This window comes from Lissotriton helveticus, chromosome 8 (genome assembly GCF_964261635.1).
Source record: "Lissotriton helveticus chromosome 8, aLisHel1.1, whole genome shotgun sequence".
Lineage (NCBI taxonomy): Eukaryota > Metazoa > Chordata > Amphibia > Caudata > Salamandridae > Lissotriton > Lissotriton helveticus.
This window is the reverse complement of record NC_136069.1, coordinates 1347252594-1347324682: the sequence shown is the minus strand read 5'-3', so window position 1 is coordinate 1347324682 and position 72089 is coordinate 1347252594.

Here is a 72089-nt window from a genome sequence, read left to right as displayed (position 1 = left end):
GATATCTTTGATGCACTGGTCCCTTCATGGGATATCTGTCCCTTCATGGGATGTCTTTGATGCACTGGTCCCTTCATGGGATATCTTTCATGCACCGGTCCCTTCATGGGATATCTTTGATGCACTGGTCCCTTCATGGGATATCTTTGATGCACTGGTCCCTTCATGGGATATCTATCCCTTCATGGGATATCTATGATGCACTGGTCCCTTCATGGGATATCTATGATGCACTGGTCCCTTCATGGGATATCTTTGATGCACTGGTCCCTTCATGGGATATCTGTCCCTTCATGGGATATCTTTGATGCACTTGTCCCTTCATGGGATATCTGTCCCTTCATGGGATATCTTTGATGCACTGGTCCCTTCATGGGATATTTTTGATGCACTGGTCCCTTCATGGGATATCTTTGATGCACCGGTCCCTTCATGGGATATCTTTGATGCACTGGTCCCTTCATGGGATATCTGTCCCTTCATGGGATATCTTTGATGCACCGGTCCCTTCATGGGATATCTTTGATGCACTGGTCCCTTCATGGGATATCTGTCCCTTCATGGGATATCTTTGATGCACTGGTCCCTTCATGGGATATCTGTCCCTTCATGGGATATCTTTGATGCACTGGTCCCTTCATGGGATATCTGTCCCTTCATGGGATATCTTTGATGCACTGGTCCCTTCATGGGATATCTTTGATACACTGGTCCCTTCATGGGATATCTGTCCCTTCATGGGATATCTTTGATGCCCTGGTCCCTTAATGGGATATCTGTCCCTTCATGGGATATCTTTGATGCACTGGTCCCTTCATGGGATATCTGTCCCTTCATGGGATATCTTTGATGCACTGGTCCCTTCATGGGTTATCTGTCCCTTCATGGGATATCTTTGATGCACTGGTCCCTTAATGGGAGATCTTTGATGCACTGGTCCCTTCATGGGATATCTGTCCCTTCATGGGATATCTTTGATGCACTGGTCCCTTCATGGGATATCTTTGATGCACTGGTCCCTTCATGGGATATCTTTGATGCACTGGTCCCTTCATGGGATATCTGTCCCTTCATGGGATATCTTTGATGCACTGGTCCCTTCATGGGATATCTGTCCCTTCATGGGATATCTTTGATGCACTGGTCCCTTCATGGGATATCTTTGATGCACTGGTCCCTTCATGGGATATCTTTGATGCACTGGTCCCTTCATGGGATATCTGTCCCTTCATGGGATATCTTTGATGCACTGGTCCCTTCATGGGATATCTGTCCCTTCATGGGATATCTTTGATGCACTGGTCCCTTCATGGGATATCTTTGATGCACTGGTCCCTTCATGGGATATCTGTCCCTTCATGGGATATCTTTGATGCACTGGTCCCTTCATGGGATATCTGTCCCTTCATGGGATATCTTTGATGCACTTGTCCCTTCATGGGATATCTTTGATGCACTGGTCCCTTCATGGGATATCTTTGATGCACTGGTCCCTTCAAGGGATATCTTTGATGCACTGGTCCCTTCATGGGATATCTTTGATGCACTGGTCCCTTCATGGGATATCTGTCCCTTCATGGGATATCTTTGATGCACTGGTCCCTTCATGGGATATCTTTGATGCACTGGTCCCTTCATGGGATATCTGTCCCTCCCTTCATGGGATATCTTTGATGCACTGGTCCCTTCATGGGATATCTTTGATGCACCGGTCCCTTCATGGGATATCTGTCCCTTCATGGGATATCTTTGATGCACTGGTCCCTTCATGGGATATCTGTCCCTTCATGGGATATCTTTGATGCACTGGTCCCTTCATGGGATATCTTTGATGCACTGGTCCCTTCATGGGATATCTTTGATGCACTGGTCCCTTCATGGGATATCTTTGATGCACTGGTCCCTTCATGGGATATCTGTCCCTTCATGGGATATCTTTGATGCACTGGTCCCTTCATGGGATATCTGTCCCTTCATGGGATATCTTTGATGCACTGGTCCCTTCATGGGATATCTTTGATGCACTGGTCCCTTCATGGGATATCTTTGATGCACTGGTCCCTTCATGGGACATCTTTGATGCACCGGTCCCTTCATGGGATATCTTTGATGCACTGGTCCCTTCATGGGATATCTGTCCCTTCATGGGATATCTTTGATGCACTGGTCCCTTCATGGGATATCTTTGATGCACTGGTCCCTTCATGGGATATCTTTGATGCACTGGTCCCTTCATGGGACATCTTTGATGCACCGGTCCCTTCATGGGATATCTGTCCCTTCATGGGATATCTTTGATGCACTGGTCCCTTCAAGGGATATCTTTGATGCACTGGTCCCTTCATGGGATATCTGTCCCTTCATGGGATATCTTTGATGCACTGGTCCCTTCATGGGATATCTTTGATGCACTGGTCTCTTCATGGGATATCTGTCCCTTCATGGGATATCTGTCCCTTCATGGGATATCTGTCCCTTCATGGGATATCTGTCCCTTCATGGGATATCTGTCCCTTCATGGGATATCTGTCCCTTCATGGGATATCTGTCCCTTCATGGGATATCTGTCCCTTCATGGGATATCTTTGATGCACTAGTCCCTTCATGGGATATCTGTCCCTTCATGGGATATCTTTGATGCACTGGTCCCTTCATGGGATATCTTTGATGCACTGGTCCCTTCATGGGATATCTTTGATGCACTGGTCCCTTCATGGGATATCTTTGATGCACTGGTCCCTTCATGGGATATCTTTGATGCACTGGTCCCTTCATGGGATATCTGTCCCTTCATGGGATATCTTTGATGCACTGGTCCCTTCATGGGATATCTTTGATGCACTGGTCCCTTCATGGGATATCTGTCCCTTCATGGGATATCTGTCCCTTCATGGGATATCTGTCCCTTCATGGGATATCTGTCCCTTCATGGGATATCTGTCCCTTCATGGGATATCTGTCCCTTCATGGGATATCTGTCCCTTCATGGGATATCTGTCCCTTCATGGGATATCTGTCCCTTCATGGGATATCTGTCCCTTCATGGGATATCTGTCCCTTCATGGGATATCTGTCCCTGCATGGGATATCTGTCCCTGCATGGGATATCTGTCCCTTCATGGGATATCTTTGATGCACTGGTCCCTTCATGGGATATCTGTCCCTTCATGGGATATCTGTCCCTTCATGGGATATCTTTGATGCACTGGTCCCTTCATGGGATATCTGTCCCTTCATGGGATATCTTTGATGCACTGGTCCCTTTAAGGGATATCTTTGATGCACTGGTCCCTTTAAGGGATATCTTTGATGCACTGGTCCCTTCATGGGATATCTGTCCCTTCATGGGATATCTTTGATGCACTGGTCCCTTCATGGGATATCTGTCCCTTCATGGGATATCTTTGATGCACTGGTCCCTTCATGGGATATCTTTGATGCACTGGTCCCTTCATGGGATATCTTTGATGCACTGGTCCCTTCATGGGATATCTTTGATGCACTGGTCCCTTCATGGGACATCTTTGATGCACCGGTCCCTTCATGGGATATCTTTGATGCACTGGTCCCTTCATGGGATATCTTTGATGCACTGGTCCCTTCATGGGACATCTTTGATGCACCGGTCCCTTCATGGGATATCTGTCCCTTCATGGGATATCTTTGATGCACTGGTCCCTTCATGGGATATCTGTCCCTTCATGGGATATCTTTGATGCACTGGTCCCTTCATGGGATATCTTTGATGCACTGGTCCCTTCATGGGATATCTGTCCCTTCATGGGATATCTTTGATGCACTGGTCCCTTCATGGGATATCTTTGATGCACTGGTCCCTTCATGGGATATCTGTCCCTTCATGAGATCTTTGATGCACTGGTCCCTTCATGGGATATCTGTCCCTTCATGGGATATCTTTGATGCACTGGTCCCTTCATGGGATATCTTTGATGCACTGGTCCCTTCATGGGATATCTGTCCCTTCATGAGATATCTTTGATGCACTGGTCCCTTCATGGGATATCTGTCCCTTCATGGGATATCTTTGATGCACTGGTCCCTTCATGGGATATCTGTCCCTTCATGGGATATCTTTGATGCACTGGTCCCTTCATGGGATATCTTTGATGCACTGGTCCCTTCATGGGATGTCTTTGATGTACTGGTCCCTTCATGGGATATCTGTCCCTTCATGAGATATCTTTGATGCACTGGTCCCTTCATGGGATATCTGTCCCTTCATGGGATATCTTTGATGCACTGGTCCCTTCATGGGATATCTGTCCCTTCATGGGATATCTTTGATGCACTGGTCCCTTCATGGGATATCTGTCCCTTCATGGGATATCTTTGATGCACTGGTCCCTTCATGGGATATCTTTGATGCACTGGTCCCTTCATGGGATATCTTTGATGCACTGGTCCCTTCATGGGATATCTTTGATGCACTGGTCCCTTCATGGGATATCTTTGATGCACTGGTCCCTTCATGGGATATCTTTGATGCACTGGTCCCTTCATGGGATATCTTTGATGCACTGGTCCCTTCATGGGATATCTTTGATGCACTGGTCCCTTCATGGGATATCTGTCCCTTCATGGGATATCTTTGATGCACTGGTCCCTTCATGGGATATCTGTCCCATCATGGGATATCTTTGATGCACTGGTCCCTTCATGGGATATCTTTGATGCACTGGTCCCTTCATGGGATATCTGTCCCTTCATGGGATATTTTTGATGCACTGGTCCCTTCATGGGATATCTGTCCCTTCATGAGATATCTTTGATGCACTGGTCCCTTCATGGGATATCTTTGATGCACTGGTCCCTTCATGGGATATCTGTCCCTTCATGGGATATCTTTGATGCACTGGTCTCTTCATGGGATATCTGTCCCTTCATGGGATATCTTTGATGCACCGGTCCCTTCATGGGATATCTGTCCCTTCATGGGATATCTGTCCCTTCATGAGACATCTTTGATGCACCGGTCCCTTCATGGGATATCTGTCCCTTCAAGGGATATCTTTGATGCACTGGTCCCTTCATGGGATATCTTTGATGCACTGGTCCCTTCATGGGATATCTTTGATGCACTGGTCCCTTCATGGGATATCTGTCCCTTCATGGGATATCTTTGATGCACTGGTCCCTTCATGGGATATCTTTGATGCACCGGTCCCTTCATGGGATATCTGTCCCTTCATGGGATATCTTTGATGCACTGGTCCCTTCATGGGATATCTTTGATGCACTGGTCCCGTCATGGGATATCTGTCCCTTCATGGGATATCTTTGATGCTCTGGTCCCTTCATGGGATATCTGTCCCTTCATGGGATATCTTTGATGCCCTGGTCCCTTCATGGGATATCTGTCCCTTCATGGGATATCTTTGATGCACTGGTTCCTTCATGTTATATCTGTCCCTTCATGGGATATCTTTGATGCACTGGTCCCTTCATGGGATATCTTTGATGCACTGGTCCCTTCATGGGATATCTGTCCCTTCATGGGATATCTTTGATGCACTGGTCCCTTCATGGGATATCTTTGATGCACCGGTCCCTTCATGGGATATCTGTCCCTTCATGGGATATCTTTGATGCACTGGTCCCTTCATGGGATATCTTTGATGCACTGGTCCCTTCATGGGATATCTGTCCCTTCATGGGATATCTTTGATGCACTGGTCCCTTCATGGGATATCTGTCCCTTCATGGGATATCTTTGATGCACTGGTCCCTTCATGGGATATCTTTGATGCACTGGTCCCTTAATGGGAGATCTTTGATGCACTGGTCCCTTCATGGGTTATCTGTCCCTTCATGGGATATCTTTGATGCACTGGTCCCTTAATGGGAGATCTTTGATGCACTGGTCCCTTCATGGGATATCTGTCCCTTCATGGGATATCTTTGATGCACTGGTCCCTTCATGGGATATCTTTGATGCACTGGTCCCTTCATGGGATATCTTTGATGCACTGGTCCCTTCATGGGATATCTGTCCCTTCATGGGATATCTGTCCCTTCATGGGATATCTTTGATGCACTGGTCCCTTCATGGGATATCTGTCCCTTCATGGGATATCTTTGATGCACTGGTCCCTTCATGGGATATCTTTGATGCACTGGTCCCTTCATGGGATATCTTTGATGCACTGGTCCCTTCATGGGATATCTGTCCCTTCATGGGATATCTTTGATGCACTGGTCCCTTCATGGGATATCTGTCCCTTCATGGGATATCTTTGATGCACTGGTCCCTTCATGGGATATCTTTGATGCACTGGTCCCTTAATGGGAGATCTGTCCCTTCATGGGATATCTGTCCCTTCATGGGATATCTGTCCCTTCATGGGATATCTTTGATGCACTGGTCCCTTCATGGGATATCTGTCCCTTCATGGGATATCTGTCCCTTCATGGGATATCTTTGATGCACTGGTCCCTTCATGGGATATCTGTCCCTTCATGGGATATCTTTGATGCACTTGTCCCTTCATGGGATATCTTTGATGCACTGGTCCCTTCATGGGATATCTTAGATGCACTGGTCCCTTCAAGGGATATCTTTGATGCACTGGTCCCTTCATGGGATATCTTTGATGCACTGGTCCCTTCATGGGATATCTGTCCCTTCAAGGGATATCTTTGATGCACTGGTCCCTTCATGGGATATCTTTGATGCACTGGTCCCTTCATGGGATATCTGTCCCTCCCTTCATGGGATATCTTTGATGCACTGGTCCCTTCATGGGATATCTTTGATGCACCGGTCCCTTCATGGGATATCTGTCCCTTCATGGGATATCTTTGATGCACTGGTCCCTTCATGGGATATCTGTCCCTTCATGGGATATCTTTGATGCACTGGTCCCTTCATGGGATATCTTTGATGCACTGGTCCCTTCATGGGATATCTTTGATGCACTGGTCCCTTCATGGGATATCTTTGATGCACTGGTCCCTTCATGGGATATCTGTCCCTTCATGGGATATCTTTGATGCACTGGTCCCTTCATGGGATATCTGTCCCTTCATGGGATATCTTTGATGCACTGGTCCCTTCATGGGATATCTTTGATGCACTGGTCCCTTCATGGGATATCTTTGATGCACTGGTCCCTTCATGGGACATCTTTGATGCACCGGTCCCTTCATGGGATATCTTTGATGCACTGGTCCCTTCATGGGATATCTGTCCCTTCATGGGATATCTTTGATGCACTGGTCCCTTCATGGGATATCTTTGATGCACTGGTCCCTTCATGGGATATCTTTGATGCACTGGTCCCTTCATGGGACATCTTTGATGCACCGGTCCCTTCATGGGATATCTGTCCCTTCATGGGATATCTTTGATGCACTGGTCCCTTCATGGGATATCTGTCCCTTCATGGGATATCTTTGATGCTCTGGTCCCTTCATGGGATATCTGTCCCTTCATGGGATATCTTTGATGCCCTGGTCCCTTCATGGGATATCTGTCCCTTCATGGGATATCTTTGATGCACTGGTTCCTTCATGGGATATCTGTCCCTTCATGGGATATCTTTGATGCACTGGTCCCTTCATGGGATATCTTTGATGCACTGGTCCCTTCATGGGATATCTGTCCCTTCATGGGATATCTTTGATGCACTGGTCCCTTCATGGGATATCTTTGATGCACCGGTCCCTTCATGGGATATCTGTCCCTTCATGGGATATCTTTGATGCACTGGTCCCTTCATGGGATATCTTTGATGCACTGGTCCCTTCATGGGATATCTGTCCCTTCATGGGATATCTTTGATGCACTGGTCCCTTCATGGGATATCTGTCCCTTCATGGGATATCTTTGATGCACTGGTCCCTTCATGGGATATCTTTGATGCACTGGTCCCTTAATGGGAGATCTTTGATGCACTGGTCCCTTCATGGGTTATCTGTCCCTTCATGGGATATCTTTGATGCACTGGTCCCTTAATGGGAGATCTTTGATGCACTGGTCCCTTCATGGGATATCTGTCCCTTCATGGGATATCTTTGATGCACTGGTCCCTTCATGGGATATCTTTGATGCACTGGTCCCTTCATGGGATATCTTTGATGCACTGGTCCCTTCATGGGATATCTGTCCCTTCATGGGATATCTGTCCCTTCATGGGATATCTTTGATGCACTGGTCCCTTCATGGGATATCTGTCCCTTCATGGGATATCTTTGATGCACTGGTCCCTTCATGGGATATCTTTGATGCACTGGTCCCTTCATGGGATATCTTTGATGCACTGGTCCCTTCATGGGATATCTGTCCCTTCATGGGATATCTTTGATGCACTGGTCCCTTCATGGGATATCTGTCCCTTCATGGGATATCTTTGATGCACTGGTCCCTTCATGGGATATCTTTGATGCACTGGTCCCTTCATGGGATATCTGTCCCTTCATGGGATATCTTTGATGCACTGGTCCCTTCATGGGATATCTGTCCCTTCATGGGATATCTTTGATGCACTTGTCCCTTCATGGGATATCTTTGATGCACTGGTCCCTTCATGGGATATCTTTGATGCACTGGTCCCTTCAAGGGATATCTTTGATGCACTGGTCCCTTCATGGGATATCTTTGATGCACTGGTCCCTTCATGGGATATCTGTCCCTTCAAGGGATATCTTTGATGCACTGGTCCCTTCATGGGATATCTTTGATGCACTGGTCCCTTCATGGGATATCTGTCCCTCCCTTCATGGGATATCTTTGATGCACTGGTCCCTTCATGGGATATCTTTGATGCACCGGTCCCTTCATGGGATATCTGTCCCTTCATGGGATATCTTTGATGCACTGGTCCCTTCATGGGATATCTGTCCCTTCATGGGATATCTTTGATGCACTGGTCCCTTCATGGGATATCTTTGATGCACTGGTCCCTTCATGGGATATCTTTGATGCACTGGTCCCTTCATGGGATATCTTTGATGCACTGGTCCCTTCATGGGATATCTGTCCCTTCATGGGATATCTTTGATGCACTGGTCCCTTCATGGGATATCTGTCCCTTCATGGGATATCTTTGATGCACTGGTCCCTTCATGGGATATCTTTGATGCACTGGTCCCTTCATGGGACATCTTTGATGCACTGGTCCCTTCATGGGACATCTTTGATGCACCGGTCCCTTCATGGGATATCTTTGATGCACTGGTCCCTTCATGGGATATCTGTCCCTTCATGGGATATCTTTGATGCACTGGTCCCTTCATGGGATATCTTTGATGCACTGGTCCCTTCATGGGATATCTTTGATGCACTGGTCCCTTCATGGGACATCTTTGATGCACCGGTCCCTTCATGGGATATCTGTCCCTTCATGGGATATCTTTGATGCACTGGTCCCTTCAAGGGATATCTTTGATGCACTGGTCCCTTCATGGGATATCTGTCCCTTCATGGGATATCTTTGATGCACTGGTCCCTTCATGGGATATCTTTGATGCACTGGTCCCTTCATGGGATATCTGTCCCTTCATGGGATATCTGTCCCTTCATGGGATATCTGTCCCTTCATGGGATATCTGTCCCTTCATGGGATATCTTTGATGCACTGGTCCCTTCATGGGATATCTGTCCCTTCATGGGATATCTTTGATGCACTGGTCCCTTCATGGGATATCTTTGATGCACTGGTCCCTTCATGGGATATCTTTGATGCGCTGGTCCCTTCATGGGATATCTTTGATGCACTGGTCCCTTCATGGGATATCTGTCCCTTCATGGGATATCTTTGATGCACTGGTCCCTTCATGGGATATCTTTGATGCACTGGTCCCTTCATGGGATATCTGTCCCTTCATGGGATATCTGTCCCTTCATGGGATATCTGTCCCTTCATGGGATATCTGTCCCTTCATGGGATATCTGTCCCTTCATGGGATATCTGTCCCTTCATGGGATATCTGTCCCTTCATGGGATATCTGTCCCTTCATGGGATATCTGTCCCTTCATGGGATATCTGTCCCTTCATGGGATATCTGTCCCTGCATGGGATATCTGTCCCTGCATGGGATATCTGTCCCTGCATGGGATATCTGTCCCTGCATGGGATATCTGTCCCTGCATGGGATATCTTTGATGCACTGGTCCCTTCATGGGATATCTGTCCCTTCATGGGATATCTGTCCCTTCATGGGATATCTTTGATGCACTGGTCCCTTTAAGGGATATCTTTGATGCACTGGTCCCTTTAAGGGATATCTTTGATGCACTGGTCCCTTCATGGGATATCTGTCCCTTCATGGGATATCTTTGATGCACTGGTCCCTTCATGGGATATCTGTCCCTTCATGGGATATCTTTGATGCACTGGTCCCTTCATGGGATATCTTTGATGCACTGGTCCCTTCATGGGACATCTTTGATGCACTGGTCCCTTCATGGACATCTTTGATGCACCGGTCCCTTCATGGGATATCTTTGATGCACTGGTCCCTTCATGGGATATCTTTGATGCACTGGTCCCTTCATGGGACATCTTTGATGCACCGGTCCCTTCATGGGATATCTGTCCCTTCATGGGATATCTTTGATGTACTGGTCCCTTCATGGGATATCTGTCCCTTCATGGGATATCTTTGATGCACTGGTCCCTTCATGGGATATCTTTGATGCACTGGTCCCTTCATGGGATATCTGTCCCTTCATGGGATATCTTTGATGCACTGGTCCCTTCATGGGATATCTTTGATGCACTGGTCCCTTCATGGGATATCTGTCCCTTCATGAGATCTTTGATGCACTGGTCCCTTCATGGGATATCTGTCCCTTCATGGGATATCTTTGATGCACTGGTCCCTTCATGGGATATCTTTGATGCACTGGTCCCTTCATGGGATATCTGTCCCTTCATGAGATATCTTTGATGCACTGGTCCCTTCATGGGATATCTGTCCCTTCATGGGATATCTTTGATGCACTGGTCCCTTCATGGGATATCTGTCCCTTCATGGGATATCTTTGATGCACTGGTCCCTTCATGGGATATCTTTGATGCACTGGTCCCTTCATGGGATATCTTTGATGCACTGGTCCCTTCATGGGATATCTGTCCCTTCATGAGATATCTTTGATGCACTGGTCCCTTCATGGGATATCTGTCCCTTCATGGGATATCTTTGATGCACTGGTCCCTTCATGGGATATCTGTCCCTTCATGGGATATCTTTGATGCACTGGTCCCTTCATGGGATATCTGTCCCTTCATGGGATATCTTTGATGCACTGGTCCCTTCATGGGATATCTTTGATGCACTGGTCCCTTCATGGGATATCTTTGATGCACTGGTCCCTTCATGGGATATCTTTGATGCACTGGTCCCTTCATGGGATATCTTTGATGCACTGGTCCCTTCATGGGATATCTTTGATGCACTGGTCCCTTCATGGGATATCTGTCCCTTCATGGGATATCTTTGATGCACTGGTCCCTTCATGGGATATCTGTCCCATCATGGGATATCTTTGATGCACTGGTCCCTTCATGGGATATCTTTGATGCACTGGTCCCTTCATGGGATATCTGTCCCTTCATGGGATATCTTTGATGCACTGGTCCCTTCATGGGATATCTGTCCCTTCATGGGATATTTTTGATGCACTGGTCCCTTCATGGGATATCTGTCCCTTCATGAGATATCTTTGATGCACTGGTCCCTTCATGGGATATCTTTGATGCACTGGTCCCTTCATGGGATATCTGTCCCTTCATGGGATATCTTTGATGCACTGGTCTCTTCATGGGATATCTGTCCCTTCATGGGATATCTTTGATGCACCGGTCCCTTCATGGGATATCTGTCCCTTCATGGGATATCTGTCCCTTCATGAGACATCTTTGATGCACCGGTCCCTTCATGGGATATCTGTCCCTTCAAGGGATATCTTTGATGCACTGGTCCCTTCATGGGATATCTTTGATGCACCGGTCCCTTCATGGGATATCTGTCCCTTCATGGGGTATCTTTGATGCACTGGTCCCTTCATGGGATATCTTTGATGCACTGGTCCCTTCATGTGATATCTTTGATGCACTGGTCCCTTCATGGGATATCTTTGATGCACTGGTCCCTTCATGGGATATCTGTCCCTTCATGGGATATCTGTCCCTTCATGGTATATCTTTGATGCACTGGTCCCTTCATGGGATATCTTTGATGCACCGGTCCCTTCATGGGATATCTGTCCCTTCATGGGATATCTTTGATGCACTGGTCCCTTCATGGGATATCTTTGATGCACTGGTCCCTTCATGGGATATCTGTCCCTTCATGGGATATCTTTGATGCTCTGGTCCCTTCATGGGATATCTGTCCCTTCATGGGATATCTTTGATGCCCTGGTCCCTTCATGGGATATCTGTCCCTTCATGGGATATCTTTGATGCACTGGTTCCTTCATGGGATATCTGTCCCTTCATGGGATATCTTTGATGCACTGGTCCCTTCATGGGATATCTTTGATGCACTGGTCCCTTCATGGGATATCTGTCCTTTCATGGGATATCTTTGATGCACTGGTCCCTTCATGGGATATCTTTGATGCACCGGTCCCTTCATGGGATATCTGTCCCTTCATGGGATATCTTTGATGCACTGGTCCCTTCATGGGATATCTGTCCCTTCATGGGATATCTTTGATGCACTGGTCCCTTCATGGGATATCTTTGATGCACTGGTCCCTTCATGGGATATCTGTTCCTTCATAGGATATCTTTGATGCACTGGTCCCTTCATGTGTTATCTGTCCCTTCATGGGATATCTTTGATGCACTCGTCCCTTCATGGGATATCTGTCCCTTCATGGGATATCTTTGATGCGCTGGTCCCTTCATGGGATATCTCTGATGCACTGGTCCCTTCATGGGATATCTGTCCCTTCATGGGATATCTTTGATGCACTGGTCCCTTCATGGGATATCTTTGATGCACTGGTTCCTTCATGGGATACCTGTCCCTTCATGGGATATCTTTGATGCACTGGTCCCTTCTTGGGATATCTGTCCCTTCTTGGGATATCTGTCCCTTCATGGGATATCTGTCCCTTCATGGGATATCTTTGATGCACTGGTCCCTTCATGGTATATCTTTGATGCACTGGTCCCTTCATGGGATATCTGTCCCTTCATGGGATATCTTTGATGCACTGGTCCCTCCATGGGATATCTGTCCCTTCATGGGATATCTGTCCATTCATGGGATATCTTTGATGCACTGGTCCCTTCATGGGATATCTTTGATGCACTGGTCCCTTCATGGGATATCTGTCCCTTCATGGGATATATTTGATGCACTGGTCCCTTCATGGGATATATTTGATGCACTGGTCCCTTCATGGGATAACTGTCCCTTCATGGGATATCTTTGATACACTGGTCCCTCCATGGGATATCTGTCCCTTCATGGGATATCTTTGATGCACTGGTCCCTTCATGGGATATCTTTGATGCACTGGTCCCTTCATGGGATATCTGTCCCTTCATGGGATATATTTGATGCACTGGTCCCTTCATGGGATATTTTTGATGCACTGGTCCCTTCATGGGATATCTTTCATGCACCGGTCCCTTCATGGGATATCTGTCCCTAATGGGATATCTTTGATGCACTGGTCCCTTCATGGGATATCTTTGATGCACTGGTCCCTTCATGGGATATCTGTCCCTTCATGGGATATCTTTGATGCACTGGTCCCTTCATGGGGTATCTTTGATGCACTGGTCCCTTCATGGGATATCTTTGATGCACTGGTCCCTTCATGTGATATCTTTGATGCACTGGTCCCTTCATGGGATATCTTTGATGCACCGGTCCCTTCATGGGATATATTTTATGCACTGGTCCCTTCATGGGATATCTGTCCCTTCCTGGGATATCTTTGATGCACTGGTCCCTTCATGGGATATCTTTGATGCACTGGTCCCTTCATTGGATATCTGTCCCTTCATGGGATATCTGTCCCTTCATGGGATATCTTTGATGCACTGGTCCCTTCATGGGATATCTGTCCCTTCATGGGATATCTTTGATGCACTGGTCCCTTCATGGGATATCTGTCCCTTCATGGGATATCTTTGATGCACTGGTCCCTTCATGGGATATCTTTGATGCACTGGTCCCTTCATGGGATATCTGTCCCTTCATGGGATATCTTTGATGCACTGGTCCCTTCATGGGATATCTGTCCCTTCATGGGATGTCTTTGATGCACTGGTCCCTTCATGGGATATCTTTGATGCACCGGTCCCTTCATGGGATATCTGTCCCTTCATGGGATATCTTTGATGCACTGGTCCCTTCATGGGATATCTTTGATGCACTGGTCCCTTCATGGGATATCTGTCCCTTCATGGGATGTCTTTGATGCACTGGTCCCTTCATGGGATATCTTTCATGCACCGGTCCCTTCATGGGATATCTGTCCCTTCATGGGATATCTTTGATGCACTGGTCCCTTCATGGGATATCTTTGATGCACTGGTCCCTTCATGGGATATCTATCCCTTCATGGGATATCTTTGATGCACTGGTCCCTTCATGGGATATCTATGATGCACTGGTCCCTTCATGGGATATCTTTGATGCACTGGTCCCTTCATGGGATATCTGTCCCTTCATGGGATATCTTTGATGCACTGGTCCCTTCATGGGATATCTGTCCCTTCATGGGATATCTTTGATGCACTGGTCCCTTCATGGGATATCTGTCCCTTCATGGGATATCTTTGATGCACTGGTCCCTTCATGGGATATCTGTCCCTTCATGGGATATCTTTGATGCACTTGTCCCTTCATGGGATATCTGTCCCTTCATGGGATATCTTTGATGCACTGGTCCCTTCATGGGATATTTTTGATGCACTGGTCCCTTCATGGGATATCTTTGATGCACCGGTCCCTTCATGGGATATCTTTGATGCACTGGTCCCTTCATGGGATATCTGTCCCTTCATGGGATATCTTTGATGCACCGGTCCCTTCATGGGATATCTTTGATGCACTGGTCCCTTCATGGGATATCTTTGATGCGCTGGTCCCATCATGGGATATCTTTGATGCACCGGTCCCTTCATGGGATATCTGTCCCTTCATGGGATATCTTTGATGCACTGGTCCCTTCATGGGATATCTTTGATGCACTGGTCCCTTCATGGGATATCTGTCCCTTCATGGGATATCTTTGATGCACTGGTCCCTTCATGGGATATCTTTGATGCACTGGTCCCTTCATGGGATATCTTTGATGCACTGGTCCCTTCATGGGACATCTTTGATGCACCGGTCCCTTCATGGGATATCTTTGATGCACTGGTCCCTTCATGGGATATCTGTCCCTTCATGGGATATCTTTGATGCACTGGTCCCTTCATGGGATATCTTTGATGCACTGGTCCCTTCATGGGATATCTTTGATGCACTGGTCCCTTCATGGGATATCTTTGATGCACTGGTCCCTTCATGGGATATCTGTCCTTTCATGGGATATCTTTGATGCACTGGTCCCTTCATGGGATATCTTTGATGCACCGGTCCCTTCATGGGATATCTGTCCCTTCATGGGATATCTTTGATGCACTGGTCCCTTCATGGGATATCTGTCCCTTCATGGGATATCTTTGATGCACTGGTCCCTTCATGGGATATCTTTGATGCACTGGTCCCTTCATGGGATATCTGTTCCTTCATAGGATATCTTTGATGCACTGGTCCCTTCATGTGTTATCTGTCCCTTCATGGGATATCTTTGATGCACTCGTCCCTTCATGGGATATCTGTCCCTTCATGGGATATCTTTGATGCGCTGGTCCCTTCATGGGATATCTCTGATGCACTGGTCCCTTCATGGGATATCTGTCCCTTCATGGGATATCTTTGATGCACTGGTCCCTTCATGGGATATCTTTGATGCACTGGTTCCTTCATGGGATACCTGTCCCTTCATGGGATATCTTTGATGCACTGGTCCCTTCTTGGGATATCTGTCCCTTCTTGGGATATCTGTCCCTTCATGGGATATCTGTCCCTTCATGGGATATCTTTGATGCACTGGTCCCTTCATGGTATATCTTTGATGCACTGGTCCCTTCATGGGATATCTGTCCCTTCATGGGATATCTTTGATGCACTGGTCCCTCCATGGGATATCTGTCCCTTCATGGGATATCTGTCCATTCATGGGATATCTTTGATGCACTGGTCCCTTCATGGGATATCTTTGATGCACTGGTCCCTTCATGGGATATCTGTCCCTTCATGGGATATATTTGATGCACTGGTCCCTTCATGGGATATATTTGATGCACTGGTCCCTTCATGGGATAACTGTCCCTTCATGGGATATCTTTGATACACTGGTCCCTCCATGGGATATCTGTCCCTTCATGGGATATCTTTGATGCACTGGTCCCTTCATGGGATATCTTTGATGCACTGGTCCCTTCATGGGATATCTGTCCCTTCATGGGATATATTTGATGCACTGGTCCCTTCATGGGATATTTTTGATGCACTGGTCCCTTCATGGGATATCTTTCATGCACCGGTCCCTTCATGGGATATCTGTCCCTAATGGGATATCTTTGATGCACTGGTCCCTTCATGGGATATCTTTGATGCACTGGTCCCTTCATGGGATATCTGTCCCTTCATGGGATATCTTTGATGCACTGGTCCCTTCATGGGGTATCTTTGATGCACTGGTCCCTTCATGGGATATCTTTGATGCACTGGTCCCTTCATGTGATATCTTTGATGCACTGGTCCCTTCATGGGATATCTTTGATGCACCGGTCCCTTCATGGGATATATTTTATGCACTGGTCCCTTCATGGGATATCTGTCCCTTCCTGGGATATCTTTGATGCACTGGTCCCTTCATGGGATATCTTTGATGCACTGGTCCCTTCATTGGATATCTGTCCCTTCATGGGATATCTGTCCCTTCATGGGATATCTTTGATGCACTGGTCCCTTCATGGGATATCTGTCCCTTCATGGGATATCTTTGATGCACTGGTCCCTTCATGGGATATCTGTCCCTTCATGGGATATCTTTGATGCACTGGTCCCTTCATGGGATATCTTTGATGCACTGGTCCCTTCATGGGATATCTGTCCCTTCATGGGATATCTTTGATGCACTGGTCCCTTCATGGGATATCTGTCCCTTCATGGGATGTCTTTGATGCACTGGTCCCTTCATGGGATATCTTTGATGCACCGGTCCCTTCATGGGATATCTGTCCCTTCATGGGATATCTTTGATGCACTGGTCCCTTCATGGGATATCTTTGATGCACTGGTCCCTTCATGGGATATCTGTCCCTTCATGGGATGTCTTTGATGCACTGGTCCCTTCATGGGATATCTTTCATGCACCGGTCCCTTCATGGGATATCTGTCCCTTCATGGGATATCTTTGATGCACTGGTCCCTTCATGGGATATCTTTGATGCACTGGTCCCTTCATGGGATATCTATCCCTTCATGGGATATCTTTGATGCACTGGTCCCTTCATGGGATATCTATGATGCACTGGTCCCTTCATGGGATATCTTTGATGCACTGGTCCCTTCATGGGATATCTGTCCCTTCATGGGATATCTTTGATGCACTGGTCCCTTCATGGGATATCTGTCCCTTCATGGGATATCTTTGATGCACTGGTCCCTTCATGGGATATCTGTCCCTTCATGGGATATCTTTGATGCACTGGTCCCTTCATGGGATATCTGTCCCTTCATGGGATATCTTTGATGCACTTGTCCCTTCATGGGATATCTGTCCCTTCATGGGATATCTTTGATGCACTGGTCCCTTCATGGGATATTTTTGATGCACTGGTCCCTTCATGGGATATCTTTGATGCACCGGTCCCTTCATGGGATATCTTTGATGCACTGGTCCCTTCATGGGATATCTTTGATGCACCGGTCCCTTCATGGGATATCTTTGATGCACTGGTCCCTTCATGGGATATCTTTGATGCGCTGGTCCCATCATGGGATATCTTTGATGCACCGGTCCCTTCATGGGATATCTGTCCCTTCATGGGATATCTTTGATGCACTGGTCCCTTCATGGGATATCTTTGATGCACTGGTCCCTTCATGGGATATCTGTCCCTTCATGGGATATCTGTCCCTTCATGGGATATCTTTGAAGCACTGGTCCCTTCATGGGATATCTTTGATGCACTGGTCCCTTCATGGGATATCTTTGATGCACTGGTCCCTTCATGGGATATCTGTCCCTTCATGGGATATCTTTGATGCACTGGTCCCTTCATGGGATATCTTTGATGCACCGGTCCCTTCATGGGATATCTGTCCCTTCATGGGATATCTTTGATGCACTGGTCCCTTCATGGGATATCTTTGATGCACTGGTCCCTTCATGGGATATCTGTCCCTTCATGAGATCTTTGATGCACTGGTCCCTTCATGGGATATCTTTGATGCACTGGTCCCTTCATGGGATATCTATCCCTTCATGGGATATCTTTGATGCACTGGTCCCTTCATGGGATATCTATGATGCACTGGTCCCTTCATGGGATATCTTTGATGCACTGGTCCCTTCATGGGATATCTGTCCCTTCATGGGATATCTTTGATGCACCGGTCCCTTCATGGGATATCTTTGATGCACTGGTCCCTTCATGGGATATCTTTGATGCACTGGTCCCTTCATGGGATATCTGTCCCTTCATGGGATATCTGTCCCTTCATGGGATATCTTTGAAGCACTGGTCCCTTCATGGGATATCTTTGATGCACTGGTCCCTTCATGGGATATCTGTCCCTTCATGGGATATATTTGATGCACTGGTCCCTTCATGGGATATATTTGATGCACTGGTCCCTTCATGGGATAACTGTCCCTTCATGGGATATCTTTGATACACTGGTCCCTCCATGGGATATCTGTCCCTTCATGGGATATCTTTGATGCACTGGTCCCTTCATGGGATATCTGTCCCTTCATGGGATATCTTTGATGCACTGGTCCCTTCATGGGATATCTTTGATGCACCGGTCCCTTCATGGGATATCTGTCCCTTCATGGGATATCTTTGATGCACTGGTCCCATCATGGGATATCTTTGATGCACCGGTCCCTTCATGGGATATCTGTTCCTTCATGGGATATCGTTGATGCACTGGTCCCTTCATGGGATATCTGTCCCTTCATGGGATATCTTTGATGCACTGGTCCCTTCATGGGATATCTGTCCCTTCATGGGATATCTTTGATGCACTGGTCCCTTCATGGGATATCTTTGATGCACTGGTCCCTTCATGGGATATCTTTGATGCACTGGTCCCTTCATGTGATATCTTTGATGCACTGGTCCCTTCATGGGATATCTTTGATGCACCGGTCCCTTCATGGGATATATTTTATGCACTGGTCCCTTCATGGGATATCTGTCCCTTCCTGGGATATCTTTGATGCACTGGTCCCTTCATGGGATATCTTTGATGCACTGGTCCCTTCATGGGATATCTGTCCCTTCATGGGATATCTGTCCCTTCATGGGATATCTTTGATGCACTGGTCCCTTCATGGTATATCTTTGATGCACTGGTCCCTTCATGGGATATCTTTGATGCACTTGTCCCTTCATGGGATATCTGTCCCTTCATGGGATATCTGTCCCTTCATGGGATATCTGTCCCTTCATGGGATATCTGTCCCTTCATGGGATATCTGTCCCTTCATGGGATATCTGTCCCTTCATGGGATATCTGTCCCTTCATGGGATATCTGTATCTTCATGGGATATCTGTCCCTTCATGGGATATCTGTCCCTTCATGGGATATCTGTCCCTTCATGGGATATCTGTCCCTTCATGGGATATCTGTCCCTTCATGGGATATCTGTCCCTTCATGGGATATCTGTCCCTTCATGGGATATCTGTCCCTTCATGGGATATCTGTCCCTTCATGGGATATCTGTCCCTTCATGGGATATCTGTCCCTTCATGGGATATCTGTCCCTTCATGGGATATCTGTCCCTTCATGGGATATCTGTCCCTTCATGGGATATCTGTCCCTTCATGGGATATCTGTCCCTTCATGGGATATCTTTGATGCACTGGTCCCTTCATGGGATATCTTTGATGCACTGGTCCCTTCATGGGATATCTTTGATGCACTGGTCCCTTCATGGGATATCTTTGATGCACTGGTCCCTTCATGGGATATCTTTGATGCACCGGTCCCTTCATGGGATATCTTTGATGCACCGGTCCCTTCATGGGATATCTTTGATGCACCGGTCCCTTCATGGGATATCTGTCCCTTCATGGGATATCTTTGAAGCACTGGTCCCTTCATGGGATATCTTTGATGCACTGGTCCCTTCATGGGATATCTTTGATGCACTGGTCCCTTCATGGGATATCTTTGATGCACTGGTCCCTTCATGGGATATCTTTGATGCACTGGTCCCTTCATGGGATATCTTTGATGCACTGGTCCCTTCATGGGATATCTTTGATGCACTGGTCCCTTCATGGGATATCTGTCCCTTCATGGGATATCTTTGATGCACTGGTCCCTTCATGGGATATCTTTGATGCACTGGTCCCTTCATGGGATATCTTTGATGCACTGGTCCCTTCATGGGATATCTTTGATGCACTGGTCCCTTCATGGGATATCTTTGATGCACTGGTCCCTTCATGGGATATCTTTGATGCACCGGTCCCTTCATGGGATATCTGTCCCTTCATGGGATATCTTTGATGCACTGGTCCCTTCATGGGATATCTTTGATGCACTGGTCCCTTCATGGGATATCTGTCCCTTCATGGGATATCTTTGATGCACTGGTCCCTTCATGGGATATCTTTGATGCACTGGTCCCTTCATGGGATATCTGTCCCTTCATGGGATATCTTTGATGCACTCGTCCCTTCATGGGATATCTGTCCCTTCATGGGATATCTTTGATGCGCTGGTCCCTTCATGGGATATCTCTGATGCACTGGTCCCTTCATGGGATATCTGTCCCTTCATGGGATATCTTTGATGCACTGGTCCCTTCATGGGATATCTTTGATGCACTGGTTCCTTCATGGGATACCTGTCCCTTCATGGGATATCTTTGATGCACTGGTCCCTTCATGGGATATCTGTCCCTTCATGGGATATCTGTCCCTTCATGGGATATCTGTCCCTTCATGGGATATCTTTGATGCACTGGTCCCTTCATGGTATATCTTTGATGCACTGGTCCCTTCATGGGATATCTGTCCCTTCATGGGATATCTTTGATGCACTGGTCCCTCCATGGGATATCTGTCCCTTCATGGGATATCTGTCCATTCATGGGATATCTTTGATGCACTGGTCCCTTCATGGGATATCTTTGATGCACTGGTCCCTTCATGGGATATCTGTCCCTTCATGGGATATATTTGATGCACTGGTCCCTTCATGGGATATATTTGATGCACTGGTCCCTTCATGGGATAACTGTCCCTTCATGGGATATCTTTGATACACTGGTCCCTCCATGGGATATCTGTCCCTTCATGGGATATCTTTGATGCACTGGTCCCTTCATGGGATATCTTTGATGCACTGGTCCCTTCATGGGATATCTGTCCCTTCATGGGATATCTTTGATGCACTGGTCCCTTCATGGGATATCTTTGATGCACTGGTCCCTTCATGGGATATCTTTGATGCACTGGTCCCTTAATGGGATATCTGTCCCTTCATGGGATATCTTTGATGCACTGGTCCCTTCATGGGATATCTTTGATGCACTGGTCCCTTCATGGGATATCTTTGATGCACTGGTCCCTTCATGTGATATCTTTGATGCACTGGTCCCTTCATGGGATATCTTTGATGCACCGGTCCCTTCATGGGATATATTTTATGCACTGGTCCCTTCATGGGATATCTGTCCCTTCCTGGGATATCTTTGATGCACTGGTCCCTTCATGGGATATCTTTGATGCACTGGTCCCTTCATGGGATATCTGTCCCTTCATGGGATATCTGTCCCTTCATGGGATATCTTTGATGCACTGGTCCCTTCATGGGATATCTGTCCCTTCATGGGATATCTTTGATGCACTGGTCCCTTCATGGGATATCTTTGATGCACTGGTCCCTTCATGGGATATCTGTCCCTTCATGGGATATCTTTGATGCACTGGTCCCTTCATGGGATATCTGTCCCTTCATGGGATGTCTTTGATGCACTGGTCCCTTCATGGGATATCTTTGATGCACCGGTCCCTTCATGGGATATCTGTCCCTTCATGGGATATCTTTGATGCACTGGTCCCTTCATGGGATATCTTTGATGCACTGGTCCCTTCATGGGATATCTGTCCCTTCATGGGATGTCTTTGATGCACTGGTCCCTTCATGGGATATCTTTCATGCACCGGTCCCTTCATGGGATATCTGTCCCTTCATGGGATATCTTTGATGCACTGGTCCCTTCATGGGATATCTTTGATGCACTGGTCCCTTCATGGGATATCTATCCCTTCATGGGATATCTTTGATGCACTGGTCCCTCCATGGGATATCTATGATGCACTGGTCCCTTCATGGGATATCTTTGATGCACTGGTCCCTTCATGGGATATCTGTCCCTTCATGGGATATCTTTGATGCACTGGTCCCTTCATGGGATATCTGTCCCTTCATGGGATATCTTTGATGCACTGGTCCCTTCATGGGATATCTGTCCCTTCATGGGATATCTTTGATGCACTGGTCCCTTCATGGGATATCTGTCCCTTCATGGGATATCTTTGATGCACTTGTCCCTTCATGGGATATCTGTCCCTTCATGGGATATCTTTGATGCACTGGTCTCTTCATGGGATATTTTTGATGCACTGGTCCCTTCATGGAATATCTTTGATGCACCGGTCCCTTCATGGGATATCTTTGATGCACTGGTCCCTTCATGGGATATCTGTCCCTTCATGGGATATCTTTGATGCACTGGTCCCTTCATGGGATATCTTTGATGCACTGGTCCCTTCATGGGATATCTTTGATGCACTGGTCCCATCATGGGATATCTTTGATGCACCGGTCCCTTCATGGGATATCTGTCCCTTCATGGGATATCTTTGATGCACTGGTCCCTTCATGGGATATCTTTGATGCACTGGTCCCTTCATGGGATATCTGTCCCTTCATGGGATATCTGTCCCTTCATGGGATATCTTTGAAGCACTGGTCCCTTCATGGGATATCTTTGATGCACTGGTCCCTTCATGGGATATCTGTCCCTTCATGGGATATCTTTGATGCACTGGTCCCTTCATGGGATATCTGTCCCTTCATGGGATATCTGTCCCTTCATGGGATATCTGTCCCTTCATGGGATATCTTTGATGCGCTGCTCCCTTCATGGGATATCTGTCCCTTCATGGGATATCTGTCCCTTCATGGGATATCTGTCCCTTCATGGGATATCTGTCCCTTCATGGGATATCTGTCCCTTCATGGGATATCTGTCCCTTCATGGGATATCTGTCCCTTCATTGGATATCTGTCCCTTCATGGGATATCTGTCCCTTCATGGGATATCTGTCCCTTCATGGGATATCTTTGATGCACTGGTCCCTTCATGGGATATCTTTGATGCACTGGTCCCTTCGTGGGATATCTTTGATGCACTGGTCCCTACGTGGGATATCTTTGATGCACTGGTCCCTTCGTGGGATATCTTTGATGCACTGGTCCCTTCATGGGATATCTGTTCCTTCATGGGATATCTTTGATGCACTGGTCCCTTCATGGGATATCTGTTCCTTCATGGGATATCTTTGATGCACTGGTCCCTTCATGGGATATCTGTCCCTTCATGGGATATCTGTCCCTTCATGGGATATCTGTCCCTTCATGGGATATCTGTCCCTTCATGGGATATCTTTGATGCACTGGTCCCTTCATGGGATATCTGTCCCTTCATGGGATATCTGTCCCTTCATGGGATATCTGTCCCTTCATGGGATATCTTTGATGCACCGGTCCCTTCATGGGATATCTGTCCCTTCATGGGATATCTTTGATGCACTGGTCCCTTCATGGGATATCTTTGGTGCACTGGTCCCTTCATGGGATATCCGTCCCTTCATGGGATATCTGTCCCTTCATGGGATATCTGTCCCTTCATGGGATATCTGTCCCTTCATGGGATATCTGTCCCTTCATGGGATATCTGTCCCTTCATGGGATATCTGTCCCTTCATGGGATATCTGTATCTTCATGGGATATCTGTCCCTTCATGGGATATCTGTCCCTTCATGGGATATCTGTCCCTTCATGGGATATCTGTCCCTTCATGGGATATCTGTCCCTTCATGGGATATCTGTCCCTTCATGGGATATCTGTCCCTTCATGGGATATCTGTCCCTTCATGGGATATCTGTCCCTTCATGGGATATCTGTCCCTTCATGGGATATCTGTCCCTTCATGGGATATCTGTCCCTTCATGGGATATCTTTGATGCACTGGTCCCTTCATGGGATATCTTTGATGCACTGGTCCCTTCATGGGATATCTGTCCCTTCATGGGATATCTTTGATGCACTGGTCCCTTCATGGGATATCTTTGATGCACTGGTCCCTTCATGGGATATCTTTGATGCACTGGTCCCTTCATGGGATATCTTTGATGCACTGGTCCCTTCATGGGATATCTTTGATGCACCGGTCCCTTCATGGGATATCTGTCCCTTCATGGGATATCTTTGATGCACTGGTCCCTTCATGGGATATCTTTGATGCACTGGTCCCTTCATGGGATATCTGTCCCTTCATGGGATATCTTTGATGCACTGGTCCCTTCATGGGATATCTTTGATGCACTGGTCCCTTCATGGGATATCTGTCCCTTCATGGGATATCTTTGATGCACTCGTCCCTTCATGGGATATCTGTCCCTTCATGGGATATCTTTGATGCGCTGGTCCCTTCATGGGATATCTCTGATGCACTGGTCCCTTCATGGGATATCTGTCCCTTCATGGGATATCTTTGATGCACTGGTCCCTTCATGGGATATCTTTGATGCACTGGTTCCTTCATGGGATACCTGTCCCTTCATGGGATATCTTTGATGCACTGGTCCCTTCATGGGATATCTGTCCCTTCATGGGATATCTGTCCCTTCATGGGATATCTGTCCCTTCATGGGATATCTTTGATGCACTGGTCCCTTCATGGTATATCTTTGATGCACTGGTCCCTTCATGGGATATCTGTCCCTTCATGGGATATCTTTGATGCACTGGTCCCTCCATGGGATATCTGTCCCTTCATGGGATATCTGTCCATTCATGGGATATCTTTGATGCACTGGTCCCTTCATGGGATATCTTTGATGCACTGGTCCCTTCATGGGATATCTGTCCCTTCATGGGATATATTTGATGCACTGGTCCCTTCATGGGATATATTTGATGCACTGGTCCCTTCATGGGATAACTGTCCCTTCATGGGATATCTTTGATACACTGGTCCCTCCATGGGATATCTGTCCCTTCATGGGATATCTTTGATGCACTGGTCCCTTCATGGGATATCTTTGATGCACTGGTCCCTTCATGGGATATCTGTCCCTTCATGGGATATCTTTGATGCACTGGTCCCTTCATGGGATATCTTTGATGCACTGGTCCCTTCATGGGATATCTTTGATGCACTGGTCCCTTAATGGGATATCTGTCCCTTCATGGGATATCTTTGATGCACTGGTCCCTTCATGGGATATCTTTGATGCACTGGTCCCTTCATGGGATATCTTTGATGCACTGGTCCCTTCATGTGATATCTTTGATGCACTGGTCCCTTCATGGGATATCTGTCCCTTCATGGGATATCTTTGATGCACTGGTCCCTTCATGGGATATCTGTCCCTTCATGGGATATCTTTGATGCACTGGTCCCTTCATGGGATATCTGTCCCTTCATGGGATATCTTTGATGCACTGGTCCCTTCATGGGATATCTGTCCCTTCATGGCATATCTTTGATGCACTTGTCCCTTCATGGGATATCTGTCCCTTCATGGGATATCTTTGATGCACTGGTCTCTTCATGGGATATTTTTGATGCACTGGTCCCTTCATGGGATATCTTTGATGCACCGGTCCCTTCATGGGATATCTTTGATGCACTGGTCCCTTCATGGGATATCTGTCCCTTCATGGGATATCTTTGATGCACTGGTCCCTTCATGGGATATCTTTGATGCACTGGTCCCTTCATGGGATATCTTTGATGCACTGGTCCCATCATGGGATATCTTTGATGCACCGGTCCCTTCATGGGATATCTGTCCCTTCATGGGATATCTTTGATGCACTGGTCCCTTCATGGGATATCTTTGATGCACTGGTCCCTTCATGGGATATCTGTCCCTTCATGGGATATCTGTCCCTTCATGGGATATCTTTGAAGCACTGGTCCCTTCATGGGATATCTTTGATGCACTGGTCCCTTCATGGGATATCTGTCCCTTCATGGGATATCTTTGATGCACTGGTCCCTTCATGGGATATCTGTCCCTTCATGGGATATCTGTCCCTTCATGGGATATCTGTCCCTTCATGGGATATCTTTGATGCGCTGCTCCCTTCATGGGATATCTGTCCCTTCATGGGATATCTGTCCCTTCATGGGATATCTGTCCCTTCATGGGATATCTGTCCCTTCATGGGATATCTGTCCCTTCATGGGATATCTGTCCCTTCATGGGATATCTGTCCCTTCATGGGATATCTGTCCCTTCATGGGATATCTGTCCCTTCATGGGATATCTGTCCCTTCATGGGATATCTTTGATGCACTGGTCCCTTCGTGGGATATCTTTGATGCACTGGTCCCTACGTGGGATATCTTTGATGCACTGGTCCCTTCGTGGGATATCTTTGATGCACTGGTCCCTTCATGGGATATCTGTTCCTTCATGGGATATCTTTGATGCACTGGTCCCTTCATGGGATATCTGTTCCTTCATGGGATATCTTTGATGCACTGGTCCCTTCATGGGATATCTGTCCCTTCATGGGATATCTGTCCCTTCATGGGATATCTGTCCCTTCATGGGATATCTGTCCCTTCATGGGATATCTGTCCCTTCATGGGATATCTGTCCCTTCATGGGATATCTTTGATGCACTGGTCCCTTCATGGGATATCTGTCCCTTCATGGGATATCTGTCCCTTCATGGGATATCTGTCCCTTCATGGGATATCTGTCCCTTCATGGGATATCTGTCCCTTCATGGGATATCTTTGATGCACCGGTCCCTTCATGGGATATCTGTCCCTTCATGGGATATCTTTGATGCACTGGTCCCTTCATGGGATATCTTTGGTGCACTGGTCCCTTCATGGGATATCCGTCCCTTCATGGGATATCTGTCCCTTCATGGGATATCTTTGATGCACTGGTCCCTTCATGGGATATCTGTCCCTTCATGGGATATCTTTGATGCATCGCTCCCTTCATGGGATATCTTTGATGCACCGGTCCCTTCATGGGATATCTTTGATGCACTGGTCCCTTCATGGGATATCTTTGATGCACTGGTCTCTTCATGGGATATCTTTGATGCACTGGTCCCTTCATGGGATATCTTTGATGCACTGGTCCCTTCATGGGATATCTGTCCCTTCATGGGATATCTGTCCCTTCATGGGATATCTTTGATGCACTGGTCCCTTCATGGGATATCTTTGATGCACTGGTCCCTTCATGGGATATCTTTGATGCACTGGTTCCTTCATGGGATATCTGTCCCTTCATGGGATATCTGTCCCTTCATGGGATATCTGTCCCTTCATGGGATATCTGTCCCTTCATGGGATATCTGTCCCTTCATGGGATATCTGTCCCTTCATGGGATATCTGTCCCTTCATGGGATATCTGTCCCTTCATGGGATATCTGTCCCTTCATGGGATATCTGTCCCTTCATGGGATATCTGTCCCTTCATGGGATATCTGTCCCTTCATGGGATATCTTTGATGCACTGGTCCCTTCATGGGATATCTTTGATGCACTGGTCCCTTCATGGGATATCTTTGATGCACTGGTCCCTTCATGGGATATCTGTCCCTTCATGGGATATCTTTGATGCACTGGTCCCTTCATGGGATATCTTTGATGCACTGGTCCCTTCATGGGATATCTTTAATGCACTGGTCCCATCATGGGACATCTTTGATGCACCGGTCCCTTCATGGGATATCTGTCCCTTCATGGGATATCTTTGATGCACTGGTCCCTTCATGGGATATCTTTGATGCACTGGTCCCTTCATGGGATATCTGTCCCTTCATGGGATATCTGTCCCTTCATGGGATATCTTTGAAGCACTGGTCCCTTCATGGGATATCTTTGATGCACTGGTCCCTTCATGGGATATCTGTCCCTTCATGGGATATCTTTGATGCACTGGTCCCTTCATGGGATATCTGTCCCTTCATGGGATATCTGTCCCTTCATGGGATATCTGTCCCTTCATGGGATATCTTTGATGCGCTGCTCCCTTCATGGGATATCTGTCCCTTCATGGGATATCTGTCCCTTCATGGGATATCTGTCCCTTCATGGGATATCTGTCCCTTCATGGGATATCTGTCCCTTCATGGGATATCTGTCCCTTCATGGGATATCTGTCCCTTCATGGGATATCTGTCCCTTCATGGGATATCTGTCCCTTCATGGGATATCTTTGATGCACTGGTCCCTACGTGGGATATCTTTGATGCACTGGTCCCTTCGTGGGATATCTTTGATGCACTGGTCCCTTCGTGGGATATCTTTGATGCACTGGTCCCTTCATGGGATATCTGTTCCTTCATGGGATATCTTTGATGCACTGGTCCCTTCATGGGATATCTGTTCCTTCATGGGATATCTTTGATGCACTGGTCCCTTCATGGGATATCTGTCCCTTCATGGGATATCTGTCCCTTCATGGGATATCTGTCCCTTCATGGGATATCTGTCCCTTCATGGGATATCTGTCCCTTCATGGGATATCTTTGATGCACTGGTCCCTTCATGGGATATCTGTCCCTTCATGGGATATCTGTCCCTTCATGGGATATCTTTGATGCACCGGTCCCTTCATGGGATATCTGTCCCTTCATGGGATATCTTTGATGCACCGGTCCCTTCATGGGATATCTGTCCCTTCATGGGATATCTTTGATGCATCGGTCCCTTCATGGGATATCTTTGATGCACCGGTCCCTTCATGGGATATCTTTGATGCACCGGTCCCTTCATGGGATATCTTTGGTGCACTGGTCCCTTCTCTTCCAGGGGATCCTCATCAATAGTCATAAGCACTGAATATTCCCGCCCATGTGCGGGACCCCGGAAACAATATAAAAATATATATGTATAAAACACATATATCTCGCTCCACATATATGTATGTACATATATCATTTTTCTCACATCAATGCAGCTCCAAAACTGAGGCTAAACAATGCAAACACATATACATGAACTGCAATTAGTAAGGAATCAAAAAACACATTAGGTCAAAAAATCCTTGAACTTTGTGTTTTAATGAGTCAAACCACTCATAAATCCTGAAAATTGCTTATAAATAGACATTGTTAGCCCTCAGGCTGCATTGCAAAACAATATCATAGAAAATGAAACCATTTTCACAATAACTGGCACCGTGCCTTTAAGGCAGCCATGACCCCAGGCTTCCCATCATGCCTCAGGGGTGACAGTTAGGTCAGTTGTTCTTTCCGGCTCCTTCAGTCAGGACCCTGGTGAAACAGCTCCTTTTTCTTTTTGACTTTCTGTCAAAAAATATTCAGCTTTTACTAGAATTTTTGACTTCACTCGACGTCTTTTAGACATAGAGTGCTGTTTGAACACTTTTTGTGCTTAAAAAAGGTATTTTTCCTGTCAAAGATGCCTTCTCTCTTCAACAACTGTCCTTCATGTGGAAGGAAAAAGGCAAAGACTGACTCTCATTCAGTCTGTATCCTGTGCCTACCAGACTCTCATTCCTCTAAAACCTGTGAACACTGCCAGGTTTTATCTTCCAGGACTCTTAAGGATCGAGAGAGGATTAGAGCTTATGGGCTTTCTGAGAGAGGAAGATCTCCCAAGAAGCAGAAAAGTCGGAAGACGCGGTCGACGTCGAGAGGAGCCCCGACTGGTTCACATTCGACGTCGGGATCGGCGTTGGAGAAGCAGTCGACGGCGACGAAGAAGATGTCTTCAGCGTCTACATCGAAGGTACCTCCGCTTCAGTCAGCGTCGAGGGACAGGTCGCCGTCGAAGCGGAAGAGCTCGACGGCGAGCCGTGTGACGTCGAAACAGCATCGTCATGCTGTGACGTCGAGGCATTCTCCGTCGACGTCGGTCCATCGACGCTCGACGTCGAGCCATCCTCCGTCGACGACTGGCCATGGTCGTTCGACGTCGAGGGAGCCTCTGTCGACACATCATCGGTCGACGTCGATGCAGCCAACGTCGACGCCTGGACGAGAGCGTTCGACGTCGGAGCGGCATTTGGAGTCGAGGCACGCCCAGTCGCCATCAAGTCAACGGCGATCGGCGTCGAAACAGCCTCCATCGACGTCGAGCAGACAGCCTTCAACGTCGAAGGACAGCCATGGCCACCCGAGGTCGACGGAGAAATCACGGTCGACGTCGAGGGAGCGTCTTCCTGCTCGGCGCTCGGCGTCGATACAACCACCGTCGAGGGATCAACAAAGATCTAGGGAGAGAAGTTCTTCGCAAACAAAGAACTTTACTCCTACAAAATCAAAGGAGGTGGTTCGGGACAAGGGAAGTGCCTTGCTAGTCCAGACTCATGCCCTAGAGCCACAGTTGGGTTCTCCAGGTTCAGCATCGGCTGCGGAGGTGGAACAATCACCAGTGCAGGATCCCCCCGCCAAGAGACGGAGACTTGCAGAAGAAAGATCTCGCTCAAGGTCTCCCTCTGGATCTCTGGTGAGTTTTTCCTCATCATCCTCATCATCTCGGAGTGGCAGATCCTCGGATGGACGGAGCGGCGCATCTAATAGGGGGAGGTCCGAATCCCCTGCAAGATCGCAACAGGATCGAACGGAACGACCTCAACGGTCGCGTACACCTGAGAAGGATCCCATCCACAAGTCTCCTTCTGTTCATCTTTCCCCAAGGTGGAATAGACCTCTTCACCACTGGGCAGAGGACAAGGAGACGGCGGAGCGCCTAAAGCGATATCGAGACCAACCTCTTCGCAGAGAAAGGTCTCGTTCTAAACACTCAAGCAAGAGACATTCTCGTCACAGAGAGAGATCTCGTTCCAAGACGCGTTCTAGCAGAAGAACTAGGCCCAGGAGGACAAGTAGTTCTTCAAGTTCGTCGAGAGCACGATCTCACAGGGATTACTCCCCGACTCTTACTAACAGTCCACGCTCAAGAGTGTCTCCAACTGAGGATATTTTCTCGTTCCAAGATATCTTGGGCAGGGGAGCCCTGAAACTGGGAGTACCGATGACAGCTCCACAAGTCAAGACGACTGTCATATTCGAAACCCTGCAACATAGATCAGCACCCAAACCGTTGTTGCCGTTGGTTCCGGGTATAATGGAACATGTGAATGAAGTCTTCCTCACTCCGGCAACGGTGAAGTCCGTTCCAGCGAGGATTCTCAAAAAGTATCGTCCTCCGGAAGAGGATCCTCTGTTCCTCAAAGCTGATCCCCCGCCAGATTCAGTGATCATTACGGCGGCAAGAAAATCCAATGCGGTGGCTTCCTCATCCACGGTACCTCCGGATAAGGATAGCAAGGTGCAGGACTCATGGGGGAGAAGGGTGTGTAACACCTCAGCCTCTTTCCTCAAGGTTTCTAACGCGGAAGCCCTGCTCGGCAGGTATGACAGGTCTCTGTGGGACTCACTTCAGAGATTTACCGCAAAGCTCCCTGAAGAAGACAGAAAGGACTTTGAGGAGGTTCTGATGGAGGGCAGTCAAGTCTCCAACCAGATTATAGGATCGGCAGCAGATGGGGTAACTCTGGCGGCACATGGCTATGTGCACGGAGTTACAGCAAGGAGAACATCTTGGTTACGCCTCACAGCATTAAAACCGGAGGCTCAAGCAAGAATCCTGAACCTTCCTTTTTCAGGCACATCTCTCTTTGGGGCAAGTGCGGATGAGGAAATGCAGCGGATGAAGACCGAGTTGGACACTCTCAAAGCGGTGGGACTCGAGAAGAAAAAGGAATTTAAGAAGAAATTCCGTTCGAACAACAAGGGTTATTCGAAGCAGAGGGTTCAAACCCCTCAATGGCAGAAAGGCCAGAACCAGCAGGGCCAGCAAAAGACACAGTACAAAGGCAAGGGCAATTCCAAGGGAAATGGAAATCAGCGCCAAGGCAACAACTTCAATAAAGCGCAGCAGAAGCAATGAGTCTTCACTTCCCCCAGCGCCGTTACCCACTCCAGTGGGGGGAAGCGTTGCGCATCACAGGACAGAGTGGCAGGCCATCACCAAAGATCAATGGGTGTTGTCTATGCTGCAGAATGGGTACTGTCTTCGTTTCCATCGTCTACCTCCGCACGTTTCCCCGATGTCAACATCAAGTCACCAGCTACAATGGTTAAAAGCAGAAGTAGCTACACTCCTCGAGAAAGAAGCCATCGAGAGAGTTCCGGTGTCCCAAAGGGGGAAAGGAGTGTACTCGAGGTATTTTCTGGTCAGAAAAAAGGGCCAGAAGGAAGAATACAGGCCCATTCTGGACTTGAGAACACTCAATCTGCATGTACGAAAAGAAAAGTTTCGCATGTTGGCGCTTCATCAGATATATCCACATCTCAGGCAGGGGGATTGGATGTGTTCGATGGACCTTCAAGATGCGTACTTCCATATTCCAATACGGCAAGATCACAGAAGATTCCTTCGGTTCCGGGTGGGGACCTCTCACTACCAGTTCAAAGTCCTCCCGTTTGGGTTGAAGTCGGCTCCCAGAGTGTTCACCAAGTGTGTCGCAGTGGTGGCGGCAGCTCTACGCCGCAGGGGAGTCTTCGTATACCCATACTTAGACGATTGGCTGTTGAAAGGTCCAACTCCAGGCAATGTAAGGAATCAATTCAAGACATGCATAGAACTTTGTCAACGTCTAGGTCTACATGTCAATTTCAACAAGTCTGTATCACAACCAACTCAGAGGATCCACTTCCTAGGAGCTCTGCTAGACTCCGAAGTAGGAAAAGTGTTTCCTTCGGAGGAGAGACAGTTTTCGATAGCCCTCAAGTGCCAACAAGTTCTTCTCCACAGGTCCCAGAAGGTGCGGAAGATAGCCTCGCTCTTGGGGTCGATGGCTTCCTGCATCTTCTTAGTGCCGAACGCCAGACTTCGGATGCGTCCTCTTCAGCAGGATCTGGAGGACAAATGGGACCAACACTCAGATCAGTGGGACGATCGGATCACTTTGTCGGAGGTTGCTCAATCTTCCCTCCAGTGGTGGACAAAGAGACAGAACATGCAGATGGGGGTTCTCTTCTATCAACCGCCTCCAACACAAACGATCATCACAGATGCATCATTGCAAGGATGGGGAGCGCACATGGGACCCCTACAAGTGCAGGGTCTGTGGTCTCCCAAGGAAAGCACTTATCATATCAACTTGCTGGAGTTGAGAGCGGTTCACCTGGCTCTCAAAGCGTTCCTTCCCTCGCTTCAGGAGAAAATGATTCTAGTACAGACGGACAACACCACCACGATGTACTATTTAAACAAGCAGGGAGGAACACGCTCAAGGACTCTGTCTCTGGAAGCTCAGCGCATCTGGCATTGGCTTCTAGCTCGCAAGTTGTCTGTTCAGTCAGTCCACCTCCCAGGAGAGCAGAACGTGAGGGCGGACGCTCTAAGTCGGCACTTCGAAGACAGAGAAGACTGGGTTCTCAACGACGAAGTGCTAGACGACATTTTCCAGTCTTGGGGTCGTCCTTCAATAGATCTTTTCGCAGACGACGAAAACACCAAATGCCCAAGCTTCGCCTCCAGGTTCTATCGACCAGGAACGAGAGGGAATGCTCTGTTAATGGACTGGTCGGGGCTGTTTGTGTACGCCTTCCCACCCCTTCCGCTGATCCCGAAGGTGGTGAGCAAGCTGAACCACTCGTGCACAACGATGATCCTGATTGCCCCAGACTGGCCGAGACAATGGTGGTACACAGACCTACTTCACCTATCAGTGTCTCCTCACAAGAGGCTTCCATGCAGGCAGGACCTGTTGTCGAAGATGAACGGGAGGATTCACCATCCCAACCTTCCGTCACTGAACTTGGCAGCTTGGCTCCTGAGGTCATACAGTACGGCCATCTAGGGCTGCCACAGGACTGCATGGCCATTCTGAAAGAAGCACGACGCCCTTCCACTAGACATTCGTATGCATGCAAGTGGAAGAGATTCTATATGTGGTGCATGCAGAATGGTCACAATCCGGTAAAAAGTCAGGAAGAAGCAGTTCTCCCATACTTGTTGTACCTGACTAAAGCAGGTTTGAAGTTTAACTCCATTAAGGTGCATTTGGCCGCTATTACAGCTTATAGGCGATCACCTTCACAAACTTCTTTTTTTCAGCTTCCTGCAGTAAAAGATTTCCTGCAGGGTCTAAAGAAAGTGTATCCTCCTGTTCGGCCTCCTGCTCCGCCTTGGGAGCTGAACCTAGTCCTATCAAAATTGATGGGTTCACCTTTTGAGCCTATTCATAAAGCTTCTTTACAGCATATTTCCTGGAAAGCGGCTTTTTTGATAGCGATTACGTCAGCCCGTAGGGTGAGCGAAATTCAGGCCCTATGTACTAAAGAACCGTATACGGTTTTTCATCTGAACAGAGTGGTGCTTAGAACGCATCCTTCTTTCCTGCCTAAAGTGGTATCAGATTTTCATGTCAATCAGTCTATCTCTTTACCCACTTTCTTTCCTAATCCCTCTACTCCAGCTGAGAGGGCATTACACTCTCTGGACCTGAAAAGGGTTTTAAAGTTCTATCTGGACAGGTCCAAGTCTATTCGACATTCTGATCAATTGTTTGTTAACTACGGTTCGATCAGGACTGGTCATGCAGCCTCGAAACGTTCTATCTCCAGGTGGATCGTTTCGTGTATCAAGCTTGCTTACCAATTGGCACTGAAGACTTTAGGGGGTTCCCCTAAGGCGCATTCTACTAGAGGTAGAGCAACCACGGCGGCTTACCTGCAGGATGTGCCCATGTCTGAGATTTGTAAAGCGGCGACCTGGAGGTCTGTCCATACATTTACCAGACATTACTGTCTAGATTCTGACACGAGAGCAGATACCCAGGTGGGCCAGGCCTCCCTGAGGAATCTGTTTAACAGCTAGAATTTCTTTTGGCTGTTATGATTGGTTGGGTCATGTACTTCTCATTTACCTGCAGGTGGTTGATGGGCTTGCTATTCTATTCAGTGCTTATGACTATTGATGAGGATCCCCTGGAAGAGAAGGATAAGTTACTTACCTGTAATCCTGGTTCTCTTCCAGGGGTATCCTCATCAAAGTCATAAGCAACCCACCCGCCTCCCCAGGTAAATGAGATTTGGTACTGTTTTGTTTTCAATCTTGTGGTTGAGCCCTGTTTTCAGGGTTATGCAAAGAACAACTGACCTAACTGTCACCCCTGAGGCATGATGGGAAGCCTGGGGTCATGGCTGCCTTAAAGGCACGGTGCCAGTTATTGTGAAAATGGTTTCATTTTCTATGATATTGTTTTGCAATGCAGCCTGAGGGCTAACAATGTCTATTTATAAGCAATTTTCAGGATTTATGAGTGGTTTGACTCATTAAAACACAAAGTTCAAGGATTTTTTGACCTAATGTGTTTTTTGATTCCTTACTAATTGCAGTTCATGTATATGTGTTTGCATTGTTTAGCCTCAGTTTTGGAGCTGCATTGATGTGAGAAAAATGATATATGTACATACATATATGTGGAGCGAGATATATGTGTTTTATACATATATATTTTTATATTGTTTCCGGGGTCCCGCACATGGGCGGGAATATTCAGTGCTTATGACTTTGATGAGGATACCCCTGGAAGAGAACCAGGATTACAGGTAAGTAACTTATCCTTCATGGGATATCCGTCCCTTCATGGGATATCTGTCCCTTCATGGGATATCTTTGATGCACTGGTCCCTTCATGGGATATCTGTCCCTTCATGGGATATCTTTGATGCATCGGTCCCTTCATGGGATATCTTTGATGCACCGGTCCCTTCATGGGATATCTTTGATGCACTGGTCCCTTCATGGGATATCTTTGATGCACTGGTCTCTTCATGGGATATCTTTGATGCACTGGTCCCTTCATGGGATATCTTTGATGCACTGGTCCCTTCATGGGATATCTGTCCCTTCATGGGATATCTGTCCCTTCATGGGATATCTTTGATGCACTGGTCCCTTCATGGGATATCTTTGATGCACTGGTCTCTTCATGGGATATCTTTGATGCACTAGTCCCTTCATGGGATATCTTTGATGCACTGGTCCCTTCATGGGATATCTGTCCCTTCATGGGATATCTGTCCCTTCATGGGATATCTGTCCCTTCATGGGATATCTGTCCCTTCAAGGGATATCTGTCCCTTCAAGGGATATCTGTCCCTTCAAGGGATATCTGTCCCTTCATGGGATATCTGTCCCTTCATGGGATATCTGTCCCTTCATGGGATATCTGTCCCTTCATGGGATATCTGTCCCTTCATGGGATATCTGTCCCTTCATGGGATATCTGTCCCTTCATGGGATATCTGTCCCTTCATGGGATATCTGTCCCTTCATGGGATATCTGTCCCTTCATGGGATATCTTTGATGCACTGGTCCCTTCGTGGGATATCTTTGATGCACTGGTCCCTTCGTGGGATATCTTTGATGCACTGGTCCCTACGTGGGATATCTTTGATGCACTGGTCCCTTCGTGGGATATCTTTGATGCACTGGTCCCTTCATGGGATATCTGTTCCTTCATGGGATATCTTTGATGCACTGGTCCCTTCATGGGATATCTGTTCCTTCATGGGATATCTTTGATGCACTGGTCCCTTCATGGGATATCTGTCCCTTCATGGGATATCTGTCCCTTCATGGGATATCTGTCCCTTCATGGGATATCTGTCCCTTCATGGGATATCTGTCCCTTCATGGGATATCTGTCCCTTCATGGGATATCTGTCCCTTCATGGGATATCTGTCCCTTCATGGGATATCTTTGATGCACTGGTCCCTTCATGGGATATCTGTCCCTTCATGGGATATCTGTCCCTTCATGGGATATCTGTCCCTTCATGGGATATCTGTCCCTTCATGGGATATCTTTGATGCACCGGTCCCTTCATGGGATATCTGTCCCTTCATGGGATATCTTTGATGCACTGGTCCCTTCATGGGATATCTTTGGTGCACTGGTCCCTTCATGGGATATCCGTCCCTTCCTGGGATATCTGTCCCTTCATGGGATATCTTTGATGCACTGGTCCCTTCATGGGATATCTGTCCCTTCATGGGATATCTTTGATGCATCGGTCCCTTCATGGGATATCTTTGATGCACCGGTCCCTTCATGGGATATCTTTGATGCACTGGTCCCTTCATGGGATATCTTTGATGCACTGGTCTCTTCATGGGATATCTTTGATGCACTGGTCCCTTCATGGGATATCTTTGATGCACTGGTCCCTTCATGGGATATCTGTCCCTTCATGGGATATCTTTGATGCACTGGTCCCTTCATGGGATATCTTTGATGCACTGGTCCCTTCATGGGATATCTTTGATGCACTGGTTCCTTCATGGGATATCTGTCCCTTCATGGGATATCTGTCCCTTCATGGGATATCTGTCCCTTCATGGGATATCTGTCCCTTCATGGGATATCTGTCCCTTCATGGGATATCTGTCCCTTCATGGGATATCTGTCCCTTCATGGGATATCTGTCCCTTCATGGGATATCTGTCCCTTCATGGGATATCTGTCCCTTCATGGGATATCTTTGATGCACTGGTCCCTTCATGGGATATCTGTCCCTTCATGGGATATCTTTGATGCATCGGTCCCTTCATGGGATATCTTTGATGCACCGGTCCCTTCATGGGATATCTTTGATGCACTGGTCCCTTCATGGGATATCTTTGATGCACTGGTCTCTTCATGGGATATCTTTGATGCACTGGTCCCTTCATGGGATATCTTTGATGCACTGGTCCCTTCATGGGATATCTGTCCCTTCATGGGATATCTTTGATGCACTGGTCCCTTCATGGGATATCTTTGATGCACTGGTCCCTTCATGGGATATCTTTGATGCACTGGTTCCTTCATGGGATATCTGTCCCTTCATGGGATATCTGTCCCTTCATGGGATATCTGTCCCTTCATGGGATATCTGTCCCTTCATGGGATATCTGTCCCTTCATGGGATCTGTCCCTTCATGGGATATCTGTCCCTTCATGGGATATCTGTCCCTTCATGGGATATCTGTCCCTTCATGGGATATCTGTCCCTTCATGGGATATCTGTCCCTTCATGGGATATCTGTCCCTTCATGGGATATCTTTGATGCACTGGTCCCTTCATGGGATATCTTTGATGCACTGGTCCCTTCATGGGATATCTTTGATGCACTGGTCCCTACGTGGGATATCTTTGATGCACTGGTCCCTTCGTGGGATATCTTTGATGCACCGGTCCCTTCATGGGATATCGGTCCCTTCATGGGATATCTTTGATGCACCGGTCCCTTCATGGGATATCTTTGATGCACCGGTCCCTTCATGGGATATCTTTGATGCACCGGTCCCTTCATGGGATATCTTTGATGCACCGGTCCCTTCATGGGATATCTTTGATGCACCGGTCCCATCATGGGATATCTTTGATGCACCGGTCCCTTCATGGGATATCTGTCCCTTCATGGGATATCTTTGATGCACTGGTCCCTTCATGGGATATCTTTGATGCACTGGTCCCTTCATGGGATATCTGTCCCTTTATGGGATATCTTTGATGCACTGGTCCCTTCATGGGATATCTGTCCCTTTATGGGATATCTTTGATGCACTGGTCCCTTCATGGGATATCTGTCCCTTTATGGGATATCTTTGATGCACTGGTCCCTTCATGGGATATCTGTTCCTTTATGGGATATCTTTGATGCACTGGTCCCTTCATGGGATATCTGTTCCTTCATGGGATATCTGTCCCTTTATGGGATATCTTTGATGCACTGGTCCCTTCATGGGATATCTGTCCCTTCATGGGATATCTTTGATGCACTGGTCCCTTCATGGGATATCTGTTCCTTCATGGGATATCTTTGATGCACTGGTCCCTTCATGGGATATCTGTTCCTTCATGGGATATCGTTGATGCACTGGTCCCTTCATGGGATATCTGTCCCTTCATGGGATATCTGTCCCTTTATGGGATATCTTTGATGCACTGGTCCCTTCATGGGATATCTGTTCCTTCATGGTATATCTTTGATGCACTGGTCCCTTCATGGGATATCTGTCCCTTCATGGGATATCTGTCCCTTTATGGGATATCTTTGATGCACTGGTCCCTTCATGGGACATCTTTGATGCACTGGTCCCTTCATGGGATATCTTTGATGCACTGGTCCCTTCATGGGATATCTGTCCCTTCATGGGATATCTTTGATGCACTGGTCCCTTCATGGGATATCTGTCCCTTCATGGGATAGCTTTGATGCACTGGTCCCTTCATGGGATATCTTTGAAGCACTGGTCCCTTCATGGGATATCTGTCCCTTCATGGGATATCTTTGATGCACCGGTCCCTTCATGGGATATCTGTCCCTTCATGGGATATCTTTGATGCACTGGTCCCTTCATGGGATATCTGTCCCTTCATGGGATATCTTTGATGCACTGGTCCCTTCATGGGATATCTGTCCCTTCATGGGATATCTTTGATGCACTGGTCTCTTCATGGGATATCTGTCTCTTCATGGGATATCTGTATCTTCATGGGATATCTGTATCTTCATGGGATATCTGTCCCTTCATGGGATATCTTTGATGCACTGGTCCCTTCATGGGATATCTTTGATGCACTGGTCCCTTCATGGGATATCTTTGATGCACTGGTCCCTTCATGGGATATCTGTCCCTTCATGGGATATCTGTCCTTTCATGGGATATCTGTCCCTTCATGGGATATCTGTCCCTTCATGGGATATCTGTCCCTTCATGGGATATCTGTCCCTTCATGGGATATCTGTCCCTTCATGGGATATCTGTCCCTTCATGGGATATCTTTGATGCACTGGTCCCTTCATGGGATATCTTTGATGCACTGGTCCCTTCATGGGATATCTTTGATGCACTGGTCCCTTCATGGGATATCTTTGATGCACTGGTCCCTTCATGGGATATCTGTCCCTTCATGGGATATCTTTGATGCACTGGTCCCTTCATGGGATATCTGTCCCTTCATGGGATATCTTTGATGCACTGGTCCCTTCATGGGATATCTTTGATGCACCGGTCCCTTCATGGGATATCTGTCCCTTCATGGGATATCTTTGATGCACTGGTCCCTTCATGGGACATCTTTGATGCACCAGTCCCTTCATGGGATATCTGTCCCTTCATGGGATATCTTTGATGCACTGGTCCCTTCATGGGATATCTTTGATGCACTGGTCCCTTCATGGGATATCTTTGATGCACTGGTCCCATCATGGGATATCTTTGATGCACCGGTCCCTTCATGGGATATCTGTTCCTTCATGGGATATCGTTGATGCACTGGTCCCTTCATGGGATATCTGTCCCTTCATGGGATATCTTTGATGCACTGGTCCCTTCATGGGATATCTGTCCCTTCATGGGATATCTTTGATGCACTGGTCCCTTCATGGGATATCTTTGATGCACTGGTCCCTTCATGGGATATCTGTCCCTTCATGGGATATCTTTGATGCACTGGTCCCTTCATGGGATATCTTTGATGCACTGGTCCCTTCATGGGATATCTTTGATGCACTGGTCCCTTCATGTGATATCTTTGATGCACTGGTCCCTTCATGGGATATCTTTGATGCACCGGTCCCTTCATGGGATATATTTTATGCACTGGTCCCTTCATGGGATATCTGTCCCTTCCTGGGATATCTTTGATGCACTGGTCCCTTCATGGGATATCTTTGATGCACTGGTCCCTTCATGGGATATCTGTCCCTTCATGGGATATCTGTCCCTTCATGGGATATCTTTGATGCACTGGTCCCTTCATGGTATATCTTTGATGCACTGGTCCCTTCATGGGATATCTTTGATGCACTTGTCCCTTCATGGGATATCTGTCCCTTCATGGGATATCTGTCCCTTCATGGGATATCTGTCCCTTCATGGGATATCTGTCCCTTCATGGGATATCTGTATCTTCATGGGATATCTGTATCTTCATGGGATATCTGTCCCTTCATGGGATATCTGTCCCTTCATGGGATATCTGTCCCTTCATGGGATATCTGTCCCTTCATGGGATATCTGTCCCTTCATGGGATATCTGTCCCTTCATGGGATATCTGTCCCTTCATGGGATATCTGTCCCTTCATGGGATATCTGTCCCTTCATGGGATATCTGTCCCTTCATGGGATATCTGTCCCTTCATGGGATATCTTTGATGCACCGGTCCCTTCATGGGATATCTGTCCCTTCATGGGATATCTTTGATGCACTGGTCCCTTCATGGGATATCTTTGGTGCACTGGTCCCTTCATGGGATATCCGTCCCTTCATGGGATATCCGTCCCTTCATGGGATATCCGTCCCTTCATGGGATATCTGTCCCTTCATGGGATATCTGTATCTTCATGGGATATCTGTCCCTTCATGGGATATCTGTCCCTTCATGGGATATCTGTCCCTTCATGGGATATCTGTCCCTTCATGGGATATCTGTCCCTTCATGGGATATCTGTCCCTTCATGGGATATCTGTCCCTTCATGGGATATCTGTCCCTTCATGGGATATCTGTCCCTTCATGGGATATCTGTCCCTTCATGGGATATCTGTCCCTTCATGGGATATCTGTCCCTTCATGGGATATCTGTCCCTTCATGGGATATCTTTGATGCACTGGTCCCTTCATGGGATATCTGTCCCTTCATGGGATATCTTTGATGCACTGGTCCCTTCATGGGATATCTTTGATGCACTGGTCCCTTCATGGGATATCTTTGATGCACTGGTCCCTTCATGGGATATCTTTGATGCACTGGTCCCTTCATGGGATATCTTTGATGCACTGGTCCCTTCATGGGATATCTTTGATGCACCGGTCCCTTCATGGGATATCTGTCCCTTCATGGGATATCTTTGATGCACTGGTCCCTTCATGGGATATCTGTCCCTTCATGGGATATCTTTGATGCACTGGTCCCTTCATGGGATATCTTTGATGCACTGGTCCCTTCATGGGATATCTGTCCCTTCATAGGATATCTTTGATGCACTGGTCCCTTCATGTGTTATCTGTCCCTTCATGGGATATCTTTGATGCACTCGTCCCTTCATGGGATATCTGTCCCTTCATGGGATATCTTTGATGCGCTGGTCCCTTCATGGGATATCTCTGATGCACTGGTCCCTTCATGGGATATCTGTCCCTTCATGGGATATCTTTGATGCACTGGTCCCTTCATGGGATATCTTTGATGCACTGGTTCCTTCATGGGATACCTGTCCCTTCATGGGATATCTTTGATGCACTGGTCCCTTCATGGGATATCTGTCCCTTCATGGGATATCTGTCCCTTCATGGGATATCTGTCCCTTCATGGGATATCTTTGATGCACTGGTCCCTTCATGGTATATCTTTGATGCACTGGTCCCTTCATGGGATATCTGTCCCTTCATGGGATATCTTTGATGCACTGGTCCCTCCATGGGATATCTGTCCCTTCATGGGATATCTGTCCATTCATGGGATATCTTTGATGCACTGGTCCCTTCATGGGATATCTTTGATGCACTGGTCCCTTCATGGGATATCTGTCCCTTCATGGGATATATTTGATGCACTGGTCCCTTCATGGGATATATTTGATGCACTGGTCCCTTCATGGGATAACTGTCCCTTCATGGGATATCTTTGATACACTGGTCCCTCCATGGGATATCTGTCCCTTCATGGGATATCTTTGATGCACTGGTCCCTTCATGGGATATCTTTGATGCACTGGTCCCTTCATGGGATATCTGTCCCTTCATGGGATATCTTTGATGCACTGGTCCCTTCATGGGATATCTTTGATGCACTGGTCCCTTCATGGGATATCTTTGATGCACTGGTCCCTTAATGGGATATCTGTCCCTTCATGGGATATCTTTGATGCACTGGTCCCTTCATGGGATATCTTTGATGCACTGGTCCCTTCATGGGATATCTTTGATGCACTGGTCCCTTCATGTGATATCTTTGATGCACTGGTCCCTTCATGGGATATCTTTGATGCACCGGTCCCTTCATGGGATATATTTTATGCACTGGTCCCTTCATGGGATATCTGTCCCTTCCTGGGATATCTTTGATGCACTGGTCCCTTCATGGGATATCTTTGATGCACTGGTCCCTTCATGGGATATCTGTCCCTTCATGGGATATCTGTCCCTTCATGGGATATCTTTGATGCACTGGTCCCTTCATGGGATATCTGTCCCTTCATGGGATATCTTTGATGCACTGGTCCCTTCATGGGATATCTGTCCCTTCATGGGATATCTTTGATGCACTGGTCCCTTCATGGGATATCTTTGATGCACTGGTCCCTTCATGGGATATCTGTCCCTTCATGGGATATCTTTGATGCACTGGTCCCTTCATGGGATATCTGTCCCTTCATGGGATGTCTTTGATGCACTGGTCCCTTCATGGGATATCTTTCATGCACCGGTCCCTTCATGGGATATCTGTCCCTTCATGGGATATCTTTGATGCACTGGTCCCTTCATGGGATATCTTTGATGCACTGTTCCCTTCATGGGATATCTATCCCTTCATGGGATATCTTTGATGCACTGGTCCCTTCATGGGATATCTATGATGCACTGGTCCCTTCATGGGATATCTTTGATGCACTGGTCCCTTCATGGGATATCTGTCCCTTCATGGGATATCTTTGATGCACTGGTCCCTTCATGGGATATCTGTCCCTTCATGGGATATCTTTGATGCACTGGTCCCTTCATGGGATATCTGTCCCTTCATGGGATATCTTTGATGCACTGGTCCCTTCATGGGATATCTGTCCCTTCATGGCATATCTTTGATGCACTTGTCCCTTCATGGGATATCTGTCCCTTCATGGGATATCTTTGATGCACTGGTCTCTTCATGGGATATTTTTGATGCACTGGTCCCTTCATGGGATATCTTTGATGCACCGGTCCCTTCATGGGATATCTTTGATGCACTGGTCCCTTCATGGGATATCTGTCCCTTCATGGGATATCTTTGATGCACTGGTCCCTTCATGGGATATCTTTGATGCACTGGTCCCTTCATGGGATATCTTTGATGCACTGGTCCCATCATGGGATATCTTTGATGCACCGGTCCCTTCATGGGATATCTGTCCCTTCATGGGATATCTTTGATGCACTGGTCCCTTCATGGGATATCTTTGATGCACTGGTCCCTTCATGGGATATCTGTCCCTTCATGGGATATCTGTCCCTTCATGGGATATCTTTGAAGCACTGGTCCCTTCATGGGATATCTTTGATGCACTGGTCCCTTCATGGGATATCTGTCCCTTCATGAGATATCTTTGATGCACTGGTCCCTTCATGGGATATCTGTCCCTTCATGGGATATCTGTCCCTTCATGGGATATCTGTCCCTTCATGGGATATCTTTGATGCGCTGCTCCCTTCATGGGATATCTGTCCCTTCATGGGATATCTGTCCCTTCATGGGATATCTGTCCCTTCATGGGATATCTGTCCCTTCATGGGATATCTGTCCCTTCATGGGATATCTGTCCCTTCATGGGATATCTGTCCCTTCATGGGATATCTGTCCCTTCATGGGATATCTGTCCCTTCATGGGATATCTTTGATGCACTGGTCCCTTCGTGGGATATCTTTGATGCACTGGTCCCTACGTGGGATATCTTTGATGCACTGGTCCCTTCGTGGGATATCTTTGATGCACTGGTCCCTTCATGGGATATCTTTGATGCACTGGTCCCTTCATGGGATATCTTTGATGCACTGGTCCCTTCATGGGATATCTGTTCCTTCATGGGATATCTTTGATGCACTGGTCCCTTCATGGGATATCTGTTCCTTCATGGGATATCTTTGATGCACTGGTCCCTTCATGGGATATCTGTTCCTTCATGGGATATCTTTGATGCACTGGTCCCTTCATGGGATATCTGTCCCTTCATGGGATATCTGTCCCTTCATGGGATATCTGTCCCTTCATGGGATATCTGTCCCTTCATGGGATATCTGTCCCTTCATGGGATATCTGTCCCTTCATGGGATATCTGTCCCTTCATGGGATATCTGTCCCTTCATGGGATATCTTTGATGCACTGGTCCCTTCATGGGATATCTGTCCCTTCATGGGATATCTGTCCCTTCATGGGATATCTGTCCCTTCATGGGATATCTGTCCCTTCATGGGATATCTTTGATGCACCGGTCCCTTCATGGGATATCTGTCCCTTCATGGGATATCTTTGATGCACTGGTCCCTTCATGGGATATCTTTGGTCCACTGGTCCCTTCATGGGATATCTTTGATGCACTGGTCCCTTCATGGGATATCTGTCCCTTCATGGGATATCTTTGATGCATCGCTCCCTTCATGGGATATCTTTGATGCACCGGTACCTTCATGGGATATCTTTGATGCACTGGTCCCTTCATGGGATATCTTTGATGCACTGGTCTCTTCTTGGGTTATCTTTGATGCACTGGTCCCTTCATGGGATATCTTTGATGCACTGGTCCCTTCATGGGATATCTGTCCCTTCATGGGATATCTGTCCCTTCATGGGATATCTTTGATGCACTGGTCCCTTCATGGGATATCTTTGATGCACTGGTCCCTTCATGGGATATCTTTGATGCACTGGTTCCTTCATGGGATATCTGTCCCTTCATGGGATATCTGTCCCTTCATGGGATATCTGTCCCTTCATGGGATATCTGTCCCTTCATGGGATATCTGTCCCTTCATGGGATATCTGTCCCTTCATGGGATATCTGTCCCTTCATGGGATATCTGTCCCTTCATGGGATATCTGTCCTTTCATGGGATATTTGTCCCTTCATGGGATATCTGTCCCTTCATGGGATATCTGTCCCTTCATGGGATATCTTTGATGCACTGGTCCCTTCATGGGATATCTTTGATGCACTGGTCCCTTCATGGGATATCTTTGATGCACTGGTCCCTTCATGGGATATCTGTCCCTTCATGGGATATCTTTGATGCACTGGTCCCTTCATGGGATATCTTTGATGCACTGGTCCCTTCATGGGATATCTTTAATGCACTGGTCCCATCATGGGACATCTTTGATGCACTGGTCCCATCATGGGACATCTTTGATGCACCGGTCCCTTCATGGGATATCTGTCCCTTCATGGGATATCTTTGATGCACTGGTCCCTTCATGGGATATCTGTCCCTTCATGGGATATCTGTCCCTTCATGGGATATCTTTGAAGCACTGGTCCCTTCATGGGATATCTTTGATGCACTGGTCCCTTCATGGGATATCTGTCCCTTCATGGGATATCTTTGATGCACTGGTCCCTTCATGGGATATCTGTCCCTTCATGGGATATCTGTCCCTTCATGGGATATCTGTCCCTTCATGGGATATCTTTGATGCGCTGCTCCCTTCATGGGATATCTGTCCCTTCATGGGATATCTGTCCCTTCATGGGATATCTGTCCCTTCATGGGATATCTGTCCCTTCATGGGATATCTGTCCCTTCATGGGATATCTGTCCCTTCATGGGATATCTGTCCCTTCATGGGATATCTGTCCCTTCATGGGATATCTGTCCCTTCATGGGATATCTGTCCCTTCATGGGATATCTGTCCCTTCATGGGATATCTTTGATGCACTGGTCCCTACGTGGGATATCTTTGATGCACTGGTCCCTTCGTGGGATATCTTTGATGCACTGGTCCCTTCGTGGGATATCTGTTCCTTCATGGGATATCTTTGATGCACTGGTCCCTTCATGGGATATCTGTTCCTTCATGGGATATCTTTGATGCACTGGTCCCTTCATGGGATATCTGTCCCTTCATGGGATATCTGTCCCTTCATGGGATATCTGTCCCTTCATGGGATATCTGTCCCTTCATGGGATATCTGTCCCTTCATGGGATATCTTTGATGCACTGGTCCCTTCATGGGATATCTGTCCCTTCATGGGATATCTGTCCCTTCATGGGATATCTTTGATGCACCGGTCCCTTCATGGGATATCTGTCCCTTCATGGGATATCTTTGATGCACTGGTCCCTTCATGGGATATCTGTCCCTTCATGGGATATCTTTGATGCATCGGTCCCTTCATGGGATATCTTTGATGCACCGGTCCCTTCATGGGATATCTTTGATGCACCGGTCCCTTCATGGGATATCTTTGGTGCACTGGTCCCTTCATGGGATATCCGTCCCTTCATGGGATATCTGTCCCTTCATGGGATATCTTTGATGCACTGGTCCCTTCATGGGATATCTGTCCCTTCATGGGATATCTTTGATGCATCGGTCCCTTCATGGGATATCTTTGATGCACCGGTCCCTTCATGGGATATCTTTGATGCACTGGTCCCTTCATGGGATATCTTTGATGCACTGGTCTCTTCATGGGATATCTTTGATGCACTGGTCCCTTCATGGGATATCTTTGATGCACTGGTCCCTTCATGGGATATCTGTCCCTTCATGGGATATCTGTCCCTTCATGGGATATCTTTGATGCACTGGTCCCTTCATGGGATATCTTTGATGCACTGGTCTCTTCATGGGATATCTTTGATGCACTGGTCCCTTCATGGGATATCTTTGATGCACTGGTCCCTTCATGGGATATCTGTCCCTTCATGGGATATCTGTCCCTTCATGGGATATCTGTCCCTTCATGGGATATCTGTCCCTTCATGGGATATCTGTCCCTTCATGGGATATCTGTCCCTTCAAGGGATATCTGTCCCTTCATGGGATATCTGTCCCTTCATGGGATATCTGTCCCTTCATGGGATATCTGTCCCTTCATGGGATATCTGTCCCTTCATGGGATATCTGTCCCTTCATGGGATATCTGTCCCTTCATGGGATATCTGTCCCTTCATGGGATATCTGTCCCTTCATGGGATATCTGTCCCTTCATGGGATATCTTTGATGCACTGGTCCCTTCGTGGGATATCTTTGATGCACTGGTCCCTACGTGGGATATCTTTGATGCACTGGTCCCTTCGTGGGATATCTTTGATGCACTGGTCCCTTCATGGGATATCTTTGATGCACTGGTCCCTTCATGGGATATCTGTCCCTTCATGGGATATCTGTCCCTTCATGGGATATCTGTCCCTTCATGGGATATCTGTCCCTTCATGGGATATCTGTCCCTTCATGGGATATCTGTCCCTTCATGGGATATCTGTCCCTTCATGGGATATCTGTCCCTTCATGGGATATCTGTCCCTTCATGGGATATCTGTCCCTTCATGGGATATCTTTGATGCACTGGTCCCTTCATGGGATATCTGTCCCTTCATGGGATATCTTTGATGCACTGGTCCCTTCATGGGATATCTGTCCCTTCATGGGATATCTTTGATGCACCGGTCCCTTCATGGGATATCTGTCCCTTCATGGGATATCTTTGATGCACTGGTCCCTTCATGGGATATCTTTGGTGCACTGGTCCCTTCATGGGATATCTTTGGTGCACTGGTCCCTTCATGGGATATCCGTCCCTTCATGGGATATCTGTCCCTTCATGGGATATCTTTGATGCACTGGTCCCTTCATGGGATATCTGTCCCTTCATGGGATATCTTTGATGCATCGGTCCCTTCATGGGATATCTTTGATGCACCGGTCCCTTCATGGGATATCTTTGATGCACTGGTCCCTTCATGGGATATCTTTGATGCACTGGTCTCTTCATGGGATATCTTTGATGCACTGGTCCCTTCATGGGATATCTTTGATGCACTGGTCCCTTCATGGGATATCTGTCCCTTCATGGGATATCTGTCCCTTCATGGGATATCTTTGATGCACTGGTCCCTTCATGGGATATCTTTGATGCACTGGTCCCTTCATGGGATATCTTTGATGCACTGGTTCCTTCATGGGATATCTGTCCCTTCATGGGATATCTGTCCCTTCATGGGATATCTGTCCCTTCATGGGATATCTGTCCCTTCATGGGATATCTGTCCCTTCATGGGATATCTGTCCCTTCATGGGATATCTGTCCCTTCATGGGATATCTGTCCCTTCATGGGATATCTGTCCCTTCATGGGATATCTGTCCCTTCATGGGATATCTGTCCCTTCATGGGATATCTGTCCCTTCATGGGATATCTGTCCCTTCATGGGATATCTGTCCCTTCATGGGATATCTTTGATGCACTGGTCCCTTCGTGGGATATCTTTGATGCACTGGTCCCTTCGTGGGATATCTTTGATGCACTGGTCCCTTCGTGGGATATCTTTGATGCACTGGTCCCTTCGTGGGATATCTTTGATGCACCGGTCCCTTCGTGGGATATCTGTCCCTTCATGGGATATCTTTGATGCACCGGTCCCTTCATGGGATATCTTTGATGCACCGGTCCCTTCATGGGATATCTTTGATGCACCGGTCCCTTCATGGGATATCTTTGATGCACCGGTCCCTTCATGGGATATCTTTGATGCACCGGTCCCATCATGGGATATCTTTGATGCACCGGTCCCTTCATGGGATATCTGTCCCTTCATGGGATATCTTTGATGCACTGGTCCCTTCATGGGATATCTTTGATGCACTGGTCCCTTCATGGGATATCTGTCCCTTTATGGGATATCTTTGATGCACTGGTCCCTTCATGGGATATCTGTCCCTTTATGGGATATCTTTGATGCACTGGTCCCTTCATGGGATATCTGTCCCTTTATGGGATATCTTTGATGCACTGGTCCCTTCATGGGATATCTGTTCCTTTATGGGATATCTTTGATGCACTGGTCCCTTCATGGGATATCTGTTCCTTCATGGGATATCTGTCCCTTTATGGGATATCTTTGATGCACTGGTCCCTTCATGGGATATCTGTCCCTTCATGGGATATCTTTGATGCACTGGTCCCTTCATGGGATATCTGTTCCTTCATGGGATATCTTTGATGCACTGGTCCCTTCATGGGATATCTGTTCCTTCATGGGATATCGTTGATGCACTGGTCCCTTCATGGGATATCTGTCCCTTCATGGGATATCTGTCCCTTTATGGGATATCTTTGATGCACTGGTCCCTTCATGGGATATCTGTTCCTTCATGGTATATCTTTGATGCACTGGTCCCTTCATGGGATATCTGTCCCTTCATGGGATATCTGTCCCTTTATGGGATATCTTTGATGCACTGGTCCCTTCATGGGACATCTTTGATGCACTGGTCCCTTCATGGGATATCTTTGATGCACTGGTCCCTTCATGGGATATCTGTCCCTTCATGGGATATCTTTGATGCACTGGTCCCTTCATGGGATATCTGTCCCTTCATGGGATAGCTTTGATGCACTGGTCCCTTCATGGGATATCTTTGAAGCACTGGTCCCTTCATGGGATATCTGTCCCTTCATGGGATATCTTTGATGCACCGGTCCCTTCATGGGATATCTGTCCCTTCATGGGATATCTTTGATGCACTGGTCCCTTCATGGGATATCTGTCCCTTCATGGGATATCTTTGATGCACTGGTCCCTTCATGGGATATCTGTCCCTTCATGGGATATCTTTGATGCACTGGTCTCTTCATGGGATATCTGTCTCTTCATGGGATATCTGTATCTTCATGGGATATCTGTCCCTTCATGGGATATCTGTCCCTTCATGGGATATCTTTGATGCACTGGTCCCTTCATGGGATATCTTTGATGCACTGGTCCCTTCATGGGATATCTTTGATGCACTGGTCCCTTCATGGGATATCTGTCCCTTCATGGGATATCTGTCCTTTCATGGGATATCTGTCCCTTCATGGGATATCTGTCCCTTCATGGGATATCTGTCCCTTCATGGGATATCTGTCCCTTCATGGGATATCTGTCCCTTCATGGGATATCTGTCCCTTCATGGGATATCTGTCCCTTCATGGGATATCTTTGATGCACTGGTCCCTTCATGGGATATCTTTGATGCACTGGTCCCTTCATGGGATATCTTTGATGCACTGGTCCCTTCATGGGATATCTGTCCCTTCATGGGATATCTTTGATGCACTGGTCCCTTCATGGGATATCTGTCCCTTCATGGGATATCTTAGATGCACTGGTCCCTTCATGGGATATCTTTGATGCACTGGTCCCTTCATGGGATATCTTTGATGCACCGGTCCCTTCATGGGATATCTGTCCCTTCATGGGATATCTTTGATGCACTGGTCCCTTCATGGGACATCTTTGATGCACCGGTCCCTTCATGGGATATCTGTCCCTTCATGGGATATCTTTGATGCACCGGTCCCTTCATGGGATATCTTTGATGCACTGGTCCCTTCATGGGATATCTTTGATGCACTGGTCCCATCATGGGATATCTTTGATGCACCGGTCCCTTCATGGGATATCTGTTCCTTCATGGGATATCGTTGATGCACTGGTCCCTTCATGGGATATCTGTCCCTTCATGGGATATCTTTGATGCACTGGTCCCTTCATGGGATATCTGTCCCTTCATGGGATATCTTTGATGCACTGGTCCCTTCATGGGATATCTTTGATGCACTGGTCCCTTCATGGGATATCTGTCCCTTCATGGGATATCTTTGATGCACTGGTCCCTTCATGGGATATCTTTGATGCACTGGTCCCTTCATGGGATATCTTTGATGCACTGGTCCCTTCATGTGATATCTTTGATGCACTGGTCCCTTCATGGGATATCTTTGATGCACCGGTCCCTTCATGGGATATATTTTATGCACTGGTCCCTTCATGGGATATCTGTCCCTTCCTGGGATATCTTTGATGCACTGGTCCCTTCATGGGATATCTTTGATGCACTGGTCCCTTCATGGGATATCTGTCCCTTCATGGGATATCTGTCCCTTCATGGGATATCTTTGATGCACTGGTCCCTTCATGGTATATCTTTGATGCACTGGTCCCTTCATGGGATATCTTTGATGCACTTGTCCCTTCATGGGATATCTGTCCCTTCATGGGATATCTGTCCCTTCATGGGATATCTGTCCCTTCATGGGATATCTGTCCCTTCATGGGATATCTGTCCCTTCATGGGATATCTGTATCTTCATGGGATATCTGTATCTTCATGGGATATCTGTCCCTTCATGGGATATCTGTCCCTTCATGGGATATCTGTCCCTTCATGGGATATCTGTCCCTTCATGGGATATCTGTCCCTTCATGGGATATCTGTCCCTTCATGGGATATCTGTCCCTTCATGGGATATCTGTCCCTTCATGGGATATCTGTCCCTTCATGGGATATCTGTCCCTTCATGGGATATCTGTCCCTTCATGGGATATCTGTCCCTTCATGGGATATCTGTCCCTTCATGGGATATCTGTCCCTTCATGGGATATCTGTCCCTTCATGGGATATCTTTGATGCACTGGTCCCTTCATGGGATATCTTTGATGCACTGGTCCCTTCATGGGATATCTTTGATGCACTGGTCCCTTCATGGGATATCTTTGATGCACTGGTCCCTTCATGGGATATCTGTCCCTTCATGGGATATCTTTGATGCACTGGTCCCTTCATGGGATATCTTTGATGCACTGGTCCCTTCATGGGATATCTTTGATGCACTGGTCCCTTCATGGGATATCTTTGATGCACCGGTCCCTTCATGGGATATCTTTGATGCACCGGTCCCTTCATGGGATATCTTTGATGCACCGGTCCCTTCATGGGATATCTGTCCCTTCATGGGATATCTTTGATGCACTGGTCCCTTCATGGGATATCTTTGATGCACTGGTCCCTTCATGGGATATCTGTCCCTTCATGGGATATCTTTGATGCACTGGTCCCTTCATGGGATATCTGTCCCTTCATGGGATATCTTTGATGCACTGGTCCCTTCATGGGATATCTTTGATGCACTGGTCCCTTCATGTTTATCTGTCCCTTCATGGGATATCTTTGATGCACTCGTCCCTTCATGGGATATCTGTCCCTTCATGGGATATCTTTGATGCGCTGGTCCCTTCATGGGATATCTCTGATGCACTGGTCCCTTCATGGGATATCTGTCCCTTCATGGGATATCTTTGATGCACTGGTCCCTTCATGGGATATCTTTGATGCACTGGTTCCTTCATGGGATACCTGTCCCTTCATGGGATATCTTTGATGCACTGGTCTCTTCATGGGATATCTGTCCCTTCATGGGATATCTGTCCCTTCATGGGATATCTGTCCCTTCATGGGATATCTTTGATGCACTGGTCCCTTCATGGTATATCTTTGATGCACTGGTCCCTTCATGGGATATCTGTCCCTTCATGGGATATCTTTGATGCACTGGTCCCTCCATGGGATATCTGTCCCTTCATGGGATATCTGTCCATTCATGGGATATCTTTGATGCACTGGTCCCTTCATGGGATATCTTTGATGCACTGGTCCCTTCATGGGATATCTGTCCCTTCATGGGATATATTTGATGCACTGGTCCCTTCAAGGGATATATTTGATGCACTGGTCCCTTCATGGGATAACTGTCCCTTCATGGGATATCTTTGATACACTGGTCCCTCCATGGGATATCTGTCCCTTCATGGGATATCTTTGATGCACTGGTCCCTTCATGGGATATCTTTGATGCACTGGTCCCTTCATGGGATATCTGTCCCTTCATGGGATATCTTTGATGCACTGGTCCCTTCATGGGATATCTTTGATGCACTGGTCCCTTCATGGGATATCTTTGATGCACTGGTCCCTTCATGGGATATCTGTCCCTTCATGGGATATCTTTGATGCACTGGTCCCTTCATGGGATATCTTTGATGCACTGGTCCCTTCATGGGATATCTTTGATGCACTGGTCCCTTCATGGGATATCTTTGATGCACTGGTCCCTTCATGGGATATCTTTGATGCACTGGTCCCTTCATGGGATATCTTTGATGCACCGGTCCCTTCATGGGATATATTTTATGCACTGGTCCCTTCATGGGATATCTGTCCCTTCCTGGGATATCTTTGATGCACTGGTCCCTTCATGGGATATCTTTGATGCACTGGTCCCTTCATGGGATATCTGTCCCTTCATGGGATATCTGTCCCTTCATGGGATATCTTTGATGCACTGGTCCCTTCATGGGATATCTGTCCCTTCATGGGATATCTTTGATGCACTGGTCCCTTCATGGGATATCTGTCCCTTCATGGGATATCTTTGATGCACTGGTCCCTTCATGGGATATCTTTGATGCACTGGTCCCTTCATGGGATATCTGTCCCTTCATGGGATATCTTTGATGCACTGGTCCCTTCATGGGATATCTGTCCCTTCATGGGATGTCTTTGATGCACTGGTCCCTTCATGGGATATCTTTGATGCACCGGTCCCTTCATGGGATATCTGTCCCTTCATGGGATATCTTTGATGCACTGGTCCCTTCATGGGATATCTTTGATGCACTGGTCCCTTCATGGGATATCTTTGATGCACTGGTCCCTTCATGGGATATCTGTCCCTTTATGGGATATCTTTGATGCACTGGTCCCTTCATGGGATATCTGTCCCTTTATGGGATATCTTTGATGCACTGGTCCCTTCATGGGATATCTGTCCCTTTATGGGATATCTTTGATGCACTGGTCCCTTCATGGGATATCTGTTCCTTTATGGGATATCTTTGATGCACTGGTCCCTTCATGGGATATCTGTTCCTTCATGGGATATCTGTCCCCTTATGGGATATCTTTGATGCACTGGTCCCTTCATGGGATATCTGTCCCTTCATGGGATATCTTTGATGCACTGGTCCCTTCATGGGATATCTGTTCCTTCATGGGATATCTTTGATGCACTGGTCCCTTCATGGGATATCTGTTCCTTCATGGGATATCGTTGATGCACTGGTCCCTTCATGGGATATCTGTCCCTTCATGGGATATCTGTCCCTTTATGGGATATCTTTGATGCACTGGTCCCTTCATGGGATATCTGTTCCTTCATGGTATATCTTTGATGCACTGGTCCCTTCATGGGATATCTGTCCCTTCATGGGATATCTGTCCCTTTATGGGATATCTTTGATGCACTGGTCCCTTCATGGGACATCTTTGATGCACTGGTCCCTTCATGGGATATCTTTGATGCACTGGTCCCTTCATGGGATATCTGTCCCTTCATGGGATATCTTTGATGCACTGGTCCCTTCATGGGATATCTGTCCCTTCATGGGATAGCTTTGATGCACTGGTCCCTTCATGGGATATCTTTGAAGCACTGGTCCCTTCATGGGATATCTGTCCCTTCATGGGATATCTTTGATGCACCGGTCCCTTCATGGGATATCTGTCCCTTCATGGGATATCTTTGATGCACTGGTCCCTTCATGGGATATCTGTCCCTTCATGGGATATCTTTGATGCACTGGTCCCTTCATGGGATATCTGTCCCTTCATGGGATATCTTTGATGCACTGGTCTCTTCATGGGATATCTGTCTCTTCATGGGATATCTGTCTCTTCATGGGATATCTGTATCTTCATGGGATATCTGTATCTTCATGGGATATCTGTCCCTTCATGGGATATCTGTCCCTTCATGGGATATCTTTGATGCACTGGTCCCTTCATGGGATATCTTTGATGCACTGGTCCCTTCATGGGATATCTTTGATGCACTGGTCCCTTCATGGGATATCTGTCCCTTCATGGGATATCTGTCCTTTCATGGGATATCTGTCCCTTCATGGGATATCTGTCCCTTCATGGGATATCTGTCCCTTCATGGGATATCTGTCCCTTCATGGGATATCTGTCCCTTCATGGGATATCTGTCCCTTCATGGGATATCTGTCCCTTCATGGGATATCTTTGATGCACTGGTCCCTTCATGGGATATCTTTGATGCACTGGTCCCTTCATGGGATATCTTTGATGCACTGGTCCCTTCATGGGATATCTTTGATGCACTGGTCCCTTCATGGGATATCTGTCCCTTCATGGGATATCTTTGATGCACTGGTCCCTTCATGGGATATCTGTCCCTTCATGGGATATCTTAGATGCACTGGTCCCTTCATGGGATATCTTTGATGCACCGGTCCCTTCATGGGATATCTGTCCCTTCATGGGATATCTTTGATGCACTGGTCCCTTCATGGGACATCTTTGATGCACCGGTCCCTTCATGGGATATCTGTCCCTTCATGGGATATCTTTGATGCACCGGTCCCTTCATGGGATATCTTTGATGCACTGGTCCCTTCATGGGATATCTTTGATGCACTGGTCCCATCATGGGATATCTTTGATGCACCGGTCCCTTCATGGGATATCTGTTCCTTCATGGGATATCGTTGATGCACTGGTCCCTTCATGGGATATCTGTCCCTTCATGGGATATCTTTGATGCACTGGTCCCTTCATGGGATATCTTTGATGCACTGGTCCCTTCATGGGATATCTGTCCCTTCATGGGATATCTTTGATGCACTGGTCCCTTCATGGGATATCTTTGATGCACTGGTCCCTTCATGGGATATCTTTGATGCACTGGTCCCTTCATGTGATATCTTTGATGCACTGGTCCCTTCATGGGATATCTTTGATGCACCGGTCCCTTCATGGGATATATTTTATGCACTGGTCCCTTCATGGGATATCTGTCCCTTCCTGGGATATCTTTGATGCACTGGTCCCTTCATGGGATATCTTTGATGCACTGGTCCCTTCATGGGATATCTGTCCCTTCATGGGATATCTGTCCCTTCATGGGATATCTTTGATGCACTGGTCCCTTCATGGTATATCTTTGATGCACTGGTCCCTTCATGGGATATCTTTGATGCACTTGTCCCTTCATGGGATATCTGTCCCTTCATGGGATATCTGTCCCTTCATGGGATATCTGTCCCTTCATGGGATATCTGTCCCTTCATGGGATATCTGTCCCTTCATGGGATATCTGTCCCTTCATGGGATATCTGTATCTTCATGGGATATCTGTCCCTTCATGGGATATCTGTCCCTTCATGGGATATCTGTCCCTTCATGGGATATCTGTCCCTTCATGGGATATCTGTCCCTTCATGGGATATCTGTCCCTTCATGGGATATCTGTCCCTTCATGGGATATCTGTCCCTTCATGGGATATCTGTCCCTTCATGGGATATCTGTCCCTTCATGGGATATCTGTCCCTTCATGGGATATCTGTCCCTTCATGGGATATCTGTCCCTTCATGGGATATCTGTCCCTTCATGGGATATCTTTGATGCACTGGTCCCTTCATGGGATATCTTTGATGCACTGGTCCCTTCATGGGATATCTTTGATGCACTGGTCCCTTCATGGGATATCTGTCCCTTCATGGGATATCTTTGATGCACTGGTCCCTTCATGGGATATCTTTGATGCACCGGTCCCTTCATGGGATATCTTTGATGCACCGGTCCCTTCATGGGATATCTTTGATGCACCGGTCCCTTCATGGGATATCTGTCCCTTCATGGGATATCTTTGATGCACTGGTCCCTTCATGGGATATCTTTGATGCACTGGTCCCTTCATGGGATATCTGTCCCTTCATGGGATATCTTTGATGCACTGGTCCCTTCATGGGATATCTGTCCCTTCATGGGATATCTTTGATGCACTGGTCCCTTCATGGGATATCTTTGATGCACTGGTCCCTTCATGTTTATCTGTCCCTTCATGGGATATCTTTGATGCACTCGTCCCTTCATGGGATATCTGTCCCTTCATGGGATATCTTTGATGCGCTGGTCCCTTCATGGGATATCTCTGATGCACTGGTCCCTTCATGGGATATCTGTCCCTTCATGGGATAACTTTGATGCACTGGTCCCTTCATGGGATATCTGTCCCTTCATGGGATAACTTTGATGCACTGGTTCCTTCATGGGATACCTGTCCCTTCATGGGATATCTTTGATGCACTGGTCCCTTCATGGGATATCTGTCCCTTCATGGGATATCTGTCCCTTCATGGGATATCTGTCCCTTCATGGGATATCTGTCCCTTCATGGGATATCTGTCCCTTCATGGGATATCTTTGATGCACTGGTCCCTTCATGGTATATCTTTGATGCACTGGTCCCTTCATGGGATATCTGTCCCTTCATGGGATATCTTTGATGCACTGGTCCCTCCATGGGATATCTGTCCCTTCATGGGATATCTGTCCATTCATGGGATATCTTTGATGCACTGGTCCCTTCATGGGATATCTTTGATGCACTGGTCCCTTCATGGGATATCTGTCCCTTCATGGGATATATTTGATGCACTGGTCCCTTCATGGGATATATTTGATGCACTGGTCCCTTCATGGGATAACTGTCCCTTCATGGGATATCTTTGATACACTGGTCCCTCCATGGGATATCTGTCCCTTCATGGGATATCTTTGATGCACTGGTCCCTTCATGGGATATCTTTGATGCACTGGTCCCTTCATGGGATATCTGTCCCTTCATGGGATATCTTTGATGCACTGGTCCCTTCATGGGATATCTTTGATGCACTGGTCCCTTCATGGGATATCTTTGATGCACTGGTCCCTTCATGGGATATCTGTCCCTTCATGGGATATCTTTGATGCACTGGTCCCTTCATGGGATATCTTTGATGCACTGGTCCCTTCATGGGATATCTTTGATGCACTGGTCCCTTCATGGGATATCTTTGATGCACTGGTCCCTTCATGGGATATCTTTGATGCACTGGTCCCTTCATGGGATATCTTTGATGCACCGGTCCCTTCATGGGATATATTTTATGCACTGGTCCCTTCATGGGATATCTGTCCCTTCCTGGGATATCTTTGATGCACTGGTCCCTTCATGGGATATCTTTGATGCACTGGTCCCTTCATGGGATATCTGTCCCTTCATGGGATATCTGTCCCTTCATGGGATATCTTTGATGCACTGGTCCCTTCATGGGATATCTGTCCCTTCATGGGATATCTTTGATGCACTGGTCCCTTCATGGGATATCTGTCCCTTCATGGGATATCTTTGATGCACTGGTCCCTTCATGGGATATCTTTGATGCACTGGTCCCTTCATGGGATATCTGTCCCTTCATGGGATATCTTTGATGCACTGGTCCCTTCATGGGATATCTGTCCCTTCATGGGATGTCTTTGATGCACTGGTCCCTTCATGGGATATCTTTGATGCACCGGTCCCTTCATGGGATATCTGTCCCTTCATGGGATATCTTTGATGCACTGGTCCCTTCATGGGATATCTTTGATGCACTGGTCCCTTCATGGGATATCTGTCCCTTCATGGGATGTCTTTGATGCACTGGTCCCTTCATGGGATATCTTTCATGCACCGGTCCCTTCATGGGATATCTGTCCCTTCATGGGATATCTTTGATGCACTGGTCCCTTCATGGGATATCTTTGATGCACTGGTCCCTTCATGGGATATCTATCCCTTCATGGGATATCTTTGATGCACTGGTCCCTTCATGGGATATCTATGATGCACTGGTCCCTTCATGGGATATCTTTGATGCACTGGTCCCTTCATGGGATATCTGTCCCTTCATGGGATATCTTTGATGCACTGGTCCCTTCATGGGATATCTGTCCCTTCATGGGATATCTTTGATGCACTGGTCCCTTCATGGGATATCTGTCCCTTCATGGGATATCTTTGATGCACTGGTCCCTTCATGGGATATCTGTCCCTTCATGGGATATCTTTGATGCACTTGTCCCTTCATGGGATATCTGTCCCTTCATGGGATATCTTTGATGCACTGGTCTCTTCATGGGATATTTTTGATGCACTGGTCCCTTCATGGGATATCTTTGATGCACCGGTCCCTTCATGGGATATCTTTGATGCACTGGTCCCTTCATGGGATATCTGTCCCTTCATGGGATATCTTTGATGCACTGGTCCCTTCATGGGATATCTTTGATGCACTGGTCCCTTCATGGGATATCTTTGATGCACTGGTCCCATCATGGGATATCTTTGATGCACCGGTCCCTTCATGGGATATCTGTCCCTTCATGGGATATCTTTGATGCACTGGTCCCTTCATGGGATATCTTTGATGCACTGGTCCCTTCATGGGATATCTGTCCCTTCATGGGATATCTGTCCCTTCATGGGATATCTTTGAAGCACTGGTCCCTTCATGGGATATCTTTGATGCACTGGTCCCTTCATGGGATATCTGTCCCTTCATGGGATATCTGTCCCTTCATGGGATATCTGTCCCTTCATGGGATATCTGTCCCTTCATGGGATATCTTTGATGCGCTGCTCCCTTCATGGGATATCTGTCCCTTCATGGGATATCTGTCCCTTCATGGGATATCTGTCCCTTCATGGGATATCTGTCCCTTCATGGGATATCTGTCCCTTCATGGGATATCTGTCCCTTCATGGGATATCTGTCCCTTCATGGGATATCTGTCCCTTCATGGGATATCTGTCCCTTCATGGGATATCTTTGATGCACTGGTCCCTTCGTGGGATATCTTTGATGCACTGGTCCCTTCGTGGGATATCTTTGATGCACTGGTCCCTTCGTGGGATATCTTTGATGCACTGGTCCCTTCGTGGGATATCTTTGATGCACTGGTCCCTACGTGGGATATCTTTGATGCACTGGTCCCTTCGTGGGATATCTTTGATGCACTGGTCCCATCGTGGGATATCTTTGATGCACTGGTCCCTTCATGGGATATCTTTGATGCACTGGTCCCTTCATGGGATATCTGTTCCTTCATGGGATATCTTTGATGCACTGGTCCCTTCATGGGATATCTGTCCCTTCATGGGATATCTGTCCCTTCATGGGATATCTGTCCCTTCATGGGATATCTGTCCCTTCATGGGATATCTGTCCCTTCATGGGATATCTTTGATGCACTGGTCCCTTCATGGGATATCTGTCCCTTCATGGGATATCTGTCCCTTCATGGGATATCTGTCCCTTCATGGGATATCTGTCCCTTCATGGGATATCTTTGATGCACCGGTCCCTTCATGGGATATCTGTCCCTTCATGGGATATCTTTGATGCACTGGTCCCTTCATGGGATATCTTTGGTGCACTGGTCCCTTCATGGGATATCCGTCCCTTCATGGGATATCTGTCCCTTCATGGGATATCTTTGATGCACTGGTCCCTTCATGGGATATCTGTCCCTTCATGGGATATCTTTGATGCATCGGTCCCTTCATGGGATATCTTTGATGCACCGGTCCCTTCATGGGATATCTTTGATGCACTGGTCCCTTCATGGGATATCTTTGATGCACTGGTCTCTTCATGGGATATCTTTGATGCACTGGTCCCTTCATGGGATATCTTTGATGCACTGGTCCCTTCATGGGATATCTGTCCCTTTATGGGATATCTTTGATGCACTGGTCCCTTCATGGGATATCTGTCCCTTTATGGGATATCTTTGATGCACTGGTCCCTTCATGGGATATCTGTCCCTTTATGGGATATCTTTGATGCACTGGTCCCTTCATGGGATATCTGTTCCTTTATGGGATATCTTTGATGCACTGGTCCCTTCATGGGATATCTGTTCCTTCATGGGATATCTGTCCCTTTATGGGATATCTTTGATGCACTGGTCCCTTCATGGGATATCTGTCCCTTCATGGGATATCTTTGATGCACTGGTCCCTTCATGGGATATCTGTTCCTTCATGGGATATCTTTGATGCACTGGTCCCTTCATGGGATATCTGTTCCTTCATGGGATATCGTTGATGCACTGGTCCCTTCATGGGATATCTGTCCCTTCATGGGATATCTGTCCCTTTATGGGATATCTTTGATGCACTGGTCCCTTCATGGGATATCTGTTCCTTCATGGGATATCTTTGATGCACTGGTCCCTTCATGGGATATCTGTCCCTTCATGGGATATCTGTCCCTTTATGGGATATCTTTGATGCACTGGTCCCTTCATGGGATATCTTTGATGCACTGGTCCCTTCATGGGATATCTTTGATGCACTGGTCCCTTCATGGGATATCTTTGATGCACTGGTCCCTTCATGGGATATCTGTCCCTTCATGGGATATCTTTGATGCACTGGTCCCTTCATGGGATATCTGTCCCTTCATGGGATATCTTTGATACACTGGTCCCTTCATGGGATATCTTTGATGCACTGGTCCCTTCATGGGATATCTGTCCCTTCATGGGATATCTTTGATGCACCGGTCCCTTCATGGGATATCTGTCCCTTCATGGGATATCTTTGATGCACTGGTCCCTTCATGGGATATCTGTCCCTTCATGGGATATCTTTGATGCACTGGTCCCTTCATGGGATATCTGTCCCTTCATGGGATATCTTTGATGCACTGGTCTCTTCATGGGATATCTGTCTCTTCATGGGATATCTGTATCTTCATGGGATATCTGTCCCTTCATGGGATATCTGTCCCTTCATGGGATATCTTTGATGCACTGGTCCCTTCATGGGATATCTTTGATGCACTGGTCCCTTCATGGGATATCTTTGATGCACTGGTCCCTTCATGGGATATCTGTCCCTTCATGGGATATCTGTCCTTTCATGGGATATCTGTCCCTTCATGGGATATCTGTCCCTTCATGGGATATCTGTCCCTTCATGGGATATCTGTCCCTTCATGGGATATCTGTCCCTTCATGGGATATCTGTCCCTTCATGGGATATCTGTCCCTTCATGGGATATCTTTGATGCACTGGTCCCTTCATGGGATATCTGTCCCTTCATGGGATATCTATGATGCACTGGTCCCTTCATGGGATATATGTCCCTTCATGGGATATCTTTGATGCACTGGTCTCTTCATGGGATATCTTTGATGCACTGGTCCCTTCATGGGATATCTGTCCCTTCATGGGACATCTTTGATGCACCGGGCCCTTCATGGGATATCTGTCCCTTCATGGGATATCTTTGATGCACTGGTCCCTTCATGGGATATCTGTCCCTTCATGGGATATCTTTGATGCACTTGTCCCTTCATGGGATATCTGTCCCTTCATGGGATATCTTTGATGCACTGGTCCCTTCATGGGATATTTTTGATGCACTGGTCCCTTCATGGGATATCTTTGATGCACCGGTCCCTTCATGGGATATCTTTGATGCACTGGTCCCTTCATGGGATATCTGTCCCTTCATGGGATATCTTTGATGCACCGGTCCCTTCATGGGATATCTTTGATGCACTGGTCCCTTCATGGGATATCTTTGATGCACTGGTCCCATCATGGGATATCTTTGATGCACCGGTCCCTTCATGGGATATCTGTCCCTTCATGGGATATCTTTGATGCACTGGTCCCTTCATGGGATATCTTTGATGCACTGGTCCCTTCATGGGATATCTGTCCCTTCATGGGATATCTGTCTCTTCATGGGATATCTTTGAAGCACTGGTCCCTTCATGGGATATCTTTGATGCACTGGTCCCTTCATGGGATATCTGTCCCTTCATGGGATATCTTTGATGCACTGGTCCCTTCATGGGATATCTGTCCCTTCATGGGATATCTGTCCCTTCATGGGATATCTTTGATGCGCTGCTCCCTTCATGGGATATCTGTCCCTTCATGGGATATCTGTCCCTTCATGGGATATCTGTCCCTTCATGGGATATCTGTCCCTTCATGGGATATCTGTCCCTTCATGGGATATCTGTCCCTTCATGGGATATCTGTCCCTTCATGGGATATCTGTCCCTTCATGGGATATCTGTCCCTTCATGGGATATCTGTCCCTTCATGGGATATCTGTCCCTTCATGGGATATCTGTCCCTTCATGGGATATCTTTGATGCACTGGTTCCTTCATGGGATATCTGTCCCTTCATGGGATATCTTTGATGCACTGGTCCCTTCATGGGATATCTTTGATGCACTGGTCCCTTCATGGGATATCTGTCCCTTCATGGGATATCTTTGATGCACTGGTCCCTTCATGGGATATCTGTTCCTTCATGGGATATCTTTGATGCACTGGTCCCTTCATGGGATATCTGTCCCTTCATGGGATATCTGTCCCTTCATGGGATATCTGTCCCTTCATGGGATATCTGTCCCTTCATGGGATATCTTTGATGCACTGGTCCCTTCATGGGATATCTGTCCCTTCATGGGATATCTGTCCCTTCATGGGATATCTGTCCCTTAATGGGATATCTTTGATGCACCGGTCCCTTCATGGGATATCTGTCCCTTCATGGGATATCTTTGATGCACTGGTCCCTTCATGGGATATCTTTGGTGCACTGGTCCCTTCATGGGATATCCGTCCCTTCATGGGATATCTGTCCCTTCATGGGATATCTTTGATGCACTGGTCCCTTCATGGGATATCTGTCCCTTCATGGGATATCTTTGATGCATCGGTCCCTTCATGGGATATCTTTGATGCACCGGTCCCTTCATGGGATATCTTTGATGCACTGGTCCCTTCATGGGATATCTTTGATGCACTGGTCTCTTCATGGGATATCTTTGATGCACTGGTCCCTTCATGGGATATCTTTGATGCACTGGTCCCTTCATGGGATATCTGTCCCTTCATGGGATATCTGTCCCTTCATGGGATATCTGTCCCTTCATGGGATATCTTTGATGCACTGGTCCCTTCATGGGATATCTTTGATGCACTGGTCCCTTCATGGGATATCTTTGATGCACTGGTTCCTTCATGGGATATCTGTCCCTTCATGGGATATCTGTCCCTTCATGGGATATCTGTCCCTTCATGGGATATCTGTCCCTTCATGGGATATCTGTCCCTTCATGGGATATCTGTCCCTTCATGGGATATCTGTCCCTTCATGGGATATCTGTCCCTTCATGGGATATCTGTCCCTTCATGGGATATCTGTCCCTTCATGGGATATCTGTCCCTTCATGGGAAATCTTTGATGCACTGGTCCCTTCATGGGAAATCTTTGATGCACTGGTCCCTTCATGGGATATCTTTGATGCACTGGTCCCTTCATGGGATATCTTTGATGCACCGGTCCCTTCATGGGATATCTGTCCCTTCATGGGATATCTTTGATGCACTGGTCCCTTCATGGGATATCTGTCCCTTCATGGGATATCTTTGATGCACTGGTCCCTTCATGGGATATCTGTCCCTTCATGGGATATCTTTGATGCACCGGTCCCTTCATGGGATATCTTTGATGCACTGGTCCCTTCATGGGATATCTTTGATGCACTGGTCCCATCATGGGATATCTTTGATGCACCGGTCCCTTCATGGGATATCTGTCCCTTCATGGGATATCTTTGATGCACTGGTCCCTTCATGGGATATCTTTGATGCACTGGTCCCTTCATGGGATATCTTTGATGCACTGGTCCCTTCATGGGATATCTGTCCCTTTATGGGATATCTTTGATGCACTGGTCCCTTCATGGGATATCTGTCCCTTTATGGGATATCTTTGATGCACTGGTCCCTTCATGGGATATCTGTCCCTTTATGGGATATCTTTGATGCACTGGTCCCTTCATGGGATATCTGTTCCTTTATGGGATATCTTTGATGCACTGGTCCCTTCATGGGATATCTGTTCCTTCATGGGATATCCGTCCCTTTATGGGATATCTTTGATGCACTGGTCCCTTCATGGGATATCTCTCCCTTCATGGGATATCTTTGATGCACTGGTCCCTTCATGGGATATCTGTTCCTTCATGGGATATCTTTGATGCACTGGTCCCTTCATGGGATATCTGTTCCTTCATGGGATATCGTTGATGCACTGGTCCCTTCATGGGATATCTGTCCCTTCATGGGATATCTGTCCCTTTATGGGATATCTTTGATGCACTGGTCCCTTCATGGGATATCTGTTCCTTCATGGGATATCTTTGATGCACTGGTCCCTTCATGGGATATCTGTCCCTTCATGGGATATCTGTCCCTTTATGGGATATCTTTGATGCACTGGTCCCTTCATGGGATATCTTTGATGCACTGGTCCCTTCATGGGATATCTTTGATGCACTGGTCCCTTCATGGGATATCTTTGATGCACTGGTCCCTTCATGGGATATCTGTCCCTTCATGGGATATCTTTGATGCACTGGTCCCTTCATGGGATATCTGTCCCTTCATGGGATATCTTTGATACACTGGTCCCTTCATGGGATATCTTTGATGCACTGGTCCCTTCATGGGATATCTGTCCCTTCATGGGATATCTTTGATGCACCGGTCCCTTCATGGGATATCTGTCCCTTCATGGGATATCTTTGATGCACTGGTCCCTTCATGGGATATCTGTCCCTTCATGTGGTTTTCTTTGATGCACTGGTCCCTTCATGGGATATCTGTCCCTTCATGGGATATCTTTGATGCACTGGTCTCTTCATGGGATATCTGTATCTTCATGGGATATCTGTCCCTTCATGGGATATCTGTCCCTTCATGGGATATCTTTGATGCACTGGTCCCTTCATGGGATATCTTTGATGCACTGGTCCCTTCATGGGATATCTTTGATGCACTGGTCCCTTCATGGGATATCTGTCCCTTCATGGGATATCTGTCCTTTCATGGGATATCTGTCCCTTCATGGGATATCTGTCCCTTCATGGGATATCTGTCCCTTCATGGGATATCTGTCCCTTCATGGGATATCTGTCCCTTCATGGTATATCTGTCCCTTCATGGGATATCTGTCCCTTCATGGGATATCTGTCCCTTCATGGGATATCTGTCCCTTCATGGGATATCTTTGATGCACTGGTCCCTTCATGGGATATCTGTCCCTTCATGGGATATCTATGATGCACTGGTCCCTTCATGGGATATATGTCCCTTCATGGGATATCTTTGATGCACTGGTCTCTTCATGGGATATCTTTGATGCACTGGTCCCTTCATGGGATATCTGTCCCTTCATGGGACATCTTTGATGCACCGGGCCCTTCATGGGATATCTGTCCCTTCATGGGATATCTTTGATGCACTGGTCCCTTCATGGGATATCTTTGATGCACTGGTCCCTTCATGGGATATCTGTCCCTTCATGGGATATCTTTGATGCACTGGTCCCTTCATGGGATATCTGTCCCTTCATGGGATATCTTAGATGCACCGGTCCCTTCATGGGATATCTGTCCCTTCATGGGATATCTTTGATGCACTGGTCCCTTCATGGGACATCTTTGATGCACCGGTCCCTTCATGGGATATCTGTCCCTTCATGGGATATCTTTGATGCACCGGTCCCTTCATGGGATATCTTTGATGCACTGGTCCCTTCATGGGATATCTTTGATGCACTGGTCCCATCATGGGATATCTTTGATGCACCGGTCCCTTCATGGGATATCTGTCCCTTCATGGGATATCTTTGATGCACTGGTCCCTTCATGGGATATCTTTGATGCACTGGTCCTTTCATGGGATATCTGTCCCTTCATGGGATATCTTTGATGCACTGGTCCCTTCATGGGATATCTGTCCCTTCATGGGATATCTTTGATGCACTTGTCCCTTCATGGGATATCTGTCCCTTCATGGGATATCTTTGATGCACTGGTCCCTTCATGGGATATTTTTGATGCACTGGTCCCTTCATGGGATATCTTTGATGCACCGGTCCCTTCATGGGATATCTTTGATGCACTGGTCCCTTCATGGGATATCTGTCCCTTCATGGGATATCTTTGATGCACCGGTCCCTTCATGGGATATCTTTGATGCACTGGTCCCTTCATGGGATATCTTTGATGCACTGGGCCCATCATGGGATATCTTTGATGCACCGGTCCCTTCATGGGATATCTGTCCCTTCATGGGATATCTTTGATGCACTGGTCCCTTCATGGGATATCTTTGATGCACTGGTCCCTTCATGGGATATCTGTCCCTTCATGGGATATCTGTCCCTTCATGGGATATCTTTGAAGCACTGGTCCCTTCATGGGATATCTTTGATGCACTGGTCCCTTCATGGGATATCTGTCCCTTCATGGGATATCTTTGATGCACTGGTCCCTTCATGGGATATCTGTCCCTTCATGGGATATCTGTCCCTTCATGGGATATCTTTGATGCGCTGCTCCCTTCATGGGATATCTGTCCCTTCATGGGATATCTGTCCCTTCATGGGATATCTGTCCCTTCATGGGATATCTGTCCCTTCATGGGATATCTGTCCCTTCATGGGATATCTGTCCCTTCATGGGATATCTGTCCCTTCATGGGATATCTGTCCCTTCATGGGATATCTGTCCCTTCATGGGATATCTGTCCCTTCATGGGATATCTGTCCCTTCATGGGATATCTGTCCCTTCATGGGATATCTTTGATGCACTGGTTCCTTCATGGGATATCTGTCCCTTCATGGGATATCTTTGATGCACTGGTCCCTTCATGGGATATCTTTGATGCACTGGTCCCTTCATGGGATATCTGTCCCTTCATGGGATATCTTTGATGCACTGGTCCCTTCATGGGATATCTTTGATGCACTGGTCCCTTCATGGGATATCTTTGATGCACTGGTCCCTTCATGGGATATCTGTCCCTTCATGGGATATCTTTGATGCACTGGTCCCTTCATGGGATATCTGTCCCTTCATGGGATATCTTTGATGCACTGGTCCCTTCATGGGATATCTTTGATGCACAGGTCCCTTCATGGGATATCTGTCCCTTCATAGGATATCCGTGATGCACTGGTCCCTTCATGTGTTATCTGTCCCTTCATGGGATATCTTTGATGCACTCGTCCCTTCATGGGATATCTGTCCCTTCATGGGATATCTTTGATGCGCTGGTCCCTTCATGGGATATCTCTGATGCACTGGTCCCTTCATGGGATATCTGTCCCTTCATGGGATATCTTTGATGCACTGGTCCCTTCATGGGATATCTTTGATGCACTGGTTCCTTCATGGGATACCTGTCCCTTCATGGGATATCTTTGATGCACTGGTCCCTTCATGGGATATCTGTCCCTTCATGGGATATCTGTCCCTTCATGGGATATCTGTCCCTTCATGGGATATCTTTGATGCACTGGTCCCTTCATGGTATATCTTTGATGCACTGGTCCCTTCATGGGATATCTGTCCCTTCATGGGATATCTTTGATGCACTGGTCCCTCCATGGGATATCTGTCCCTTCATGGGATATCTGTCCATTCATGGGATATCTTTGATGCACTGGTCCCTTCATGGGATATCTTTGATGCACTGGTCCCTTCATGGGATATCTGTCCCTTCATGGGGTATATTTGATGCACTGGTCCCTTCATGGGATATATTTGATGCACTGGTCCCTTCATGGGATAACTGTCCCTTCATGGGAGATCTTTAATACACTGGTCCCTCCATGGGATATCTGTCCCTTCATGGGATATCTTTGATGCACTGGTCCCTTCATGGGATATCTTTGATGCACTGGTCCCTTCATGGGATATCTTTCATGCACCGGTCCCTTCATGGGATATCTGTCCCTAATGGGATATCTTTGATGCACTGGTCCCTTCATGGGATATCTTTGATGCACTGGTCCCTTCATGGGATATCTGTCCCTTCATGGGATATCTTTGATGCACTGGTCCCTTCATGGGATATCTTTGATGCACTGGTCCCTTCATGGGATATCTTTGATGCACTGGTCCCTTCATGTGATATCTTTGATGCACTGGTCCCTTCATGGGATATCTTTGATGCACCGGTCCCTTCATGGGATATATTTTATGCACTGGTCCCTTCATGGGATATCTGTCCCTTCCTGGGATATCTTTGATGCACTGGTCCCTTCATGGGATATCTTTGATGCACTGGTCCCTTCATGGGATATCTGTCCCTTCATGGGATATCTGTCCCTTCATGGGATATCTTTGATGCACTGGTCCCTTCATGGGATATCTGTCCCTTCATGGGATATCTTTGATGCACTGGTCCCTTCATGGGATATCTGTCCCTTCATGGGATATCTTTGATGCACTGGTCCCTTCATGGGATATCTTTGATGCACTGGTCCCTTCATGGAATATCTGTCCCTTCATGGGATATCTTTGATGCACTGGTCCCTTCATGGGATATCTGTCCCTTCATGGGATGTCTTTGATGCACTGGTCCCTTCATGGGATATCTTTGATGCACCGGTCCCTTCATGGGATATCTGTCCCTTCATGGGATATCTTTGATGCACTGGTCCCTTCATGGGATATCTTTGATGCACTGGTCCCTTCATGGGATATCTGTCCCTTCATGGGATGTCTTTGATGCACTGGTCCCTTCATGGGATATCTTTCATGCACCGGTCCCTTCATGGGATATCTGTCCCTTCATGGGATATCTTTGATGCACTGGTCCCTTCATGGGATATCTTTGATGCACTGGTCCCTTCATGGGATATCTATCCCTTCATGGGATATCTTTGATGCACTGGTCCCTTCATGGGATATCTATGATGCACTGGTCCCTTCATGGGATATCTTTGATGCACTGGTCCCTTCATGGGATATCTGTCCCTTCATGGGATATCTTTGATGCACTGGTCCCTTCATGGGATATCTGTCCCTTCATGGGATATCTTTGATGCACTGGTCCCTTCATGGGATATCTGTCCCTTCATGGGATATCTTTGATGCACTGGTCCCTTCATGGGATATCTGTCCCTTCATGGGATATCTTTGATGCACTTGTCCCTTCATGGGATATCTGTCCCTTTATGGGATATCTTTGATGCACTGGTCTCTTCATGGGATATTTTTGATGCACTGGTCCCTTCATGGGATATCTTTGATGCACCGGTCCCTTCATGGGATATCTTTGATGCACTGGTCCCTTCATGGGATATCTGTCCCTTCATGGGATATCTTTGATGCACCGGTCCCTTCATGGGATATCTTTGATGCACTGGTCCCTTCATGGGATATCTGTCCCTTCATGGGATATATTTGATGCACTGGTCCCTTCATGGGATATCTTTGATGCACTGGTCCCTTCATGGGATATCTGTCCCTTCATGGGATATCTTTGATGCACTGGTCCCTTCATAGGATATCCTTGATGCACTGGTCCCTTCATGTGTTATCTGTCCCTTCATGGGATATCTTTGATGCACTCGTCCCTTCATGGGATATCTGTCCCTTCATGGGATATCTTTGATGCGCTGGTCCCTTCATGGGATATCTCTGATGCACTGGTCCCTTCATGGGATATCTGTCCCTTCATGGGATATCTTTGATGCACTGGTCCCTTCATGGGATATCTTTGATGCACTGGTTCCTTCATGGGATACCTGTCCCTTCATGGGATATCTTTGATGCACTGGTCCCTTCATGGGATATCTGTCCCTTCATGGGATATCTGTCCCTTCATGGGATATCTGTCCCTTCATGGGATATCTTTGATGCACTGGTCCCTTCATGGTATATCTTTGATGCACTGGTCCCTTCATGGGATATCTGTCCCTTCATGGGATATCTTTGATGCACTGG